The sequence below is a fragment of the Dasypus novemcinctus genome, chromosome X, assembly GCF_030445035.2.
Source record: "Dasypus novemcinctus isolate mDasNov1 chromosome X, mDasNov1.1.hap2, whole genome shotgun sequence".
NCBI classification, from domain to species: Eukaryota; Metazoa; Chordata; class Mammalia; order Cingulata; family Dasypodidae; genus Dasypus; species Dasypus novemcinctus.
Genome location: NC_080704.1, coordinates 60,986,303 through 61,058,391, shown reverse-complemented (window position 1 = coordinate 61,058,391; position 72,089 = coordinate 60,986,303). Strand labels below are relative to the sequence as shown.

The 72,089-nt window shown below is 42.1% G+C and overlaps 1 protein-coding gene across 3 annotated transcripts; it reads left to right on the top strand.

Moving 5' to 3' along the window:
- Nucleotides 1-32,004: 32,004 nt before the first annotated feature.
- On the top strand, nucleotides 32,005-70,973 carry LOC101411975 (P antigen family member 3-like). Of its 3 annotated transcripts, none has more exons than XM_071212942.1 (5): nucleotides 32,005-32,333; nucleotides 62,922-63,013; nucleotides 63,453-63,561; nucleotides 67,805-67,930; nucleotides 70,867-70,973. In XM_071212942.1, the coding sequence occupies exons 2-5, from the start codon at nucleotides 62,930-62,932 to the stop codon at nucleotides 70,887-70,889; spliced, it is 342 nt and encodes a 113-aa protein (XP_071069043.1). In that variant the 5' UTR covers nucleotides 32,005-32,333; nucleotides 62,922-62,929; the 3' UTR covers nucleotides 70,890-70,973. The 3 variants fall into 3 exon arrangements, with proteins under 3 accessions (XP_071069043.1, XP_058147241.1, XP_004483884.1); XM_058291258.2 differs by lacking the exon at nucleotides 32,005-32,333 and adding an exon at nucleotides 61,822-62,037; XM_004483827.4 differs by lacking the exon at nucleotides 32,005-32,333 and adding an exon at nucleotides 61,823-62,025.
- Nucleotides 70,974-72,089: the final 1,116 nt, after the last annotated feature.

Genomic DNA, 72,089 nt, shown 5'->3' with positions numbered 1-72,089 from the left:
AGTGGAACTAATTTTGAAAAAGAGGAATAAAGCTGCAGAAATTATAATCCCTGATTTTAAGATTTACATATAAAGCTAAAGTAATCAAGATAATATGATGTTGTGGAATAGAAGAGAGTCTAGACATATACCCATGCTTTTTTTGACAAAGGAACAAAGTCAATTCAATGGAGAAAGGAATGTCTTTTCAACAAATGGTGTTGGATCATTTAGACAAACACATGCATAAAAAAAGAATGAATGTGACCAGCTGTAACTCTCATATATAGCTGGTAGTGAAGCAGGCTAGATAGGGAAACTATAGATGGATCTAGAACCTGGCAAGAAGTCCACGTGTCATTTGGTATCCCCAAGATGGCTGCTGGAAGACCCTCCCCCCCACAAGATTCTGACATTCAGAACATGATTTCCTCTGGAAGCCAGGAGAAGCCCTGGGTATTCTCCATGGTTCTTGTTATAGGGCCCTCCTTGGGGGATTGTTGGGTGGGGTAGTCAATCAAAACAGCAAACAGCTGGGACTCCTCCCTGCCATTAGCAAAGGGGTGGAATAATTATTGGTTTAAAAAGCAGGCACTAAGGCTGAACTGTCTCTCTCTTGCCTTTTAACCCCTGGTCTTGCCTTCTGTTCCCTGCTCTCATCATGTCTCCCCACATGGATCAACACACAAGTAAAACCTGAGCATTTATAATCTATAATGGGAAATTGTAGTCTGTGAATCTGCCCGCTTTATCACTTTTCAGCCGCTTCCTCTCTACCTAGGACTCATAATCTGTTATTTTTTCCCATTTCTCTTCCTTCCATACCTTAATAAATTACTGACCTTAACTATCCTGATGTGCTATTGAAATTCATTTCTGCAGCATAGTCAAGAACCTAGACAAAATCTGGTTACATATTTGGTGAGCCAGCCAGGTAGTTATTGGTGAGTGAAACTATGGCCCACAGCCTCTTTAATGCCCGCTTTTGATTATCCATTTTAAATGGGTTTGTCCATGAGCCCCCACACAACATAATCCTAGAAGGGAAGAGGCTGTATCCTTGCCACATGCTCAGGCTTGTTGGACCTGACCCCAGACAGGAGGGCTGGGGCACAGGGAAGGTGCTCACTGCACTGCTCTTTCAAGCCCTTTTAGCAGCTGTTGGCTCTGCCCTCAGGGCCAGCTACCACTGCCTTCTCCCACCCTCTCCCCTTGGGAGCTGCATAGCTATGACAGAGAACCAGAGAGCCAGGGGCTTCATGGGTCCACACCTTTGCAGGTCTGCCTTCCTATTGACTGCACCTGGCTACCTGGTCTGGGGTGCCATAGGAAGGCAGCAGCAGGTAGGGCCAAAGATTGATGTCAAGGGATTTCTCTCTCCCAGGGGGGTCATGGGCCAGGACTCCCTTCATAATTAACCTATGAGCCATGTTTTACCTTCCTACCTCCTACTACTGAATTTCCCATTGCAGGTTTGTGTTAAAATGCTTTGGAATGTCTTAAAAACTGTTAAACTGAAAATGCATTTGCTAGCAAGAAAGTGATTGCCTCAGGGCCCCAAGGCCTGTTAGCTAGAACAATTGATCTCTAAGTACTTAATGGCCTTTTAAAAAAAAGAGATTTATTTATTTCTTCCCCCTCCCTCCATTGTCTGCTCTGTGTCCATTCGCTATGGACACATTCTGTGTCCATTCTGTGTCTGCTTATATTCTCATTAGGTGGCTCTGGAAACTGATCCTGGCACCTTCCAGAGTGGGAGAGAGGCAATCACTCTCGCACCACCCCAGCTTCCTGGTCCACTAAGTCTTTTATTGTCTCTCCTCTGTGTCCTCTTCCCACTTAATGGCCTTTTGATGGCTAGTCTAACTGGGAAACTCCTAGACAGTAAAGTCATAAAACTAGGACTGCCTTTATGACTTCTGGAAGAATAGGAATAAGGAAGGAGCAATATTTAGCTTGAAAGGTATCCAGTCTAATTCGGTGTGTCTTCCAAGTCCAGAATAGCCCCAGAAATGCCCAGTAACAGGGTCTATGTGATTCCTGAGGTGGTGGAAACCAGAAAAGTAACTCTGAATGTCCCCTAAGACCTGGAAAGTCTTGGGAGCTTCAATTCAGAGAGCAGCCAGTCTTGGACCCTGGAATGTAGGGGTGCTGAGAACCAGAGCAGTAAGCCCTGAAATGCCCCCAAGAAATTTCTTGGGCCCTTCTGTTTAGAGGGCAGCCAAACATCCCCTGAGACTTATCTTAGGTGCTTTGATTTGGAGTAACTGTTCAGAACATCTTCTACCAACTCAACTTGGGTGCTTTGGTCTGAACTTTGGAATTTTCAGGCATCCCCCAAGACATAGGTTGGCCATAGGGATGCCTGTAGGCCTGGCTCTGGAACTAAATTCTCAGGGCACTGAGGCCAGAGTATCAGTTCCAAATTATTTGGAGTGGTGAATATTTTAGTAAGACTTGGACTCTGGGATGCCCGATAAGTCGACTTAGAAGTGCTTCTTTATTCTTCCTAGTTTAATGGGTATGGTCCCCATAGGAGTGTCGTCTCAGAGATCAAAAAATTCTGCCTACTACTGGTCCATGTGGCCACAGTATAGCTGAGAGCAGCCTCTGTATAGGACTCTGAATTCCAGCTAACCTAGTGTAAAAAAGGAGGATAGATAGATCTGAGGGCTAGAAACTTCATGTCCTGTCTTCTTAGAGAAATGAGGACATACACCTCAAACTTCCATTAGTTTAAACTTGATTGTGCCTAAAAAAGGTGTGAATAGAGATCAAGATCCAGACTAGTTACTAAACCTCCCCTGGAAAATAAGGAATCTCCACATATGCCATTATTTACAATTTAAAAGTTCCTGACTTTCCTAGCTCCTTGACGATTTCCTTGTAACACCCCAATCCTTTCATCAAAAAAAGGCTTGCAGGTTTTACCCCTCTGGGAAGTAACTAATGGGATGCAGCCTCAATTCATATCTCATTGGGGCCAGGGCTTCTCTAGACCCCTTAGCTCAATACCTAGCAGCTGCCCAGGGATTTTCCTAAAGGAACAAAACTGGAGGGTTCTGCACAAAGTTTCTGCCATGGACAGATACTGATAGCTTTGCATCCAGGTGATACTAAAGTCAAGTCTTTCACTAAACTAAGCTAAGTGTGTAAAATTCTCTTCTGTTCTAATCCATGCTTGCTTTAACTTTGTCAGTTTGCTTGTGCCTAGGAAACCAGATTTGGGGTTCACCTGTCAAAAATTGGATAACAGTGAAAGGTAACCAGAAAATTAGTCTTTAAATGTCAATACTGTTTTTGCTAGTGGATTTAATGTATAAGTCACAAGTGGAATTGATTCAACTGCTAGAAAAGCAGAGAAACTTAGTGAAGTTGTTCCTAATAAAATTCTTGTGGCTTAGTTAATAAAGGTACCCAAATTCATCTTAAAGTAAAAACTTACTAGAAACTGTAACTAAGAGTTAAGATCATTTATAGATGCCTTTATATTAAAAAACAGAAGGATAACAACTGAAATTATAATTGGGTAGATTTAGCCTAAACCTACTATTGTAAGTGCAAACCTTAAACTGAACTTACCTTCATTTATGGTCACTTCAAGCCTAGCCTCACCCCTTGCCTTTGCTTATGGTTATTTCATAACAGCTTCTGCCCCTATGGCACAGGGGAAAGCAAACTCGAGACATCCCTATCTCCTGTCCTACTGGTATTAGTAACCCTCTTTTCTCTCATGGCTCCAAGTGTAGACTAAATTGCTCCCTGGTGGAATTCTCGGTCCTTGGGGTTGAATGTCCACTGTTCCAATCCAGTGACCACTGGAGTCCTGTTATCTCCGAGGACTGGGATGTGAAGGATGCCTCCTGTCTTGACTGTTGGGGTTCCCAAAAGCAGCAATTCATGACAGAAACCCGTTTCCCTGAGGCTTTGATAGCCCCAGTGAGTATACATAGAATTAGTCTTGCTCATCCAAGATCTGCTAATGTCAAAGTGAGAAATAAAGTCCTGAAGCAAAGGAAAATGGTATTAAAGCTTTGGACATTTTGGTTATAAGCCAATAATTAAGGAATGAAATTCTTGTGCAAAACTGTATGGTCACTGTGCAAATTAGAGTAATTAAAAGGAGGCTTCAAAGAAATCTTTTAAATGTTAGCTTACAGTTAAACTTATTTTGTAAGAGAATGAAAATTATGAGTGTGTCCTGTGTTTCTGTGTCAAACTCTATTCGTGTCTGCCTATTTGTTCAATATATAACTTCATACATTGGGGTGATAAATCAAGTTAACAAATGAAAATTTTTAGATGAACTAAAATCAAATACATGGTTATACATGTTAATAAGTATTCCTGGGGCCCAAATTAGACTGAACAGGATAGAAAGGTAATATAGAAATCTCAATATAGAAACCTGGGAAAGGGAAAAGTTTTTCCTAAGCTCTTTAACCTGCCCTACCCCCAAGGCCTTCTCTTTGCAAGAGCTGTAGGGGAAAGAGAAGGTATGACAGATATAAACTATTTTCTAGGCTGGGGAATTAAAAATCATATTTTGACCTGTAATCCCTCTATTTAAAACCATAACAGTCTTAAAATAAGGGTGGTTAATAATCCTGTTACAAAATATAAACAAGTAAAGAAAAAATCCTTGACAGCTTTGGAAAATCTTTAAAAATAAATTTTTCCAGTACCTAGCGGTCAGTGTGTGTTTTTAAGATAATTTCATTAAAGAAGTTTTAGCCTCCTATAAAAGAAAGAAAAAAACATTCCTTGCATAAACTGTAACAGTTTCAATTTTTTTTAGCTTGGGTGTTATCTCCCTAGGTTTATGAAACACCAAGTATATAAATTGATAAATCTTTAAAGTGATGAAAGTCAAATTCATATCTAATGAAATTAAGTCAAAGAAATGCAGATCTGCCCTCTTTTAAATGCATAAAATGAATTTCCATTTGTTGCTAATCATAATCTAAGGTAAATTAACCAGTCTATTTGGTTGTGGTCAATTATAAAGAGTTTGTAAAAGCATCTTCTAAACTGAAGCACTTAAATGGCTAAACCCAGGAAGCCATTAATAATTAGAAACCTAAATTGATATAAATGGCAAAAAGTAACTTCATAACAAGAAAACCTGTTGGGAGCCACCTCAATCTGCATATTCAAGTGGTGGTAATGGAAAATTATCTTGATTCCATAGGGAATCTTCAGTTTTCATTTAAAAAATGGGAAAGCAGTTTTTCCTGTACTGCTGAAGTAAAATACCTGCTAATTATCATCTTCATGGTAAAAGTATAGAAGAAACGAAGTTCTAAAAAGTTAAGTTCATTTGATATGTTGCACATGGCATTGGAAGCATTTAAAAAGTATGTAGAATCAAAAGATAGACTTCGAGCATTGTCCAACTATCTTGTGTATTCAAACCAGGTCTTCAATCTGCTGCATGTTGCATCTCCATATGAGTTATTGGCTAGGTTGGTCACTGACCCCTAAAACAACAAAGGTATCTACTACATCTCTGATTGTGCTCCTGAAGTTGATAGAGACTATGTTGCAGTTTCAAACTCCTGTAGTAGCCAACGATGGCTTCTATAATGTATAATGGCTGTCACCTCCAGACTGGCACTGTTTCATAGTGCCAAATGGTGCTATGCACCAGGCTGGTGGAATACTGGATACTACCTTCCTAGCTTCTCTCTAGAGTCAATGGTGCTGCAGCATGCTGGCTGTTGAAGAACATACCAAGTGGAGCAATGATCACCAAAATAATGTGAGTAGAACACAATTGGCATTATGGCCTGCTCCCATGGAGAGATAACATGTAAGGTATTGCAACCTGGAACTTAAATCTATTGATTGCAGCTCAAAGAGAAAATTATGCATTGAGTAGTACATTAAATAGTATTAAGTACCGTTCCTATATCCTATTCTAGATATATGTCTGATGATTATGGTGATACCTTTTCTATTCTAGGCCATATGCAGAGGGACATTGAACATGTTAAAAGTCCTGGGAAACCATTTTCTAAGTAGTTATTGAATAAGCTTAGCCCAGGTCTCCCTCCTAGCCCTCATTCCAGAACCTGTCCCACATCATAACCTGGAGAGAACTGGGAGATCCACATGCCATCCTACCAGGGCTAAGCATTTTCCTACCAGAAGGGAAACAGCAAATGAGGTGGCTAAGACCCACTTCAGCTTAGCCCCTTTAAAATGGTCCATGGCAACCTTTCCTTACCCAGGACCTGAAAACCAGGTTCTGATCAAAACTTGGCAAGAAGACAAACCTCAATCTCAATGAAAACTGAAATGTAAAGAACTTTACTCTGTAGTTATGATCGCTCCCACAGCTATTAAAATTAAAGGAATTTCCAACGTGGTGCACTAATCCTGAGTGAAGCCAGCTGCCCAAGGAAATACCAGCCCACAAGCACCTGATGGGACACACAAATGCCAGTCATTGGATGGCCTGAAATACCTCTTCAAGAGAAAAAGCTAAATAGTGTCTGTGTCAAAGTCAGCTGTTCCCTCTAACTCTAGCCCAAATGCCTATTGCTAGGGGGAGGGCAAACCAGACACCCCTCTAAAAAACCTTGTCTGTTTCCATCTCCTGTAACTTAACTAAAAAGGGCAATGCCTCTTCTTTTTTTTTTTAATTAATTAATTATTTTTTGATTTTGTAAAAATATTACATTAAAAAAACAATATGAGGTCCCATTCAACCCTACCACCCCCACCCCACCACTCCCCGCCCCCAGCAACACTCACTCCCATCATCATGATACATCAGCAATGCCTCTTCTAATTCCTCTCCTCTACCATAGGAACTGGTATTGGCAATTTATACCTAACCCCGTTGTCTATTGCAATCTCTCTCAGGAGTTAACCAACAGCATAAAATAACTAAAGGAAAAATACTGTTTCCCACCAACTTCAGGAAAATGCAGCTTTTGCAGGCACCTGGCCTTTTCTACTTTGTTGTCCAGGATCCTCTTAGTGGGACCATATATTCTCAAAATTCTAATTAGGCTAAGTTTTTCCAGAATCAACATCTTGTTAGCCATATGGGGACTTCATCCAGCTTTGCCCAGGATGCCAGATCCATCTTCCTCTAACCATGATAGAATAGCAGGAGGGTTTTACACCCTGTAGGTAGGGCCTACTGCCCCTAGCCACCAGGATGTAGCTACAGAAGAATGATCATCTCCCTTCAGCACCCCTTTAAGAATAAAGGTGTGAACTCTCTGAGGGTGGACTGAAGCTGGCTAGTAAGATAGGGAATCAATAGATGGATATGGAACTTGGCAGAAAGTCCACATGGACATCAATAACCCCCAAGATGGCTGTTGGAACACACCCCCCCCACCCCCCCGCCAAGACTCTGCCATTCAGAACAAGATTTCCTCTGAGAGCTAGAAGAAGCCCTGGATATTCTCCAGAGGCCTTATTATTGGGCCCTCCTAGGGGGATTGATGGGTGGGGTAATCAGTCAAAACAGCAAACAGCTGGGACTCCTCCCCTGCCATTAGCAAAGGGGTGGAATAATTAATGGTTTAAAAAGCAGGCACAGGCGGCAGACTTGGTCCAGTGGTTAGGGTGTCCGTCTACCACATGGGAGGCCCGCGGTTCAAACCCCGGGTCTCCTTGACCGGTGTGGAGCTGGCCCATGTGCAGTGCTGATGCGCGCAAGGAGTGCCGTGCCATGCAGGGGTGTCCGCCACATAGAGGAGCCCCATGCGCAAGAAGTGCACCCCTTAAGGGGAGCCACCCAGCGTGAAAAAAGTGCAGCCTACCCAGGAATGGTGCTGCACACACGGAGAGCTGACACAACAAGATGACGCAACAGAAAAAAAGAAACACAGATTCCTGTGCCGCTGACAACAACAGAAGCAGACAAAGAAGAACATGCAGCAAATAGACACAGAGAACAGACAACAGGCTTTGGGGGGTGGGGAGAGAAATAAATTTTTTAAAAAAGCAGGCACAAAGACTGAACTATCTCTCTCTTGCTTTTTGACCCCTGTTTTTGCCTCCTGTTCCCTGCCCTAGCCATGTCTCCCTGCATGGATCAACATAGAAGTAAAACCTGAGCATTTATTATCTATAATGGGAAACTGTAGTCTGTGAATCAGCTTGCTTTATCACTTTTCAGCCCCTTCCTCTCTACCTAGGACCCATGATCTGTTGTTTTCTCCTCTTTCTACTTGAATAAATTACTGGCCTAACTAACCCTATGTACTCTTGAAATTCATTTCTGCAGCATATTCAAGAACCTAGACAAAATCTGGTTACAGCAGGAATGAAAAGAATGGTACAGCCTCATTAGGAAATGGTCTGTCAGTTTCCTATAAAGTTAACACACACTTACCATGTGACCCAACAAGCATACTCCTGGGTACTTATCCTAGAGAAATGAAAAGTTATGTTCACGCAAAACCCAGTACAGGAATATTTATACAAACTCTACTCACATGCCACCAAAAATTGGAAACAAGCCAAAAGGCCTTCCGCACTGTCAAATAAAAATTTGCACTGGACCGTGTCAAACAGGCAAGGATAACTATTCGTGGAGTGCTGCAGCAGGGAAAGAGACTAGAACTCAACTTCATCCAGCCAAAGGACAGCAGGATTTATAAGGGCAGGAGTAGGCTAGTGGAAAAAGTACTTGGACAATGTTAAGTGGGGATGGCTGATCCCTGGGAAGGGTGAGTGATTTACTGACATTGCAATTAGGGCCACTTGGTTAGGAATGTTTCCTTTTGCTATAATAATGCCTCCTGTAGCTTTTAAGAAGGGCCAAGAGAGGAAGAGGGAGCTAAGGAACTAAGTAGGGGCCTCTCTGGTGCCTGGATAACTTTAGGACCTGGTGAGATGGAAGTCAGGAGTCCTGAAAAGCCTGTTTGAAGTTTAGATAAACTAAAGGGAAGTTAAGGCAGTCTTGGTCAACAGTATAATGGGTAAAGAAACTGTGGAAAGTATATATAATGAAAGATTATTTAGCAGTAAAAGGAATGAACTATTGATATTGTTGTAGAAGATGAGAGAGGTTCAATTATTTGCGTATAGAAAGGCCAGGACTCAGGAATGATTTTGAGAAGGAAAAAATGATTTATTGACGGTCAGCTGGACTAGGGAGCTTTCTGTTTCAAATCCAAGCCCTGAGCAATATTTTTTGAGTTCTTTTATACAGAGGAAGGGCCAAATCGTTCTTTGTCTCAGTGCTCAATAGGCTTGAATTAGTATATATCTTCCACATCCTAGGTAAGTTTTTAGCATGGACTTCATACATTCTAGATAAGCTTTTAGCACATTCGGTTTGCATTTTTCCTGAATATTTAACGTTTATAAGGTTTGCATTGTTAAACTGTTTCTCCAGAACTGGAATTGTTGCCATGGTCACCAAGGGCAGGGCTGCGACTTTTTACTGTCCCACACCCACAGGTCAGGACACATACAGCTTAGGTTATTTACCAAGAGACGAACAGCCTCCCACCCATAGCCCACATCAATATTAGCAACAAAATGGAAGAAATGCTTTATCACAACAATGTGCAAATTGTAGGAAAATGTTTATATAGTACGATCCCAGAAGTACGAAAAGATACATTATATTTACAAGGAAAAGCGCCTGGAAGAAAGCAGATACATGTTCATTTATTAGGAAATATATATTGAGTACATGCTATGTGGCAGATGCTGTTCTCTTCTTGCAGTGAAAATACTTTATTCATGAGCAAAAAACAAAGTAGAACAAGCACAGCTCCTTCCCTTAGGAAGTTTAGTTACATTGTGATGTTTACATTTGAGTAGGAGGTGAGGGGTCATTTTTGCTTTAATCTGTTTATTAATTAATTTTTAACTCTTCTACACTACGCATTTTTTAAATGAAGAAAAATGAATAAAAATCTTTGAGGGAAGCGGACTTGGCCCAGTGGTTAAGGTGTCTGTCTACCACATGGGAGCTCCGCTGTTCAAACCCCAGGCCTCCTTGACCCGTGTGGAGCTGGTCCATGGGCAGTGCTGATGCGCGCAAGGAGTGCCCTGACACGCAGGGGTGCCCCCCCCTAGGGTGCCCCCCCCCCCCCGTAGGGGAGCCCCACGCACAAGGAGTGCGCCTGGTAAGGAGAGCTGCCCTGCGGGAATCAAAGTTCAGCCTGCCCAAGAATGGCGCCGCACACAGGGAGAACTGACACAGCAAGATGACGCAACAAAAAGAAACAGATTCCCCTGCGGTTGACAACAGAAGAGGACAAAGAAAACACGCAGCAAATGGACACAGAGAGCAGACAACGTGGGGGGTTGGGAGGGGAAGGGGAGAGGAAAAAAAAACCTTTGAAAGTCACTGTCCAGTGACTTTTATTGCGGGGGACCTCATGCTGTAAATTCGAATTTAAAAAGCGGGAAGTTGAAGTCATGATGCAATCTGGAACCTCCTCATGTTTAAAATATATCTCATAAATGAAGAACCTCCCAGGAAACATATCACAAAAGATGGTCATCCCTGTGTGTTGTGGGACCGTGGATAAAAGATTTATTATACTTTATCTGTCTTCCAATTTTTCTACAAAGGGGTAGAATGACTTCTATGCTGAAAGAATATATTAATAAGCGTCCATAAAACCTCAAGAAAAATTTGAGGAAAGAGAATCACAGCAACATTCAGAGAAGCAGAAATAAGAGACGCCCAGGCAGTTCCCCTGGAGGAAGCACCAATTGGAAGGCAAAAGGTTTTTGTCCCAGGATTAAGTTTCGGTGAGGGACGCCCCCCATTCCCTCCCGAAGTAGGCGGTCTGCTTGGCTCAGGCTCTAGGCTTGAGTAGGACTGAGAAGGCTCTGCTTCCTTGCTCTGAGGACAAAGGGCGGGCGAAGAGTGAGGCGGGAGGGCCTGCTTCTATGGTGCAGCACTGTCATCTAGTGGCAAGGGAACGGAGCGCGAGTGGAGCCGGAGAAAGAGCAATTTTTCCCCCTGGTTTCCTGCCCTTCGGATCACTTTTTCCCACTGATCAGCCAACCCCACTTAATATTGTCCAAGTGGTTTTCCAGGCAGTCCCTCTAGAGGAAATGCCAATTAGAAAGCATAAGGGGTTTGTCCCAGCCAGTGAGTTAGGGTGTACGCCCCAACCCTCAGAAGTGTTTCGCTGGCTGGACTCAGATCCAAGGGGTGCCTATTTCTGAAACCTGAAAAAGATCTTCATCACTTTTTTCAAGTAAAAAGGGCGGGGCGAAGAGTGAGGTGCAACAATCTTACGGCGCAACACCGCCACATACTGGCATAAGAAATGGAACTCGAGCAGAGCCATAGGAAGAGCAACCTTTTCCACTGATTTCCTGCACGAAGCCCTGAAGATCATTCACCCTTCCCAGGGATCAGCCAGCCCCACTTAACATTGTCCAAGTCTTTTTCCAAGCAGTCCTTCTGGAGAAACCGCTAACTGTAGAGCAAATATGTTTTGTTCCAGACAGTGAGTTTCTCGGACCCAGAGCGTGAGGTATTAACCAGTGGTCCGTGAGCTGTAATTGAAATTCAAAAAGACCTTATAAATCCGGGGACGTCTTGGTGAGGGTGTGATACATTTATCGCATAATACATAATACAGTGTGGACTTGGTGAGCCGGTCCGTAAAACAATAACAATTAAGAATTCCTAACCCGGAAGGAAGTGGTTTGTGATAGCAGGAATAACTCTCTACAGTTTTTTTTAGCACAAACGGCGGGGTAAGCAGTGAGGAGGGCTGCTCCGTCCGTGCTGCAGTGCCATCTAATGGCAAGAGAAACAGTTCGGCCGGTGACGGAGGAAGGGCCACGTTTTCCGCTCATTTTCTGCCCGCCGACATCAGCGTCACTCGTCCTTCCCAGGGATCAGCCATCCCCGCTTAACGTAGTCCAAGTCTTTTTCCAAGCAGTCCTTCTGGAGGAACCGCTGACTGTAAAGCAAATATGTTTTGTTCCAGACTGTGAGTTTCTCGGACCCAGAGCGTGAGGTATTAGCCAGTGGCCCGTGAGCTGTAACTGAAATTCAAAAAGACCATAAAATTGCGGGGACGTCTTGGTGCGGGTGTGATATATTTATCGCATAAAACATAGTACAGTGTGGACTTGGTGAGGGGGTCCGTAAAACAATAACAATTAAGAATTCGTAACCCGGAAGGAAGTGGTTTGTGATAGCAGGAATGGCGCTCTAGAGTTTTTTTGAGTACAAAGGGCGGGGTAAGCGGTGAGGAGGGCTGCTCCGTCCGTGCTGCAGTGCCATCTAATGGCAAGAGAAACAGTTCGGCCCGTGCAGGAGGAAGGGCCACGTTTTCCGCTCATTTTCTGCCCTCCGACATCAGCGTCACTCTTCCTTCCCGGGGATCAGCCATCCCCGCTTAACATAGTCCAAGTCTTTTTCCAAGCAGTCCTTCTGGAGGAACCGCTGACTGTAAAGCAAATATGTTTTGTTCCAGACTGTGAGTTTCTCGGACCCAGAGCGTGAGGTATTAACCAGTGGCCCGTGAGCTGTAATTGAAATTCAAAAAGACCTTAAAATTGCGGTATTGGTGCGGTTGTGACACATTTATCGCATAATACATAGTACAGTGTGGACTTGGTGAGGGGGTCCGTAAAACAATAATAATTAAGAATTCGTAACCCGGAAGGAAGTGGTTTGTGATAGCAGGAATGGCGCTGTCGAGTTTTTTTGAGTACAAAGGGCGGGGTAAGGGGTGAGGAGGGCTGCTCCGTCCGTGCTGCAGTGCCATCTAATGGCAAGAGAAACAGTTCGGCCCGTGCAGGAGGAAGGGCCACGTTTTCCGCTCATTTTCTGCCCGCCGACATCGGCGTCACTCGTCCTTCCCGGGGATCAGCCATCCCCGCTTAACATAGTCCAAGTCTTTTTCCAAGCAGTCCTTCTGGAGGAACCGCTGACTGTAAAGCAAATATGTTTTGTCGAGGCAGTGAGTTTCTCGGCCCCAGAGCGTGAGGTATTAGCCAGTGGCCCGTGAGCTGTAACTGAAATTCAAAAAGACCTTAAAATTGCGGGGACGTATTGGTGCGGTTGTGACACATTTATCGCATAATACATTATACCGTTTGGGCTTGCTAAGGCGGTCCGTAAAACAATAACAATTAAGAATTCGTAACCCGGAAGGAAGTGGTTTGTGATAGCAGGAATGGCGCTCTAGAGTTTTTTTGAGTACAAAGGTCGGGGTAAGCGGTGAGGAGGGCTGCTCCGTCCGTGCTGCAGTGCCATCTAATGGCAAGAGAAACAGTTCGGCCAGTGCAGGAGGAAGGGCCACGTTTTCCGCTCATTTTCTGCCCTCCGACATCGGCGTCACTCGTCCTTCCCAGGGATCAGCCATCCCCGCTTAACATAGTCCAAGTCTTTTTCCAAGCAGTCCTTCTGGAGGAACCGCTGACTGTAAAGCAAATATGTTTTGTCGAGGCAGTGAGTTTCTCGGACCCAGAGCGTGAGGTATTAACCAGTGGCCGGTGAGCTGTAATTGAAATTCAAAAAGACCTTAAAATTGCGGTATTGGTGCGGTTGTGACACATTTATCGCATAATACATAGTACAGTGTGGACTTGGTGAGGGGGTCCGTAAAACAATAACAATTAAGAATTCGTAACCCGGAAGGAAGTGGTTTGTGATAGCAGGAATGGCGCTCTAGAGTTTTTTTTAGCACAAAGGGCGGGGTAAGGGGTGAGGAGGGCTGCTCCGTCCGTGCTGCAGTGCCATCTAATGGCAAGAGAAACAGTTCGGCCCGTGCAGGAGGAAGGGCCACGTTTTCCGCTCATTTTCTGCCCGCCGACATCGGCGTCACTCGTCCTTCCCGGGGATCAGCCATCCCGCTTAACGTAGTCCAAGTAGTTTTCCAAGCAGTCCTTCTGGAGGAACCGCTAACTGTAAAGCAAATATGTTTTGTCGAGGCAGTGAGTTTCTCGGCCCCAGAGCGTGAGGTATTAGCCAGTGGCCCGTGAGCTGTAACTGAAATTCAAAAAGACCTTAAAATTGCGGTATTGGTGCGGTTGTGACACATTTATCGCATAATACATTATACCGTTTGGGCTTGGTGAGGGGGTCCGTAAAACAATAACAATTAAGAATTTGTAACCCGGAAGGAAGTGGTTTGTGATAGCAGGAATGGCGCTCTAGAGTTTTTTTGAGTACAAAGGGCGGGGTAAGGGGTGAGGAGGGCTGCTCCGTCCGTGCTGCAGTGCCATCTAATGGCAAGAGAAACAGTTCGGCCAGTGCAGGAGGAAGGGCCACGTTTTCCGCTCATTTTCTGCCCTCCGACATCGGCGTCACTCGTCCTTCCCAGGGATCAGCCATCCCCGCTTAACATAGTCCAAGTCTTTTTCCAAGCAGTCCTTCTGGAGGAACCGCTGACTGTAAAGCAAATATGTTTTGTCGAGGCAGTGAGTTTCTCGGACCCAGAGCGTGAGGTATTAACCAGTGGCCCGTGAGCTGTAATTGAAATTCAAAAAGACCTTAAAATTGCGGTATTGGTGCGGTTGTGACACATTTATCGCATAATACATAGTACAGTGTGGACTTGGTGAGGGGGTCCGTAAAACAATAACAATTAAGAATTCGTAACCCGGAAGGAAGTGGTTTGTGATAGCAGGAATGGCGCTCTAGAGTTTTTTTTAGCACAAAGGGCGGGGTAAGGGGTGAGGAGGGCTGCTCCGTCCGTGCTGCAGTGCCATCTAATGGCAAGAGAAACAGTTCGGCCCGTGCAGGAGGAAGGGCCACGTTTTCCGCTCATTTTCTGCCCGCCGACATCGGCGTCACTCGTCCTTCCCGGGGATCAGCCATCCCGCTTAACGTAGTCCAAGTAGTTTTCCAAGCAGTCCTTCTGGAGGAACCGCTAACTGTAAAGCAAATATGTTTTGTCGAGGCAGTGAGTTTCTCGGCCCCAGAGCGTGAGGTATTAGCCAGTGGCCCGTGAGCTGTAACTGAAATTCAAAAAGACCTTAAAATTGCGGTATTGGTGCGGTTGTGACACATTTATCGCATAATACATTATACCGTTTGGGCTTGGTGAGGGGGTCCGTAAAACAATAACAATTAAGAATTTGTAACCCGGAAGGAAGTGGTTTGTGATAGCAGGAATGGCGCTCTAGAGTTTTTTTGAGTACAAAGGGCGGGGTAAGGGGTGAGGAGGGCTGCTCCGTCCGTGCTGCAGTGCCATCTAATGGCAAGAGAAACAGTTCGGCCAGTGCAGGAGGAAGGGCCACGTTTTCCGCTCATTTTCTGCCCTCCGACATCGGCGTCACTCGTCCTTCCCAGGGATCAGCCATCCCCGCTTAACATAGTCCAAGTCTTTTTCCAAGCAGTCCTTCTGGAGGAACCGCTGACTGTAAAGCAAATATGTTTTGTCGAGGCAGTGAGTTTCTCGGACCCAGAGCGTGAGGTATTAACCAGTGGCCCGTGAGCTGTAATTGAAATTCAAAAAGACCTTAAAATTGCGGTATTGGTGCGGTTGTGACACATTTATCGCATAATACATAGTACAGTGTGGACTTGGTGAGGGGGTCCGTAAAACAATAACAATTAAGAATTCGTAACCCGGAAGGAAGTGGTTTGTGATAGCAGGAATGACGCTCTAGAGTTTTTTTTAGCACAAAGGGCGGGGTAAGGGGTGAGGAGGGCTGCTCCGTCCGTGCTGCAGTGCCATCTAATGGCAAGAGAAACAGTTCGGCCCGTGCAGGAGGAAGGGCCACGTTTTCCGCTCATTTTCTGCCCGCCGACATCGGCGTCACTCGTCCTTCCCGGGGATCAGCCATCCCGCTTAACGTAGTCCAAGTAGTTTTCCAAGCAGTCCTTCTGGAGGAACCGCTAACTGTAAAGCAAATATGTTTTGTCGAGGCAGTGAGTTTCTCGGCCCCAGAGCGTGAGGTATTAGCCAGTGGCCCGTGAGCTGTAACTGAAATTCAAAAAGACCTTAAAATTGCGGTATTGGTGCGGTTGTGACACATTTATCGCATAATACATAGTACAGTGTGGACTTGGTGAGGGGGTCCGTAAAACAATAACAATTAAGAATTCGTAACCCGGAAGGAAGTGGTTTGTGATAGCAGGAATGGCGCTCTAGAGTTTTTTTTAGCACAAAGGGCGGGGTAAGGGGTGAGGAGGGCTGCTCCGTCCGTGCTGCAGTGCCATCTAATGGCAAGAGAAACAGTTCGGCCCGTGCAGGAGGAAGGGCCACGTTTTCCGCTCATTTTCTGCCCGCCGACATCGGCGTCACTCGTCCTTCCCGGGGATCAGCCATCCCGCTTAACGTAGTCCAAGTAGTTTTCCAAGCAGTCCTTCTGGAGGAACCGCTAACTGTAAAGCAAATATGTTTTGTCGAGGCAGTGAGTTTCTCGGCCCCAGAGCGTGAGGTATTAGCCAGTGGCCCGTGAGCTGTAACTGAAATTCAAAAAGACCTTAAAATTGCGGTATTGGTGCGGTTGTGACACATTTATCGCATAATACATTATACCGTTTGGGCTTGGTGAGGGGGTCCGTAAAACAATAACAATTAAGAATTTGTAACCCGGAAGGAAGTGGTTTGTGATAGCAGGAATGGCGCTCTAGAGTTTTTTTGAGTACAAAGGGCGGGGTAAGGGGTGAGGAGGGCTGCTCCGTCCGTGCTGCAGTGCCATCTAATGGCAAGAGAAACAGTTCGGCCAGTGCAGGAGGAAGGGCCACGTTTTCCGCTCATTTTCTGCCCTCCGACATCGGCGTCACTCGTCCTTCCCAGGGATCAGCCATCCCCGCTTAACATAGTCCAAGTCTTTTTCCAAGCAGTCCTTCTGGAGGAACCGCTGACTGTAAAGCAAATATGTTTTGTCGAGGCAGTGAGTTTCTCGGACCCAGAGCGTGAGGTATTAACCAGTGGCCCGTGAGCTGTAATTGAAATTCAAAAAGACCTTAAAATTGCGGTATTGGTGCGGTTGTGACACATTTATCGCATAATACATAGTACAGTGTGGACTTGGTGAGGGGGTCCGTAAAACAATAACAATTAAGAATTCGTAACCCGGAAGGAAGTGGTTTGTGATAGCAGGAATGACGCTCTAGAGTTTTTTTTAGCACAAAGGGCGGGGTAAGGGGTGAGGAGGGCTGCTCCGTCCGTGCTGCAGTGCCATCTAATGGCAAGAGAAACAGTTCGGCCCGTGCAGGAGGAAGGGCCACGTTTTCCGCTCATTTTCTGCCCGCCGACATCGGCGTCACTCGTCCTTCCCGGGGATCAGCCATCCCGCTTAACGTAGTCCAAGTAGTTTTCCAAGCAGTCCTTCTGGAGGAACCGCTAACTGTAAAGCAAATATGTTTTGTCGAGGCAGTGAGTTTCTCGGCCCCAGAGCGTGAGGTATTAGCCAGTGGCCCGTGAGCTGTAACTGAAATTCAAAAAGACCTTAAAATTGCGGTATTGGTGCGGTTGTGACACATTTATCGCATAATACATTATACCGTTTGGGCTTGGTGAGGGGGTCCGTAAAACAATAACAATTAAGAATTCGTAACCCGGAAGGAAGTGGTTTGTGATAGCAGGAATAACTCTCTAGAATTTTTTTGAGTACAAAGGGCGGGGTAAGCAGTGAGGAGGGCTGCTCCGTCCGTGCTGCAGTGCCATCTAATGGCAAGAGAAACAGTTCGGCCAGTGCAGGAGGAAGGGCCACGTTTTCCGCTGATTTTCTGCCCGCAGACTTCGGCGTCACTCGTCCTTCCCAGGGATCAGCCAGCCCCGCTTAACATTGTCCAAGTACTTTTCCAGGCAGTCCTCGTGGAGGAAATGCCAACTGGAAAGCAAAAGAATTTTGTATCGGGCAGTGAGTCGGGGGATACGCCCCATTCCTCCGAAGAAGTAGGGCTGCAGGGCTCAGCCTCCGAATCGTTTTTTTCGAGCACAAAGGACCGGGCGAGGAGTGAGGCAGGCCACGCCTACTGCGCGGCACCGCCATCTAGTGGCACAAGAAACGGAGAGTGCGTCAAACCGAAGAACGAAAGATCTTTCCCGCTGGTTTTTCTGCCCACAACCCTCGTGATGTTGGCCGAGGAGCCGCAGCAGGGAAAAAGAGGCCCAGACTGTGGACGGGGACGGGCATCCCAGGTAACCTTCCCTAATCCCCCTTCCGGAATCTTAGCAATGACGTCAGGCCTTAGGGCTGGAGGGCGGTGACTGGCACAGGATTGGAGGGTTCTGGGCCTGCGCATCAGTCCGAGTGCGGTCCTTGCGCACTTCCTCTCTTTTAAGTATTCTCGGTGTTACTTTCCGGAAGCATTTGTGAGAGGTCAGCACCGGCCTTGTGGGCTCCTGCCATCTAGGTGCTCCTGCTTTTTCTCTGCCCTAGGAGCGAAATCTCTCCCAATGTCCTGTCCATTCTCCACCCCACTCCCACCACCATTCTTTCAACACACTTGTCAAGGGGCCTGTCTTCCTGCGCACCCTCATCCTATTACCCTCGTTGGCGGCCTCAGCGTGCGGCCAGGTGACCTGGTCAACATGGGAGCCTCTCTGTCTTCAGGGGTGTTCTCCTCCACCCCTCCTGAGATTCCCGGTCTCCCAAACCACCGCCCAGGGTCGAGCCCTGGTCATCAGGAAAGATCTCATCCCTCCCAGATCTCAACTTCTCACATTCTTCTTCCTCATTACCATCACCACCTCCAGCTCATTGGCTCTGATGCCACTGCATGGACAATCTTCAATCTCCTGGAGACCTTAGTCGAATGACTACATCACATTCCTCCTCATCCACCAGGGCCTTTCTTACCCAGATTACCCAGAACTAATAACTCTCACTCTCAAACACCCCCTTTGCTCTTTTCTCCTTCCTCCCTACTCTCCTGGCAACACTCCATTAATGGAAAAATTCCCTGCCTTTATCAGAGCACCTAGGCATTGATGAGAAAACCTTAAACGCTTACAGAATTATTTTGCCTTAAATTCATGACCATGAAAAAATGGTCTCACTAGCACTCTAATCCTAACTACACTACTACAACATTCCGTCACTTCTGTCACAACTGTTAGCAACCCTGCTCCATTATAATTACTTCCCCTAATAATTAATCGCAAAGTCAAAGCAATTAGGTGGGAATTCTCAGATGGCCCCAAACCAAATCTACCTTTTTTGGTCCTGGTATTCTCTGCCACCCTCTGCATACAATGGTCCAGACTGTAACAGTTCTCTCATCTCTCCCCAGGATTCTGTGCCTCCCACCATCTTAAGGGCTTTACTCCTGCAGTTATCCTCTCTCCTGAATCATCAATTACTCCCTGTATATAGGGATGTTCCATAAGCTAAAGGGGAAATAAAACCCACTTCTTTTCCCTATGTGCTTCTGCAGCTAATTTACATATATTTGCAATTCAAGTACCACAAACTAGCAGAGCCATCTTCCTCAGAACTCTGGAAAACTGTTAAAGGGTTGCGGGAACTGGGCAAATATTGATACAAAAAACAAAACAAAACACAGCTTTCAAAAATGTTAGAAAAAGCTCATGGTATGCTTGCTGGCCCTTCTCAAATCCCTGATTGGTACATTGTAGAGCCAACATGCACTCCTCTTGTGGCCTTGTTCTGGAGGGGGCAGAGTAACCTGTATGTACCACAGAATGGATCCAGGTACCCACTGGACCAAATGGGAGATGGACCTGAGCTAAAACTCCATTAATCACTTGACCTCCATAAGCCCTGCTCTGACTGGTGGACCACAGTGACGTTTTGGGCCTCCTGGAATTAATGTCACTTCTGAGCCACTGTCTAACAATCCCTGAAATGTCTGATCATTTCCTTTCCCAAATGCACAGTTACTCTGGTAGAAGGCCATAGATCTCCTTGGGGAAAGGTGGGAGGAAGATTAAGAGTATAAATTTTGGGCAGTTTAACAGTATCCTTCCCCAAGGAGACCTGGCCTCCTCCTCATACAAGAGGTTCTGGGTCTGTAAACTGTCTCAAGTCTGGGAATTTATTAAGGGGTCGTGATTTTCTGCATCTGTAATTTGAGTTAGGGTTTCATTCACTGGATCCAGAGCCCTTCTGTTTATACAGATCCCGAAGAAATTTAGTAGACTGCCTAACTATTTCACTGCTAGGACCCCATTATTTACTAGCCAATGCCATAACTCTATGCGACTCAGACTATTTTGAGTGCTTTTTTGAATCTGCCTTTCTTTGTGGTAGCCACGCCCACCTTGACTTTGGCAATTAACTGCCAATACTTGACTTTTACCAAATCAACATCCAATTATCCCCATAATATTTAAAGATTCTAATTCCATCACAGCCCTCCCTACAGTAACATCTGGACTACAGAGAAGAGCAAACACAGAGCTCTTCAGGGAAGATGGAGTTAGTCTTACAAATTTATTCCTCACAGTCCTGGTTAAAGGTGTGTCCTCTGGACATTCCTGGGGTGTGTAGGCAGCTCTCAAATGGTAAATTCATTCTCGCATTCCAATCTCCCTAAGCCTTTGAATTCTCTCTTCTACTGTGTACCAGGGCAAATCAGGCATCTCAGCCTCAGATATTCTAGGCCATCCTTTGGCCCATGTTTCAATCAGCCACCCAAACTGTTAGAGCCCTTTCTAACCCTTTGAGCTATAGCTTTGAATCCAGAATTTCTGCTTAGTGGACCCATATCAATAAATTCAGCCTGATCCAAATTTATATTCCTTCCACCATTATCCCATAAGCTTAGTACCCATTCCCACACATATTCCCCTGATTTCTGTCCATATGAGTTGGAAAACTCATGCAGTTCTTTCTAAGTATACCTTATTTTCTCATGGGTCACACTTTGTATTTCATCTTTGGGGACTTGTGATTTTAGTCTAGTAATAGGTCTTAAAGACAAGAGAGGTGGTGAGTATGGGTAAGGAGAAGGATTAGAAATGGCTTGCAAGCTACTGACCTCAGGGCATTCCCTTGCATTTTCTTCTGTTGAGACAGGGTTAATCTCTTCAGGCAGGGGTTGAAAGGCAGTTTCCTCAGGCAGACTGGAGGCTAGGCAGTGCATGCTAGAGTTTGACTGGTATGTGCCTCAGGGCTGGGAGTAGGTCCAGACTCCCTGCCTCAGGCTAGAGGCTGGACAGGGTGGACTTCAGTTTGGCTGGTACCCACCTCAGGGCTGGAAGTTGTTTCAGACTCCCTGGGGCAGGCTGGAGGCTGGATGATACAAAGTTGACAAGGTGTGTCCTGGACAGGACAGGCTATGGCAGGCTTATCTGGTAAAGTCTCAGCAGAATTCAGGGTTCCAATGTCCCCATCAATATCATCATCATCCCATATGTCTCCATCCCAATTCTCTGGATTCCACTCCTTTCCAATCGATGCCTTCACTTTAAATGCAGAAACCCTGCAGGATTGAGATTTTAGTCTCCTTTGTAACTCCACTACTTGTACAATGAGAGTCTGAGTTTTGTTCTCAGCTATTTCAAGCCTGTGGCTACAGGAGACAAGATTTTCTTCCAGAGCACATGTAGAAACGTTCATGTCATCGATTTGGTGTTTAAGTTTCAAATTTGAAGCCTTTAACTCATCTCTTTGGTAACAATATCCAGCGTATCTAGGGGAGTCATCCAATATCTTTATACTGTTTAGCACCACAAAACTCTGTTAAGGTGTTGAAAACACTCTTACCCAGATCCTTGCTTCTTACAAGCATCCAGTGATGCTATTTTGTGGATCTCGATTGCCAACTCATGCCTTGGACTGTTAGCAGCCTCTTCGTTTTTGGGAAGGGAGTCGTCAGTTCTCTTGAGTCCAATTAGAGTAGAAAGACAATTGCAAAACTCACAGAACCACTTCAGACATCCCATGTTTAAGACTCTCTTCCTCAAGAACCACTCCTGGTACCAAGCTGTATTAGTCAGTGTTCTCTTGAGAAACAGAATCAACAAGAGATATCTGCCAATAGTATGCAATTATGTAAGAGCCTTTCATGCAGCTGTGGGGATGCACAAGTCCAGGTTCTGCAGGCAGGCAACAGGAGTCCAATGAAGGTTCTTGATGAGTTCTGGGAGATGTTGGCTGTCCAAAAATGAGCTGGGAAATTCTCTCTTAGTACTGGAATTGCTTCTCCTTTTAAGGCATTCAACTTAATATTGGGTTAAGCATCACTCTTGCTGATGGCATTCTCCCTGATTAATGTAATTATAACCAGCTATCTATGATTACCACTGCAGTAAAGTCAATGGTGACTAAAGTCCATAAATGCCCTTGCACTACAGTTAGCCTAGTGCTTGCTTGACCAAACAGCTGAGTACAATTACCTGGCCAAATTGAAACAATAGCCTAACCATCAAAACCCCTCTCGTTATGGAGGGTCCACAGGATCCACAGGATGGAGGAATAAAATATTAATTATAGTTGACTTACTTTTTAAAAAAAAATTTTTATTCATTTTTAAAAAATATTACATTAAAAAAATATGAGGTCCCATTCAACCCCACCGCCCCCACCCCACCACTCCCCCCACAGCAACACTCTCTCCCACCATCATGACACATCCATTGCATTTGGTAAGTATATCTCTGGGCATCGCTGCACCTAATGGTCAATGGTCCACATCATAGCCCATACTCTCCCACGTTCCATCCAGTGGGCCCTGGGGGGATCTACAATGTCCGGTAATTGTCCATGAAGCACCACCCAGGACAACTCCAAGTCCCGAAAACGCCTCCACATCTCATCTCTTCCTCCCATTCCCCGCACCCAGCAGCCACCATGGCCACTTTTCCCACACCAATGCCACATTTGCTCTGTGGACATTGGATTGGTTGTGTCCATTGCACTTCTATGTCAAGAGGGGGCTTAGATTCCACATGGATACTGGATGCAATCCTCCTGCTTTCAGTTGTAGGCACTCTAGGCTCCATGGTGTGGTGGTTGACATTCTTCAACTCCATGTTAGCTGAGTGGGGTAAGTCCAATAAATCAGAGTGTAGGAGTTGAAGTCTGTTGAGGTTCAGGGCGTGGCTATCATATTGTCAGTCCAGAGATTCAAATCCCCTATATATATCTTAAACCCCAGCACCAACTACAATTCCAGTAAAGTAGCATGAAAGTCTTGTGAAAAGAGATCCCATCTGAGTCCAGTTCCATCAAGCAGAAACACCAGCTCCAAAGAAGGGCCAACTGACATGGCAGTGAACCCCATCTGCCATGACCATAGAACCCGTGAGTCTCTTTAGCCCTCAGAAGAACCAATACCTGGGGTTGTATCTACTTTATCTCTCTCTGAGACTCTGCTCAGGTGTGCATAAGGGCAATCCTTCTGACAACCTCCAGACTCTTTTTTAGAGACTCATAGCCATATAAACTCATTTCTCCTTTCCATTTCCCCCTTACATTAGGTTAAACAGCATTTTCAAGTCATGTTATTATAGGTAGACAGGGATATTCTGCTGGTTCACGTTGAACATTTAATTCAAGGTCATTTTCTAGTTGCATCATCAGCTGGTATTTGGTAGTGATCCCTCGGTGCCAGGGAGGCTCATCCCCGGGTGTCATGTCCCACGCTGGGGGGAATGCACTGCATCTACATGCTGAGTTTGGCTTCGAGACTGGCCACATTTGAGTAACATGAAGGCTGTCAGGAGGAAACTCCCAGGCACAGTGCTGCTCTAGGCCTTGTTCTTACTTCAGGCGTATAGGCTCACAAGCATAGTCATTAGTATCAGGGGCTCAATGTTGGACCCTCACTCCTTCCTGGTCCTTACCGTTGTACCTGGGGGACTGCCGCTGCTCCCCTAGGAACCATGACAGAGCAACCCCAGCCAGGAACCCAGTAGCCCCCCCAGCTGTTGATTTTCATTGTTGCCACTATGAGTATATCCAAACATTACCATGCACCCTGGACATATGCTCTGTATAATGCCCTGTCAACCATATATCACCTGTCAATAACATCCTATACCAGTATTCCTCCACTGCCATTGTTGAACCACTCTGTGATCCAAAACTTCCTGAAAAGTGAAGCCCAATATAATGTCAGGATCCCTTACTAGTAAAATGGAATATAGCGATGGGTTTAAAGGTTAGATATAGAATACGTATTGATTTGGAGAAATTCTACATCCTATCTTTTTCTTTTCTTTTTTCCTAATTATTGAGCTTCTCTTCACAAGAGCCTTAGATCACAGTAATTTATATATACAATATACAGTACTCCCACACATCCACCATAAAACCTTTTCCCTTCCACAGTGATGTTCTTATAACTTATTCATATCATATTTACTTAAACTGATGTACAGACTCTGAGACAATAGCTTTCAAACAAGGTGAAATCTGTGCTTACATTGTGGTCCATACTTTAGGATATACAGTTTTCTAAATTTTTAGTTATCCTATGTTTTACATTGTGGTTTACATTATTAGTCTGTCGTCCCCTATATGTTTTTGATGTAATATTACATGTTTTATATCCATTCTTGTCTACTCTCGCAAAACTCCTCTTCTACCCCCACATTTACCTTGGTTCTATCCATTCAACATCCATTTTCCCCTCCCCTTGGGGCCCACAGCGACAGCCAATCTCCATTTCCCGAGGAGCCACGTCCAGAGATACTTGCAACAGTGTTCAGGGCCTGACTTGCTCAACTGCCCTAATGCCCTGGGAGCCATCCTTTTTCTCGAGAGATACAGTTCCCTCTTTTTTGATGGCATTAGTCCTCCCCAGGATGTGGGTCCACCCCCACTCTCACTACTTGTGTCTCTACCCAATGGTACAACCCACCCTGGCAAAATGAGCATTCAGGCATTCCCCAGACATCCGTCCCGTGTCAGACCATCCCCTCCGAGCATCCTAAACAGGTAACCCTCTTAATTATATTTTGATACGGTTTTCTCAGCATTTTACTCTCAACCAACACCTGACACTCTCCTATGTTCGTATGTTGCCCCTCCCTCCCCCTAATTTTTGGGCACTATTACCCATCCGCCCATCCCCAGCCCCCCTCAAACCCGCAAAGCCCCACCCAAAGGCAACCCCTTGCCCCCATTTTATCTCTTCTTTGTGCTCATACTTACCGCCAGCTCGTCATAGATTACACCCCTGCAGACATCGGCTCACATCCTTCCTCCACCCCCCGATTTCCTGTAAGCCTATCTTCCAGTCTCTAGCTCTGAGGCAGCTTGTTTATTTCATATCATTGAGGTCATGTAGTATTTGTCCTTCAATGCCTGGGTTGCTTCAATCACTATAAGGTTCTCAAGATTCATCCATGTTATCACGTGTGTTTGTAGTGTATTTGTTCTTACAGCCGAGTAGTATTCCATTGTGTGTATATACCACATTTTATTGATCCACTCATCTGTTGATGGGCATTTGGGTTGATTCCAACTTTTGGCGATAGTGAACAATGCTGCTATGAACATTGGTGTGCATATATCGGTTTGTGTCCTTGTTTTCAGTTCTGCTGGGTATATACCCAGCAGTGGAATTGCTGGGTCATATAGCAAATCTATGGTTAGTTTTTTGAGAATCCGCCAAACTGCCCTCCAGAATGGTTGGATCCTTCTGATTTCCCACCAGCAGTGGATGAGTGTTCCCATCTCTTCACATCCTTTCCAGCATTTGTATTCTTCTGTTTTTTTCATAGCTGCCAATCTTATGGGAGTAAGATGGTATCTCTTTGTAATTTTGATTTGCATTTCCCTGATAGCTAGAGATTTGGATCATTTTTTTCATGTGCTTTTTAGCCATTTGTATTTCTTCTTTGGAGAAGTGTCTGTTTAAATATTTTTCCCATTTTTTAAATGGGTTGTTTATCTTTTTATTTTCAAGATATAGGAGCTCTTTCTATATGCAAGTTATAAATCTCTTATCAGATATATGGTTGCCAAATATTTTCTCCCATTGTGTGAGTTCCCTTTTTACTTTCTTGACAAACTCCTTTGAGGTGCAGAAGGCTTTAATTTTGAGGAAGTCCCATTTATCTATTAGTTCTTTTGCTGCTTATGGTTTTGGTGTGATATTATGAAGCCATTTCCTATTACAAGGTCCTGTAGATGTTTCCCTACACTGCTTTCCAAGGTCTTTGTGGTCTTGGCTCTTATATTTAGGTCTTTGATCCATCTTGAGTTGATCTTTGTATAAGGTGTGAGATGGTAATCCTCTTTCATTTTTCTACATATGGCTATCCAGTTCTCCAGGCACCATTTGTTGAATAGGCCATTCTCTCCCAGTTGAGAGGGGTTGGTGGCTTTATCGAATATTATGTGGTTATATATATGAGGTTCTATATCAGAACTTTCAATTCAATTCCATTGGTCTGTGTGTCTCTCCTTATGCCAATACCATGCTGTTTTCACTACTGTAGCTTTGTAGTATGTTTTGAAGTCAGGTGGTGTCATTCCTCCAATTTCGTTTTTCTTTTTCAATATGTCTTTGGCTATTCGGGGCCTCTTTCCTTTCCAAATAAATTTCATAGTTAGTTTTTCTAGTTCCTTCAAGAAGGCTGTGTTGATTTTTATTGGGATTGCATTGAATGTGTAGATCAGTTTTGGTAGGATAGACATCTTAATAATGTTCAGTCTTCCTATCCATGAACAAGGAATATTCTTCCATTTATTTAGGTCTTCTTTGATTTCCTTGAACAGTCTTGTATAGTTCTCAGTGTATAAGTTTTTTACATCTTTAGTTAAATTTATTCCTAAATATTTGATTTTTTTATTGACTATTGTAAGTGGTATTTGTTTCTTGATTTCCTCCTGATCTTGCTTATTATTGGTGTACAGAAATGCTACTGATTTTTGTGCATTGATCTTATAACCTGCAACTTTACTAAACTCATTTATGAGTTCTAGAAGCTTTGTTGTAGATCTCTCAGGGTTCTCTATGTATAGGATCATGTCATCTGCAAATAATGAAATTTTGACTTCTTCCTTTTCAATTTGAATGCCTTTTATATCTGGTTCTTGCCTCAGTGCTCGAGCAAGTACTTCTATGACAATGTTAAATAGAAGGGGAGACAATGGGCATCCTTGTCTTGTTCCTGACTTTAGAAGGAAGGATTTTAGGATTTCTTTTTTTTTTTTTTAAAGATTTATTTATTTAATTCCCCCCCCCCTCCCCTGGTTGTCTGTTCTGTTCTTGGTGTCTATTTACTGCATCTTGTTTCTTTGTCCGCTTCTGTTGTCGTCAGCGGCACGGGAAGTGTAGGCGGCGCCATTCCTGGGCAGGCTGCACTTTCTTTTCACACTGGGCGGCTTTCCTCACGGGCGCACTCCTTGCGCATGGGGCTCCCCCACGTGGGGGACACCCTTGCGTGGCATGGCACTCCTTGCGCGCATCAGCACTGCACATGGCCAGCTCCACATGGGTCAAGGAGGCCCGGGGTTTGAACCACGGACCTCCCATATGGTAGACGGACGCCCTAACCACTGGGCCAAAGTCCGTTTCCCTAGGATTTCTCTATTGTAAACAATGTTGGCTGTAGGTTTTTCATATATACTTTTTATCATGTTCAAAAAATGTCCTTGTATTCCAATTTTTTTGGAGTATTTTTTATCAAGAAAGGGTGCTATATTTTGTCAAATGCTTTTTCTGCATCTATAGATATAATCATGTGATTTTTTCCTTCAATCTGTTTATGTGGTGTATTACATTGATTGAATTTCTTATGTTGAACCATCCTTGCATACCTGGAATGAATCCCACTTGGTCGTGGTGTATAATTCATTTAATGTGTTGTTGAATATGATTATCAAGTATTTTGTTAAGTATTTTTGCGTCTAGGTTCATTAGAGAAATTGGTCTGTAATTTTCCTTTCTTGTGGTGTCTTGTTTGGCTTTGGTACTAGGGTAATGTTGGCATCATAGAAGGAGTTAGGCAATGTTCCTTCTGTTTCGATTTTTTGGAAGAGTTTCAGCAGGATTGGTGTTAGTTCTTTCTGGAATGTTTTGTAGAATTCACCTGTGAAGCCGTCTGGCCCAGGGCTCTTCTTAGTTGGGAGGTTTTTAATGACTGATTCTATCTCTCTGCTTGTGATTGGTTTGTTAAGATCATCAATTTCTTCTTTTGTCAGTATGGGCTGCTTATGTGTTTCTATGAATTTGTCGATTTCCTCTGAATTGTCATTTTTGTTGGAATATAGTTTTTCAAAGTATCCTCTTATGATAGTCTTTATTTCTGTGGGGTCAGTGGTGATAAATCCTTTCTCATTTCTTATTTTGTGTATTTGCATCTTCTCTCTTTTTGTCTTTGTTAGTCTCGCTAAAGGTTTGTCAATTTTGTTGATCTCAAAAAACCATCTCTTGGTCTTGTTTATCTTTTCAAGTGCTTTCTTATTTTCTATTTCATTTAGTTCTGCTCTTTCTTTGTTATTTCCTTCCTTGTACTTCTGGGGGATTACTTTGTTGTTGTTTTTTTCTAATTCCTCCAAATGTGCAGTTACTTCTTCAATTTTTGGTCTTTCTTCTTTTTTGATACATGAATTTATGGCTATAAATTTCCCTCTCAGTACTGCTTTTGCTGCATCCCATAAATTTTGGTATGTTGTGTTATCATTATCATTTGTTTCAAGGTAGCCATTGATTTCTTTTGAGATTTCCTCTTTGACCCACTGTTTTTCTAAGAGTGTGCTGTTTAATTTCCAAATCGTGGTGTGAAATCTGGGCCTCTGTCCCTTGCAAATTTCCGGCTTCACTCCACTGTGGTCAGAGATATTATTTTGTATGATTTCGATCTTTCTGAATTCATTAAGCCGTTCTTTGTGGCCTAGCATATGGTCTATTTTGGAGAATGATCCATGCGCGCTTGAGAAAAATGTATACCCTGCTGTGTTTGGGTGTAATTATCTATATATATCTATTAGATCCAGCTCCTCTAATATACTGTTCAAATGTTTTGTTTCTTTAGTGATTCTCTTTTGAGATGTTCTGCCCAGAGTTGATAGTGGTGTATTAAAATCCCCCACTATAATTGTAGATGCATCTATTCTTTCACTTAGTTTTTCCAGCGTTTGCCTCACGCATTTAGAGGTGCCCTTGTTAGGAGCATAAATATTTATGATTGTTCGATCTTCTTGACAGATTGTCCCTTTCACTAAAATGTAGTATCCTTCTCTGTCTCTCACAATTGTTTCGCATTTAAAGTCTATTTTGTCTGATATTAATATAGCTACTCCTGCCTTTTTTTGGTTATTGTTTGCTTGTATGATTGTTTTCCCGCCATTCACTTTCAACCCCATGAGTCTCTGGGTCTAAGATGTGTCTCTTGTAGACAGCATATAGATGGGTCATATTTCCTTATCCAATGTCCCAGTCTGAATCTGATGGGTGAGTTTAATCTGTTGACATTCAGTGTTATTACTTTCAAGGAATTATTTGTGTTAGCCATATTTTGATTGGAGTTGTGTTTGTCATATTTTGTTTGCTTTTTTTTTTCCCTTCTCTTTTTGTCTTTTTTGTGGCTCTTACACTCTCCTCCAACTCTGCCTGTCCTGTTTTTTCCTTTCTTCCTGCAGAACTCCCTTTAGAATTTCTTGAAGGGAAGGTTTCTTGTTGGCATTCTCTTTCATTTTCTGTTTATCTGTGAATATTTTGAACTCTCCATCATTTTTGAGTGCTAGTTTAGCTGGATAGAGTATTCTTGGATGGAAATTTTTTTCCTTTAGTACCTTGACTATATCATACCACTGCCTTCTTGCCTCCATGGTTTCAGATGAGAAATCAGCACTTAATCTTATGGAGCTTCCCTTGTATGTCATGGTTTTCTTTTCTCTTGCTGCTTTTAGAATTTTCTCTTTGTCTTGAGCGTTGGATAATTTGACCAGTATATGTCTTGGGGGGTGCCTGTTGGGGTTTATGACGATTGGGGTGCGCTGTGCTTCTTGGATATGTACTTCTGTCTCTTTCAGTAGATTTTGGAAGTTTTTAGCCATTATTTCCTGCAACACTCCTTCTGACCCCTTTCCCTTCTCTTCTCCTTCTAGAATGCCTATAATATGTATGTTTGAGCGTTTTGCATTATCATTCAGGTCCCTAAGTCCTAACTGGATTTTTTCTATCTTTTTATCGACCAATTCTACTATCTGTTTGATTTCCGATGTACTGTCTTCCACATCACTAATTCTCTGCTCTGCCTCTTCTAGTCTGCTGATATTTGCTGCAAGTGTATTTTTGATTTCTTGAACTGTGGTGTTCATTCCCATCATATCTGTTATGTTTTTGCGTATGTCTGCAATTTCCCCTCCAAGTGTTGTCTTCATGTTTTTAACCTCTTCCTTTACTTCATTAAATTTGTCGGTGATAAATGTTCTGAGATCTTTCATTACTTGTGTGAAGTTCTGCTCCCCTTCCTGATTTTTAGTTTGTTCATTGGATTCAGCCATGTTTTCTGATTACTGGTTTGGTTTGTAGATTTTTGTTGCTGTCTGGTCATCATTTTATCTTGACGGGTTTAATCAGTTCCTTAGCTCTTTTGTCTAGTCTTGTGGATTAATTAGCTGTTGTTTTTGCATAAGTGTTATATGTTCTCTTTGTCATTTTGTTCTTCTAATTTCTTATTGCTGGTTGAGTTCACTTTAAAGGAAAGTATTAGGGCCAGGGAAAGGCCATGTGTAAGCAAGGAAAAAGTGTAAAGTAGTATTGGTGATAAATATTAACAGAGCAATAATATGAGATCTGGGAGGATGGATATTAGATTCATGTAAGTTGTGTAGAGTTATAGCAGTAGGTATAGTACCTATAATGAGGTAGTTGACTGAATATGGGAGGAATATGGTATGAATTAAAAAGCTAGTATTTTCGTGAGAGAGGGAAAGAGAAAAGAAAGGTAATAGTTTCAAGAGTGGATAACAGACAGAAAAGAAAACAAAGGTATTAGAAATTAAGAGTTAGACACTTTGTGGATCAAAGAAAGGGAGGTGGAATATAGGAGAGACAGTAGATGATGGAGGATATCAAGATCTAGGGGAAAGGGGATAGTGTAGGTAGGCAAAATCAATTCACACAGAGATGAGGCAGTTAAGGATGAGGAAACCCAGCAAATGTGAGGTGTTCCCTGCAGCACCTATTGTATAATTAAGATAAAATAAAATAAGAAGAAAATGAGGGACAAGAGAGAGAGAAAAAACAGAAAAAAAAAAAAAAGAAAAGAAGAAAGAAAAAGAGGGTGGGTAAAGGGCGGGGTCCAGATAGGGAAAAGGAAAAAAAGATATACACCAACCACAACAGCAACAACAACAACAAAAAAAAAAACCCTAAATAACTGAAAAAAAAAGACTTTGGGGGGTACACTGGGAGAAAAGACTAGGGGATAATGCAATGTTAGCAATCAGGACATTAAAAAATAAATAAAAAATAAGATAAAATGAAAATAAAAACAAAACAAAATGAAACAAAAAAAAAATGCAAACGTTGAGGGCTAGGACATTCAACGACCTCAGATGGACCTCAGGGTGTGATGGATTCAGGGATGGAAAGTCTGAGATATTGAAGACTCAAGAGGTGTGAGTCTCTGGGGTGTGGGCCACCAGGGTTTAGGGGACTCAGACCTGGCAACCTCAAATCTGGTCAACAGGGAGCCTGGGAGCACCGCAGTGTAACACAGCCTTCAGGGATCCCCGCAGCTGGGTGCCAGCCCTATGGGGGAAGTCAGATCCGCAAACTGTATCTTATGTGTCTGAACCCTGCAATTCACTCACTCACTGGGGTCTATTCTGTGGATGTATCATCAATTCGGCTTCAGGACAGCTCCCACCCTGTAAGTCCCCGGACCAGCCACCTGAGGGCGCCTCTACACTGCAGCCAATTTAATGACGCAGATCAGAAGCCAGGCTCGGGGGTGGGTCTCCAGTCGGAAACGCCAACAACAGAGTCCAAAACTGAAATTCCCAAGCTTCACAAAATATTCCCCCAATCTGCTTCCAGACGTGTCCCCCCCCCCCCCCCGCCACTCCCTGTAACAGCCTCCCGTTTACGTCCCTTTATTGCCAGCAATCTAAGTCTGCTGCAGATGGGCAGCTGGTCTTGGGGGGGCGGGGCTCCAGGCGGAAGCGCTATTACTTATGTCCGCAATCCAAAATTCCCCGCTTCGCAACAAAACCCCCGTTTATCTCCCCAAATCGGTCTGCAAAGGCATCCCATCCTGTCAACCCCCTAACAGCCTGCCTAGGGCTCGCGAATTCCCCAGTACCGCAGAGCCTCCAAAAAGCGCGGCCACAGCGCCGGTTCCACGGCTCCACCCACCCCAGGAGGGAGCATCCCACACGCAGCTCTCACCTCCATGCAATGGAGTTTCAATTATATCTTATAGACTAATCCTCTCCGTTACTTTCCCACCAAATCGATGTCCAGACACTTCCTGCCCTGCAAAAATCTGGGAACAGCTTGGTCCCAGAGAACCTCCAATGCTTCCCAGCCGCTTCTTTGCAGGAGAGACTGCCAGGTAAGCTCACTCAGCCACCATCTTGCCCCGACCTTCCTGACTTTCTTTTATTCTACTATAGAACAATTGTGACTAGTAATAGAAGAAGCTTTAGCATTGATCTGGAGAAAGTGGCCACTGTAGTTGCTGAGGGCAGGGAGAGGAAAGAAGAGACATGATGTGGGGGCATTTTTGGGACTTGCAGTTGTGATAAATGACATTGCAGAGACAGATGCTGGACATTATATATCCTGCCATAACCCACTGAATGTACTGAGGGAGAGTGTAAACTACAAGGTAAACTATAAATCTTGCAGTGCAGCAGTACTCCAAAATGTATTCACCAAATGCAATAAAGGTGCCACAGTGATGAAAGAGGTTGCTGATGTGGGAAGAGATGGAGTGTGGTGTGTGGGGTATACAGGAACCTTTTATTTTTTTAATGTAACATTTTTCATGATCTATGTATCTTCCAAAAAAAAAAAAACAATTAAAAAAAGTACATGAGAAAAAATCCAGCAGGGACTTAGGTATCTTAATGACAACACAAAATGCACAAATATATGCATTATAGGCATCCCAGAAGGAGAAGAGAAGGGAAAGGGGACAGTAGGTGTGTTGGAGGAAATAATGGCTGAAAACTTCCTTATCCTATTCAGGGAGATGTATATATACATGTCCAGGTAGTGCAATGCACCTCAAACAACATAAATACCAACAGGCCTATCCTAAGACATACACTTGTCAAATTTCCAAAGCTCAAGACAAAGAGAAAATCCTTAAGGCAGCAAGAAAAGAGAAGTATCACATTCAAGGGAATCTATAAGATTAAGTGCTTATTTCTCATCTGAAACCATGGAGGCAAGAAGGCAGTCACATGATATAGTCAAGGTACTAAAAGAAAGAAGTTGCAGCCAAGAATACTGTGTCCAGTAAAGGTGGCATTTAAAAATGATGGAAAGTTCAAAATATTTACAGACAAACAGCAACTAAGAGAGTATGCCAACAAGAAACCTGCCCTTCAGGAAATAGTAAAGGTAGTTCTACAGGAGGAAAGGACAAAACAGGAGAGACAGAGTTGGAGGAGAGTTTAGGATCAACTAAAAAGACAAAAAGAGAAATAAAAACAACATATTACATACACAAGTCCAAAGAAAATATGGCCAATATATGTAATTCCTTGAGAGTTATAATACTGGATGTTTAATGGACCTGTCAAGAGACCCCAGTTGGCAGAATGGACAAGGAAATATGACCCTTCTATATGCTCTCTCCAAGAAACCCATCTTAGACCCAGGGATTCAAGGAGGATGAAAGTGAATGGCTGGAAAACAATCTTACAAACAAACAATAACTAAAGAAGGGCCAGAGTAGCTATACTAATATTGGACAAAATAAACTTCAAATGCAAAACTATAGTGAGAGACAAAGGTGGACACTACATATTAGTAAAAGGGGTAATCTTTAAAGAAAAAAGAACAATCATAAACATTTATTCACCTAAACAGTGTTCCTCCAAATATGAGGCAAACACTAGGAAAAATTAAGTGAAGGAATGGATGCCTCTACAATTATATTGGGGGACTTTAATACACCATTATCAGCATTAGACAGAACATCTCAACAGAGAATCAATAAAGAAACAAAGACTTTAAAAAGTATATTGGAGGATCTGGATCTAATATACATATAGAGAAAACTACACCCAAATACAGCAGGATATACATTCTTCTTAAGCATACATGGATCATTCTGCAAGATAGAGCACATGTTAGGCCACAGAGAAAATGTCAATGAATTCAGAAAGATTGAAATCATACAAAATAATTTCTCCGATTACAGTGGAAGGAAGCTGGAAATCTGTAAGGGCCAGAGAAACAGAGTAAGCACAAAGACATGGAAGTTAAGCAGCACACTCTTAGACAAACAGTGGGTCAAGGAGGAAAACTCAAAATAAATCAGTAACTACCCTGAAACCAATGAAAATGACAACACAACATATCAAAATTTAGGGTACCAGCAAAAACTGTACCGAGAGGGAAATTCATAGCCATAAATTCATACATCAAAAAAGAAGAACTCTAAAATTGAAGACCTAGTTGCACACTTGGAGGAATTAGTAAAAAAAACAAACTCATCTCAAAGGAAGAAGAAAGAAAAAAATAACAAAGATAAGAGCAGAGCTAAATGAAATACAATATAAGAAAGCACTAGAAAAAATAAATACCTGGTTCTTTGAAACATCAATAAAATTGACAAACCCATAGGTAGACTAAGAAAGAAAAAAAGAGTGAAGATGCAAGTACACAATATAAGAAATGAGAGAGGGGATAACACCACTGACCCCACAGAAAAAAGGGACTTATAAGAGGATAATTTGAAAAACTATATGCCCAATGAACTGGAAAGTAGGCATCTATCAGCCTTGTGGGATCTAAGCCCCCTCTCAATTTAGAGGTGGAATGGACATCACCATCCACAGGGTCCACAGAATGGAGGAATAAAATATGGATTATAGTGGACTTACTAGTATTCTACTATAGAACTATTGTGACTCTAGCAATGGAAGAAATTGTATATTGATATGGAGACAGTGACCATGGCAATTGCTGAGGGCATGGAGAGGGAAGAATAGGTGTGAAATGGGGACATTTTTGGGACTTGGAGTTGTCCTGAATGATGTTGCAGGGACAGATGTAGGACATTATATGTCCTTTCATAAGCCACTGAATGGACTGAACAAGTGTGTAAACTGCAATGCAGACTATAATCCATGTGGTGTGGTGGTTCACCAAGATGTATTCTCCAGGTGTGGTTAATGAGCTACACTGATGTGGGAGGTTGTTGATGTGTGAGGTGGGGTGGTGGAGAGTGGGGTGTGTGGGAACCTCATATTTTTTAATGTAACATTTTGTGTGGTCTATGTATCTTTAAAAAAGACAATAAAAAATAAAAGTAAAGAAAACAATTGTAGGGGGTTCCCATGTGCCCTGTTCCCCCATGCCTCCCACTCTTCCCCGCATTGGCAACTTCTTTCATTGGTGTGGTATATTGATTGCAGTTGGGGAACACACTTTGGTGCACTGCTGCACAGCATGGATTATTTTTTACATTGTAGTTTTGGAGGGAGATGAGGGCTGTCTGGAAGTACCTCATGGAATCATAGGAGGGGAGTTCAGCTAAGTTATGATAGAGGAGATATCTTCTGATCTCCTTTCTGACACAATGTAATGTCAACAGAGAATAATAAGTGAAATTGTAAGCAAAAACAAAAACAAAAAACTAGTTTGAAACTCCGGAAGCCAAAGGAACACCATACCTCATCCAGGGAAAAGCAGGATGGAGAGGTGGATAAGTTACAGTAAAGAACAATAAATTTCAATGTGGTGGCTACCAGCACCCATCCCCACTTTTCCATTAGACTGCTATGGCAACCAGCCCCTTCCTGGCTTGTTGGTGATAGAAAGGGACATAAAATCTTCTTTCCCAAGACCAGGTGTGGACATGGCCAATCACTGATCAAGACTTTTGATTAGTGACTGTGGATTGCTGCTCAACTCTGAGGATGGCCATTGTTTCAACCCATCCCTGACATAGGCCACCATAGAGGAAACTTAAAGATGCTACACTTCCTCAGGCCTGCGGGGGATAGTTAGTTGAAGGCTAGATTTGCTTTGCAGGCCAAGAAACCTCAGATTCAGGGAGTCATGGAAGAAGCTCTTGGTGCCCCTCCTCATTCCTTCCCCAGGGCACTATAGAGCCAGTCTGTACTCCCTTTGTGTGTTTCTGGCCCTGTTTCAGCTGGCAAAGTCTGACTTGGAAAAGTCTTCTCTGGCATGTTCTTCCTCCCAGAATTTGTCCATCAGGCAAAAACAACTTGAGACAATGAAGGAGTGTAAGAAACTATAGAGGCTGACAAAGGCTTGTGGGCTTTAAACACCTGGGAAATGGTGGTCTGTCTCCTGGGAAATAAAGAGGACAATCAAACTCCTGCAAAGAGGGGAACTCCAAAACAACTAAAAAGCAAAAGCTCAGGACAATACACAGGACCAGAAAGGAAAGAAAACCCCTACACACTATATTTGCCTTGGACAGACCTTCCTGATATGAGAGCTGTCAAGAACATCTCTGTTTTATCAACAGCTAGTTAGAAAATCAAGAAACACACATCTCAGGGAATAAATCCCAGCGTTACCATTTTAAAATATTAAAATATACAGTGTGGACCAGCAAGATGGCAGCAGAGTAAGGCGCTCCTAGAGTAAGCTTCTACTACAAATACCCAGAGCTCTCTGGAGCTAACTGAAGCACCTGTTTGGGGGCTCCAGGAGACCAGAAGAGCATCCTGCAATGTCCTTGAAGGAGTGGAAGGAGGAGACTGCCCATCTGCAGAGAAGACTCATAAGTAGAATGCTCCATGCCATGGAGGCTGGTGCACATCTTCCACCAGAGGGACAAGCCACCTTGGGAGCTGTTCCATTGCTGGAATTGAAAGCTCCACTTCCCCAAAACAGGGGAGGAAGAGACGGTTGGGCACCAATTTCAGCTATGATGAGGAAATTCAGTAGGCTACAGTATAATCCTGAGAACAGCTGAAGTTTGAGACTATTCAAGTCAGAAAGAGGCTGGGAGCTGTCATTGTAACTCCGCACCTGGCACGAGGGGAAGCAGAGGGGATTGAAAATCTCATTGCTGGTGGGGACTGGCTTCTTCCCATCCAGATCATATTGTAGGTCTAGCCTAGGCCCCAGTGCCACCTCCAGCAGGAAGGAAGCTGCGGGGACCTGTGCTAGCCTCTCTGGGAAATTACCAGCCAAGCCGTGGAGGCCTGTGATCATCCTACTCTAGTGGCATGAGCTGCCTCAGTAGCTGTTCTTTGATGGGAATTGGAAGCTCCATTTCCCAGAAATGGGAAGAGGAGACGGTTGGCTGCCAATTTCGGCTACTAAATGGGAGACTTGGCTGGCTAAGAGATACGCCTGGGAACAGCTGGTGTGTGAACCAGCCCAAGTCAGAAAGAGGCCAGTAGCTGCCATTCTGACTCTGCCCCCAGCCTGAGGAGAAGTTGGACTGACTGAAACTCTCAGTGTTGGCAGGAACCAGTTTCTTTTATGCAGATCAGCCTGCAGCCCACATAGGCTTCCGCCCTACCTGTTGCAGGGAGGAGGCTGAGGAGCCCGGCACCAGCCTATACAGGTAACCACAGGTAACTTTGGCTGGCATAGACTGAAAATCAGAAGTCTACCAGAGCAACTGTGGTCATCTTGTACCTGCAATGCATAGACTCCTGCCTACACCTGCAGCTCCATCCCTGCCCCAGGTAGGGGAGGAAGGGGCATGAAGCTTATCAGTCTCTCTGGGTAACTACAGTCTAGGCCTACATGTGGATTATTCTACATAGCTGTGACTCTGTCCCTACCCCTGGCAAAGGAGAAAGTTGGGAGAAGCTTCATTGGTTCCTGGTGCAATGAGGGCAGCTTGAGCCTCCACAGCTTACAGCACCAACTGTATGCTTGGCTCCTTCTACATAACCAACAAGGGAGAAATGACAGGAACCCCTAAACTAAAGAGAAAAACTGCACCCAGAAAAAAATACTCTAGTAAACCAGATGCGAAGACACCAACAAAAATTTACAATCCACACCAAGAAACAGGAAGCTATGGCCCAGTCAAAGGAACAAGAGAAGCCTCCAGATGACATAAAAGAATTGAGACAACTAATTACAGATGTTCAAACAAATCTTAATAAATTCAGTGAGATGGCTAAGGAGATTAAATTGGATGAGCACAAAGAAGAATTTGAAAGCATACATAGAAAAATAGTATATCTTATGGGAATGAAAGATGTAATCAATGAATTGAAAAAACATTGGAATCATATAATAGCAGTTTTGAGGAGGCAGAAAATGGATTGGTGAGCTTGAAGAAATGGCCTCTGAAAGTGAACATACAAAAGAACAGATGAAGAAAAGAATGGAAAAAATTGAACAAGGTCTCAGGGAACTAAATGACAGCAAAAGACATGCAAACATATATGTCATGGGTGTCTCAGAAGGAGAAGAGAAGGGAAAAGGGGCAGAAGGAATGTTTGAAGAAATAATGATAGAAGATTTCCCAACCCTATTGAAGGACATAGATATCCCTGTCCAAGAAGCACAATGTACTCCCATCCAAAAAAAATCCAAATAGACCAACTCCAAGACACCTACTCATCAGAATGCCAAAGACCAAAGACAAAGAGAGAATTCTGAGGACAACAAGAGAAAAGCAATGCATAATATATAAGGGATAGCTAATAAGATTAAGTGCTGATTTCTCACCAGAAACCATAGAGACAAGAAGACCATGGTCTGATATATTTAAGATACGACAAGAGAAAAACTTCCAGCCAAGAATCTTATATCCAGCAAGACTGTCTTCAAAAATGAGGGCAAAATTAGAATATTCACAGATAAACAGAAACTGAGAGAAATTCTAAGCAAGAGACCAGAATTTCAGGAAGTACTGAAGGGTTTGCTAGAGCCTGAAAAGAAAAGACAGGAAAGAGACGGCTGGAAGAGAGTCTAGAAATGAAGATTATATCAATAAAAGTAATTGAAAGTGTCAAAGGAGTGGTGAAAATAAAATATCACAGATAAAACTCAAATAGCCAGGAATAAACTTAACCAATGATGTAAAGCACTTGTATTCAGAAAACTGCAACTCAGTGTTAAATCAAAAAAGCCCTAAATAACTGGAAGAACAGTCCATGCTCATGGATTGGAAGACTAAATACCATTAAGATGTTAATTCTACTCAACTTCATATACAGAGTTAATGCAATCCCAATAAAAAATTCCACCCGCATTATAGAAAAAATTGAAACATGATAATTAAATTTATTTGGAAGGGTAAGGAGTCCTGAATAGCCAGAAACATCATTAAAAGGAAAAGTGAACATTCATCTCCAGACTTTAAATCATGATACCTACCTATAGTGGTAAAAACAGCATGGTACTAGCCTAAAGCAGATACAATAGACCAATGGAACCAAATTTATGGTTCAGAAACAGACCCTGACAGGTATGGTCAAGTGAGCTTTGACTAGCCTGTCAAAGTCACACAGCTTGGGCAGAACAATTCATTCAACAAAAGGTGCTCAAAAAATTGGACATCAATAGCTGAAAGAAGGAAAGAGGATCCCTATCTCACACCTTATCCAAAATTAATATATATATAAAAATTATAAATAAAAGCAAGAATCATAAAACTTCTAGAAGAAATTATTGGAAAATATCTTCAAGGCCTGGTGGTAGGGGGTGGATTCTTAAAGGAGATAAGAGAAGGACTGAGCAGACTACTGATATTTAATGTATGTAGAAGTTTTAATTAGCTTCACTGTAAAATTGTGGAAATGTATAGAGTGGATGGTAACACAGTGAGTAACAGCTAGTTTATAAATGGGGATGTGACTGAAAATGGTAGTCTAGTTATATAAATGCAAATTGACAGAATGCTAGAGAATAATCTAGGAACTGGATGGCATGGTGAACAAAGAGGTGGGTGAGAATTGTGGTTGATGGTATGGATGCAAGAGTGTCCTTTGTGAGCTAGAACAAATGTATATCACTACTGCAGGGTGATGGGAATGTGGAGAAGCATGGAAAAAGTACAGCTGGAATGACCTATGGACTGTGGTTAGTAGTAATGATATAATATTCTTGCATTTATGCAAAAGATGTACTGTGCTGATACTGAGGCAGTATGGAAAATGTGAGCCAAATGTACACTATGGACATGGTAATAATCCGATGATATTGTTTTATCTGCAGCAAATGACACAGCACATTGTGGTGTGTTGATGGAGGGGTGTTTGGGAATTCTGCACGTGATGACTGTTTTATAAGTTTATAACTTTTGTCGTAAAAAATATATTTAAAAAAATAATAGGTTGGGTTGGGGGAAAAACACACCAAATATAAGATAAGAACTATGATTAGTGGTAAGATTTTGACAGTGTTCTTTCATAGTTTGTAGAAACATCTCATGACAATGCAGGGTGTTGGTGGAGCCCCTGTATGTATGGGACCCCTGTATGATGGTATGCAAGTTTGCTTTGTAAGTTCACAACTTTTACTATACACTTAATTGTTTATGTATGTTCATATATAAATGATATAAAGATAATAATTGGATTGGTTAGAGGAAAAATACTTTGTTTAGTAGTAATATTTTGACAATGCTCTTTAATCATAAGTTAAAAATGTTTAAAAACAATGCAAGTTATTTGTGGTAGGTGAGATGTTTTAGGTTTGTTTGATGTTATATATGTTTGTTTTGTAAGTCCACAACTACTATACACTTGTTTATGTATGTTTATGTGTGAGTGATATGTTTATTGAAATTTTTAAAAACCATACAGTGTGCTACTAAGAGCATAAGACAGAGTTACACTGGAAAATGACCTTATACGGAAGGTTCAATGCGGATCAGCAGAATATCCATGTCTACATAAAATACCATGACTTTAAAATGCTGTTTGACCTAAAGTAAGGGGGAAATGGAAAGGAGAAATGAGTTTATATGGCTACGAGTTTCTAAAAAAGAGTCTGGAGGCTGGCAGAAGGTTTGCCCTCATGCACAACTGAGCAGAGTCAGAGAGACAGATAAAGCAGATACAACCCCCAGATATTGGTTCCTTTGAGGGCTAAAGAGACCCATGGGAGTTATGGTCATGGCCGATGGGGTTAACTACCAGGGCAGATGGCCCCTCTTTGGAAATGGTGTTTATGTGTGATGAATCTGGACTCAGATGGGATCTCCCTTCATAAGACTTTCATGCTAATGTGCTGGAGGTGCAGTTAATGTTGGGGTTTAAGATATATTTAGGGGATTTGAATCTCTGGACTGACAATGTGATAGCCAGATCCTGAGCCTCAACAGACTCCAGCACCTACAATCTGATTTATTGGACTTACCACACTCAGCTAAGATGGAGTTGAAGAAGGACAACCACCACACCATGGAGCCTAGAGTGATTACAACTGAAAATGGGAGGATTGCATCCAGCATCCAGGTGGAATCTGACCCTCCTCTTGACATAGAGGTGCAATGGACACAACCAGTCCAATGTCCACATAGAAGAGGTGGCATTGGATTGGGAAAAGTGGACATAATGGACAAAGGGTATGGGGAAAGGCAGGAAGAGATGAGAGGTGGAGGCGTCTTCGGGACATGGAGCTGCCCTGGATGGTGCTTCAGAGGTAATCACCGGACATTGTAAATCCTCACAGGGCCCACTTGATGGAATAGAGGAGAGTATGGGCCATGATGTGAACCAATGTATATGAGGTGCAGAGGTGCCCAAAGATGTACTTACCAAATCCAATGGATGTGTCATGATGATGGGAACGAGTGTTGTTGGGGGGGGGGGAGAGGGGGGGGTGGGGGGGTGGGGTTGAATGGGACCTCACATATATATTTTTAATGTAATATTATTACAAAGTCAATAAAAAATAAAAAAATTAAAAAAAAAAAAAAGACAGAGTTACAAGAAATGATGGCCTGTTCAAAGGAAGAGGATATAAGACAGCAATGAGGAAGACGGAATGCATGAGGTGGTGCAAAATGACTTCAGAGTAAGTACACCGTCATCATCTCTCCTTCTTACAGCTGGCTGTGTGGTAACAGAATTCTGCCAGAGTGGGCTGTTTTGGGAACCTACAGGGAAGGAGGTGTCTAGACATTGATCTCGAGAGACTAATTCTGTAGCAGAATTAGTGCTTGCTCAAGGTAGAACTGTGGGTTTATAACACTGAATTCAGAAGCCCTGGGAAGGTAAATCCCTTCCCCCTAGGGCTGAAGGCGTAGTGCTCCTGGAGAGCTGCTGGTCCTGAAGCAGCGTTCCCAGTTCCCATGTTCCCCTAATGTGTGAACCCCAAGCCCATGTTCCCTGAACCCCTGCAACCCACATTTAGCAGACCTACATACCCCAAGTCCACATTCTCCCAGGGCTCTGTTTCCCGAGCCCAGTACTTCCAGAAATCCGGCATTGCCCTACCCCTCCAGTTGCGGACTAACTCCATATGTGGGAGGGTTTAGGTGGGAGGTGCAGAGGGGCCCAAGGAATGCAGGTTCAATTTTCTGGTCCTCCCCTTTTATTAAGTTTGGAGGAGCATACCAGCTAACTTGGGGAAAGCCAAGGAAGAGAGGACAGGTGAATCTGCTGAGAGAGCCCGATTACCTAAATGCCCTGTGATAGGAAACTTGGTCTGGGAGAAGGTGGAGTCAGAAAATTAAGTAGCCACCCTGTAGCACACCTAAGGGAGAGGGACAGTAGGACATGCTTCACAAACTTCCAATAGCAAATTTAGGGTTCCTGGCAAGGGATGGGTACTCTCTCTCAAGAAATTAAGAGAGATTATTTTCTGAGGAGAGTTGGTTCACCAGGGACCCATTTGAATTTCCTACAGGAGCCCTCATACAGACTTCCTGCTGCCCTGGGAAAGAGAGAAGTAAGGAAGGGAGAAAGGGGAAAGGTCAGACTCCTAAGCAGATTATTCCAAGAGGATTCCTTGCCTAAGAACTTATCTTCTCTTTTTTGTTCGTTTGTTTTCTTGTTTTCTTGTTTTTCTTTCCTCTTTATGCCCCCATGGCCTTTTTCTTCTTCTTTTTCTCCTTTTTTTCTTGCTTGCTTTTTATTTTATTTTTTTCTTCTGCCTTTTTCTTTTTTTATATTAGATGCTGCAGGCAACATTTCTTATTTGCTGTGATTCCTCATCCTCAACTTCCTCTTTTCTGTGTGTACTGATTGTGGCTACCAAAGCTATCTCCTTTCCTTTACATCATTCTATCATCCATCATTTATAGTTTCCCTTACATTCCACCTCTCTTTGTTTAGCCCCCAATATTTCAGACTTTTTATCTCTAATACCTCTAATCTGTATTCTATCTTTTAGTTTATCTTTTATTCACTCTTTATATTACTGTCCTTTCTTTTCTCTTTCCCTCTCTCCTGACCATACTGGCCTTTTAATTTATACTATATCCCTCCCCATATTCAGTTTACTATCTCATTATAGGTACTCCACATTTTTACGGTTATAACTATACACAGCTTATATGAGTGCAATATCCATCCTCCGAGATATCACATGGTTCTTCTGCTAACATTCACTATCAATACTACTATTATATTTTATTTTCTTACCCCCTTTGCTTTCTCTGGCCCTAATATTTTCCTTCAAGGGGCCTTAGCCAGCAACAAGGAAATAGAATAAGAAGAATAAAGTGACAAAGAGAAGACTTAACACACACACGAAAACAACAACTAATTAAACCCTGAGAGGAAGAAGCTAATCAACTGAATAAATGTAACAAGGTAAAATGATGACCAGACAGCAACAAAAAATACAGACCATGCCAATAATCAGGAAAACACAGCCCAATCCAACGAACAAACTAAAAACCAGGAAGAGAAGTGGAACACGGAACAAATAATTAAACCTCTCAAAATATATATCATGGACCAATTTAATGAAGTGAAGGAAGAGATTAAGCATATTAAGAAAACACTTGGACTGGGAAGCAGACTTGGCCCAGTGGTTAGGGCATCCATCTACCACATGGGAGGTCCACAGTTCAAACCCTGGGCCCCCTTGACCTGTGTGGAGCTGGCCCATGTGCAGTGCTGATGCATGCAAGGAGTGCCGTGCTATGCAGGGGTATCCCCTGTGTAGGGGAACCCCACGTGCAAGGAGTGTGCCCCATAAGGAGAGCCACCCAGGGTGAAAGAAAGTGCAGCCTGCCTAAGAATGACACCGCCCACTCGGAGAGCTGACACAGTAAGATGATGCAACAAAAAGAAACACAGATTCCCGTACTGCTGACAACAACAGAAGTGGACAAAGAAGAAGACATAGTAAATAGACACAGAGAACAGACAACTGGGATGGGGGGGTGGGGAGGAAGGGGAGAGAAATAAATAAATAAATAAATACATCTTAAAAAAAAAAAAGGTGGCAGACTTGGCCCGGTGGTTAGGGCATCCGTCTACCACATGGGAGGTCTGCGGTTCAAACCCCGGACCTCCTCGACCTGTGTGGAGCTGACCCATGCGCAGTGCTGATGCACGCAAGGAGTGCCGTGCCACCCAGGGGTGTCCCCCACATAGGGGAGCCCCACGCACAAGGAGTGTGCCCTTGAGGAGAGCCGCCCAGCGCGAAAGAGAATGCAGCCTGCCCAGGAATGGTGCCGCCCACACTTCCTGTGCCGCTGATGACAACAGAAGCGGACAAAGAAACAAGATGCAGCAAAATAGACACAGAGAACAGACAACCAGGGGAAGGGGGGGAATTAAATAAATAAATCTTAAAAAAAAAAAAGAAAACACTTGGAGAGCATACAGATGCAATTGTAATCATGCACAAAAAGATAATGGATATGATGGGGATCAACAGCACAATCCAAGAAATAAAAAATGCAGCAGATTTGAAGAGGCAGAGGAAAGAATTAGTGATGTGGAAGACAGTACATCTGAAATCAAACAGATAGTAGAATTGATCGATAAAAAGATAGAAAAAATCCAGCAGGGATTTAGGAACCTGAATGACAATTCAAAATGCACAAACATATGCATCATAGGCATTCCAGAAGGAGGAGAGAAGGGAAAGGCGATAGAAGGTGTGTGGGAGGAAATAATGGCTGAAAACTTCCCAAACCTATTGAGGGAGATGGATGTACACGTCCAGGAAACAGAACACACCCCAAACACCATATATCCCAACAGGCCCACCCCAAGACATATACTTGTCAAACTATCCAATGTTCAAGACAAAGAGAAAATACTAAGAATACATCACATACAAGGGAGGCTCTATAAGATTATGTGCTGATTCCTCATCTGAAACCATGGAAGCAAGAAGACAGTGGTATGGCATAATCAAGGTACTAAAAGAAAAAAATTGCCAACCAAGAATACTCTAACCAGCAAAGCTAACCTTCCAAAATGATGGAGAGTTCAAAATATTCACAGAAAAACAGAAACTAAGAGCTTATGCCAGCAAGAAATCTGCTCTTCAGGAAATACTAAAGGTAGTTCTGCAGGAGGAAAGGGAAAAAAACAGGAGAGACAGAGTTGGAGGAGAGTATAAGAAAAAGCAAAATGAGAAAAAAAGAAAGAAATCAAGCAACATATGACAAACAGAAATCCAAAGAAAATATGGCTAATATAAGTAATTCCTTGAAAGTAATAACACTGAATGTCAATGGATTAAAGTCACCTGTGAAGAGACACAGATGGGAAGATTGGATAAGAAAATATGACCCATGTATATGCCGTCTACAAGAAACACATCTTAGACCCAGGGATTCAAGGAAATTGAAAGTGAATGGCTGGAAAACAATCTTACAAGCAAACAATAACCAAGAAAGGACAGGTGTAGCTATATTAATATAGATAAAATAGACTTTAAATGCAAAACTGTTGTGTCCACAGAGAAAATGTGGAATGGGTGTGGGAAGGGTAGCCATGGTGGCTGCTGGGTTTGGGGAATGGGAGGAAGAGATGAGATGTGGAGGCGTTTTTGGGACGTGGAGTTGTCCTGGGTGGTGCTTCATGGACAATTACGGGACATTGTAGATCCCCCCAGGGCCCACTGGATGGAACGTGGGAGAGTGTGGGCTATGATGTGGACCACTGACTATGGGGTGCAGTGATGCTCAGAGATGTACTTACCAGGTGCAATGGATGTGTCACGATGATGGGAGAGAGTGTTGCTGTGGGGGGAGTGGGGGTGGGGGCGGTGGGGGTGATTGGGACCTCATATTTTTTGAATGTAATTTTTAAAAATAAATAATTTTAATAAAAAAATAAATGCAAAACTATTGTGAGAGACAAAGATGGACACTACATATTAGTGAAAGAGATAATCTTTGAAGAAGAAAGAACAATCATAAACATTAATGCACCTAAAGCAGGCACCTCTAAATATGCAAGGCAACACTGGAGAAACTAAGTGAAGGAATAGATGCCTCTACAATTATAGTGGGAGACTTTAAAACAGCACTATCACCATTGGACTGAGCATCTCAAAAGAGAATAAAAAAAGAAACAAAGACTTTGAACAATATATTAGAGGATCTGAACCTAAAAGACATATTCAGAACATTACAGCAGGATATACATTCTTCTCAAGTGCACATGGATCATTCTCCAAGATAGACCACATACTAGGCCACAAAGAAAGTCTCAATGAATTCAGAAAGATTGAAGTCATACAAAATAATTTCTCTGACCACAGAGGAATAAAGCTGGAAATCTGCAAGGACCAGACACCCAGATTTGGCACCAAGATATGGAAGTGAAACAACATACTCTTAGAAAAACAGTGGGTCACGGAGGAAATCTCAACAGAAATCAGAAACTACCTTGAAACTAATTAAAATGATAACACAACATATCCAAATTTATGGGATCCAGCAATAAGTGTACTGAGAGGGAAATTCATAGCCATAAATTCATACATCAAAAAAGCAGAAAGAGCTAAAACCGAAGAACTAACTGCACTATTGGAGGAATTGTAAAAAAACAACAACAAACTAACCTGAAAGGAAGAAGAAAGAAAGAAATAACAATGATTAGGGCAGAACTAAAAGAAAAAATAAGAAAGCCCTCGATCTCTAAAAAGGAGTCTGGAGGTTGTCAGAAGGATTGCCTTTATGCACACCTGAGCAGAGTCTCAGAGACAGATAAAGTAGATACACCCCAGGTACTGGTTCTTTTGAGGGCTAAAGAGACCCACAGGTTTTATGGTCATGGCAGATGGAGTTCACTGCCATGTCAGTTGGCCCTTCTCTGGAGTTGATGTTTCTGCATGATGGAGCTGGACTCAGATGTGATCTCTTTTCACAAGCCTTTTCTGCTACTTTACTGGAATTGTAGTTGGTGCTGGGGTTTACGATATATCTAGGGGATCTGAATCTCTGGACTGATAATATGATAGCCAGGCCCTGAGCCTCAACAGACTTTAGCTCCTACACTCTGCTTTATTGGACTTACCCCACTCAGCTAACATGGAGTTGAAGAATGTCAACCATGACACCATGGAGCCTAGAGTGCCTACAACTGAAAGCAGGAGGATTGCATCCAGTATCCATGTGGAATCTAAGCCCCCTCTTGACATAGATGTGGAATGGACACAACCAAGCCAAGGTCCACAGGAAGGAGGAATACAGTAAGATTTAGAGTGGACTTAATGATATTCTATTCATGAACTATTATGGTTAGTAATTCAGAAAATGTGGCATTGGTGTGGAAAAAGTGGCCATGGTGGCTGCTGGGTGCAGGGAATGGAAGGAAGAGATGAGACGTGGAGGCATTTTCGGGACTTGGAGTTGTCCTGGGTGGTGCTGCAGGGACAATTACCAGACATTGTATATCCTCCCATGGCCCACTGGATGGAATGTGGGAGAGTATGGGCTATTATGTAAACCATTGACCACGAGGTGCAGCGATGCCCAGAGATGTACTCACCAAATGCAATGGATGTGACATGATGATGGGAGAGAGTGTTGCTGTGGGGGGAGTGGGGGGTGGGGGCGGTGGGGTTGAATGGGACTTCATATTTTTTGAATATAATATTTTTTAAAAATGAATAATAATAATAAAAAAAGAAATGAGAAAGGAGATATCATCACTGACCCTACTGAAATCAAGACTTTCATAAGCGGATACTTTGAAAAAGTATATTCCAACAAGACAGTCAATGTAGAGGAAGTGGACAAATTCCTAGAAACACATAAGCAGCCTACATTGACAAAAGAAGAATTTGATGACCTCAACAAATAAATCACAAGTAAAGAGAATCAGTCATTAAAAACCTCCCAATTATGAAAAGCTGTGGGTCAGATGGTTTCCCAGGTGAATTCTACCAAACATTCTGGAAAGAACTAACACCAATCTTGCTTAAACTCTTCCGAAAAATCAAAATAGAAGGAATATTGCCTAACTCATTTTATGATGCCTACATTACCATAATACCAAAGCCAAAGAAAGATACCACAAGAAAGGAAAAATACAGACCAATCTCTCTCATGAATCTAGACGCAAAAATTCTCAACAAAATACTTGCTAATCATATTCAGCAACACATTAAGTGAATTATACACCATGACCAAGTGGGTTTCATTCCTGGTGTGGAAGGATGGTTCAACATAAGAAAATCAATTAATGTAATACACCACATAAACAGTTTGAAGGAAAAAAATCACATGATTATATCTATAGTTGCAGAAAAAGCAAATACAGCACTCTTTCCATGATAAAAACACTGCTAAAGATAGGAATAGAAGAAAACTTTCTGAACATGATAAAGGGTATATATGAAAAACCCACAGCTAACATCATTTACAATGGTGAAATCCTAAAATCTTTCTAAGATCAGGAACGAGACAAGAATGCCCACTATTACCCCTTCTATTATACATTGTGTTCAAAGTACGTGCTTGAGCACTGAGGCAAGACTGAGATATAAAAGGGATCCAAATAGGAAAGGAAGAAATCAAAATTTCACTATTTGTTGATGACATGATTCTATACATATAAAGCTCTGAGAAGTCTACAACAAAGCTTCTAGAACTTCTAAACGAGTCCAGTAAAGTCACAGGGTATTAGATCAATGCACAAAAATCAGTATCATTCTAGTACACCAATGATGAGCCATTAGAGGAGGAAATCAAGAAAGAAATACCATTTATAATAGTCAATAAAAAAATCAAATACCTAGGAATAAATTTAACTAAACATGTAAAAGACGTATACACAGAAAACTACACAACACTGTTCAAGGAAATCAAAGAAGACCCAAATAAATGGAAGAATATTCCCTGTTAGTGGATAGGAAGACTAAATATTATTAAGATGTCTCTCCTACCAAAACTGATCTACAGATTCAATGCAATCCCCATAAAAATAAACACAGCTTTTTAAAAATGAACTAGAAAAACTATGAAATTTATTTGGAAAGAAAAGAGGCCCTGAATACCCGATGACATATTGAAAAAGAAAAATGAAACTGGAGGAATCACACTGCCAGACTTCAAATCATACTACAAAGCTTCAGTAGTGAAAACAGCATGGAATTGGCACAAGAATAGACACACTGACCAATGGAACCAAATTGAGAGTTCTGATATAGATCCTCATGTATACAATCATCTGATATTCAACAAGGCTACCAAACCCTCTCAAGTGGGAGAGAATGGCTCCTTCAACAAATGTTGCCTAGAGAATTGAATATCTATATGCAAATGAAGGAAAGAGGATTACCTTCTCACACCTTATACAAAAATCAACTCAAGATAGATTAAAGACCTAAATGTAAGACCCAAGACCATAAAGACCTTGGAAAACAATGTAGGGAAGCATCTACAGAACCTTGTAATAGGAAATTACTTCATGAACTTCACAGCTAATGCGAGAGCAGCAAATAACAAATAGACAAATGGAACTTCCTTAAAATTAAAGCCTTTTGCACCTCAAAGGAGTTTTTCATGAAAGTGAAAAGAGAGCCTACAAAATGGGAGAAAATATTGGGTATCTATTTATCTGATAGGAACTCATATCCTGCATATACAAAGAATTGTATCTTGAAAATAAAAAGACAAACAACCCATTTAAAAAATGGGGAAAAGATTTGAATGGACACTTCTCCAAAGAAGAAATACAAATGGCTACCAAGCACGTGATAAAATGCTCAAAATCACTGGCTATTAAGGAAATGCAAATCAAAACTACAATGAGATGGGAAACGGACTTTGGCCCAGTGGTTAGGGCGTCCGTCTACCATATGGGAGGTCCGCGGTTCAAACCCCAGGCCTCCTTGACCCGTGTGGAGCTGGCCGTGCGCAGTGCTGATGTGCGCAAGGAGTGCCGTGCCACGCAAGGGTGTCCCCCGCGTGGGGGAGCCCCACGCGCAAGGAGTGCGCCCGTGAGGAGAGCCGCCCAGCGTGAAAAGAAAGAGCAGCCTGCCCAGGAATGGCGCCGCCCACACTTCCCGTGCCGCTGACGACAACAGAAGCGGACAAAGAAACAAGACGCAGCAAATAGACACCAAGAACAGACAACCAAGGGAGGGGGGGAATTAAATAAATAAATAAATAAATCTTTAAAAAAAAAAAAAACTACAATGAGATACCATCTTACTCCCATAAGACTGGCACCTATCAAAAAAAAAGGAAGACTACAAGTGCTGGAGAGGATGTGGAGAAATGGGAACACTCATCCTCTGCTGGTAGGAATGCAGAAGGATTGAGCCATTCTGGAGGACAGTTTGGCAGTTTATCAAAAACTTAGCTATAGGTTTTCCATAAGACCCCGCAATTCTACTGCTGGGTAAATACCCAGAAGAACTGAAGATAAGATCGCAAACCAATACATGCACACCAATGTTCATAGCAGCATTATTCACTATTGCCAAAAGTTGGAATCAACCCAAATGCCCACCAACAGATAAATGAATAAATAAAATGTGGAATATATATACCATGGAATACTACTCAGCTATTAAAAGGAATACAGTACAAGCAATTGTGATAACATGGAGGAATCTTGAGGACCTTACGTTGAGTGAAGCAAGTCAAACATTGAAGGAGTACTACTACATGACCTCTCTCATATGAAACAAGCAAACTGAGCTGTCTCAGAGAGCTAGAGACTGGAAGGCTTAAAGGAATTTGGGGGGGAGACAAAGGTTGTCAGCTTAAACCTACATGGTTGAAGTCTATGATAAGTTGGTGGTATTTGTACAGGGAAGATAAAAGATGGGGTATAGGGACATATTTGAGTGGCGCTTTGTGGGTGTGTGGGGGGCTAGGGTTGGGAGGATGGGTCAGATGGCCCTAGAAATTGGGAGAAGATTGGGGGGAACAGTTGAATATGGGAGAATGTCAAGTACACGTTTGAAGCTATAATGTTAATAAAACTCTTGAAAATATAGTAAGGAAGGATTTTGTGTTTAAGGTGCTTAAAGGGGTGCATCTGTTACAGGGGCAAGCTTCTAGGGAGTGTGTGGGTGCTCATTTTGTCATAGTGTGTTATATCATTGGGTGGAAACCCATACAATGAGTGTGAAGGTGTACCCACATCCTGGGGAGACCTGACATTCCCGAATAGAGGGAATTGTATCTGTCGAGAGAATCGGTGGCTCCCAATTAATTAGGGTAGTGAAACCCTCAGCATCATTACAGCATCTGTAAATCAGGTCCCTCAAGTAATGATGATTGGTTGTCACTGTGGGCCCTGAGGGGAGGGGAGAGAGGTATAGAATAGATAGAAGCAGGGCAACTGGGGGACAATGGATGTGTTCCACCACATCATGCAATGATGGATATAGTACATGTTAACTTTCACCAAATGTGTATAAAAGTGTATAAGCTAAAATGTAAACCATAATGTATAACATAAGGAAGCTAAAAGTTTTGAAATTTGTACAGTATAAAATATAAACCATAATGTAAACCAAAATGCAACCATGTTTGATAGCTATGTTTCAAAGTCTGTACATCAGCTGCAGCAAATATAACATGAACATGTAAAAAGATAATTGCTGCAGAAAGGCAAAAATGGTTTGACATTGGATATATGGGATTCCCCTATATTGTGTATGTGAACTACTGTTTTATAAAACTTTTTTGAGGGAAGTGGATTTGGCTCAATGAATAGAGTGTCGACCTACCACATGGGAGTTCCAGGGTTCAAACCCAGGTTCTCCTGACCGGCTTGGTGAGCTGGCCCACTCGCAGTGCTGATGTGCACAAGAAGTGCCCTGCCACACAGGGGTGTCCCCCACATAGGGGATCCCCACACACAAGGAGTGCACCCTGTAAGGAGAGCCACCCTGCACAAAGAAAGTGCAGCCTGCCCAGTTGTGATGCCACACACAGGGAGAGCTGATGCAACAAGATGATGCAATAAAAAGAGACACAGATTCCTGGTGCCGCTGACAAGAATCCAAGCATACACAGAAGAACACACAGCAAATGGACACAGAAAGCAGACAATGTAGTGAGAGGACAGAAATAAATAAAAAATATATCTTTAAAAAATAAAATAAAATAAAACTGTTTTGAAGACAAAATTTTAAAATTAGGGGAAAAAAAGGATGTAGGCTCTGATGAAGAAATGGAAGAAAATGCCTTGCCACTGTATATACAGGGCAATACATATTACATTGATGAAAGGCAAAATGTTTGAAACAAAGCTTTCTACCATTTTTCATCTTATTAACACATCAATTTATTTTTACTTTATTTTAGTATTTCTAATTTATTATGTATTCTATTTCTAAATTTTAAACCCATCACTATATTTCAATTTCCTATTAATTGAATTTTGCAATACATTTGGCTTCATATTTGAAGAAGTTTTGGACCACAGAGGGATACAACTATGGCAGTGGAGGAACACTGGTGTGGGGTGTTACTGATTGAGGGCACACGAGTGTGGGGGGGTAGTTCTCCAGGGAATGTATATAGGGGACATAAAAATGTTCTGATATATGTTGGGTATTTTTATAGTAGTTACAGTTACAAACATCAACTGAGGGAGTGCTGAATTCCTACCTAGTGGAGGTCTGTCACATTCCCCAATGGAACAACAATAATCCCCCAAGTGCAGTGGCAAAGACCAAAAAGGAAGGATGGTCCAATAATGAACCCTTGATACTGATGACTATGCTTAGGAGCCTGTGTGCCTGAAATATAAACTAGGCCTAGAGTTGCGGGGTACCTAAGAGTTACCTCCTGAGAGCCTCCATGTTGCTCAAATGTGGCCATTCTCTAAGCCAAACTCAGCATGTAAATGCATTACCTTCCCTCCAGCATTGGACATGACTCCTGGGGATGAACCTCACTGGCATTGAGGGAATACTACCAATCACTAACTGGTGATGCAACTAGAAAGAGACCTTGAATAAAAGGGTCAACTCAGACCAGCAGAATATCTCAGCCTACATGCTGTATCAATTGTTAAAAACTGTTTTTTGATCTTGAATTAAAGGGGGAAATGGCAAAGACAAATGAATTTATATGGCTAATCATCTTCCATAGAAGTCAGGAGGTCATCCATGGGTTTATGCTTATGTACACCTTAGCAGGACCCCAAAGAGAGCCAAAGTAGATACAACCCTAGGTGCTGGTTCTCCTGAAGGCTATGGAGATCCACAGGGTATAAGGTCATGGCAGATGGATTTGGAGTTCTGTGCAATGTCTGAGGGCCCTACTTTGGAATGTGTGTTCCTGAGTGTGATGGAGCTAGACTCTGATGTCACCTTCCTACACATGCCTCTTCTGTCACTTTTACTGAACCTGTGATTGGCACTAGGGATGATGCATACTCAGGGAATTTGAATCTCTGGGCTACACATCTGTAGGCTGGGCCCTGAGCCTCAGCAGAGTTGCAACTCCTGCTCTCTGGTTCATTGGACTTACCCAGGTCAGCTATCAGGGAGGTGAAGATGGTCAACCACCACACCAGGGAATCAAGAGCACCAACAACTGCAAGCAGAGGAATTGCATCCATCATCCATGTGGAATTTTTTTTTTTAAGATTCATTTATTTATTTATTTTTATCCCCTCCCCCCGGTTGTCTGTTCTCTATGTCTATTTGCTGTGTCTTCTTTGTCCGCTTCTGTTTTTTTTAATTTATTTATTTATTTAATTCCCCCCCCTCCCGGTTGTCTGTTCTCTGTGTCTATTCGCTGCGTCTTGTTTCTTTGTCCGCTTCTGTTGTCGTCAGCAGCATGGGAAGTGTGGGCGGCGCCATTCCTGGGCAGGCTACTCTTTCTTTCACGCTGGGCTGCTCTCCTTATGGGTGCACTCCTTGCGCGTGGGGCTCCCCTATGCGGGGGACACCCCTGCGTGGGGCGGCACTCCTTGCACGCATCAGCACTGCACATGGGCCAGCTCCACACGGGTCAAGGAGGCCTGGGGTTTGAACCACGGACCTCCCATGTGGTAGACGGATGCCCTAACCACTGGGCCAAGTCCGTTTTCCCTGTCCGCTTCTGTTGTTGTCAGCAGCATGGGAATCTGTGTCTCTTTTTGTTGCATCATCTTGTGACAGCTCTCCGTGTGTGCAGCGCCATTCCTGGGCAGGCTGAACTTTCTTTCATGCTGGGTGGCTCTCCTTCTGGGATGCACTCCTTGCACATGGGGCTCCCCTACGTGGGGAACACTCCTGCGTGGCAGGGCACTCCTTGTGTGCACCAGCACTGCACATGGGCCAGCTCCACATGGGTCAAGGAGGTCCGGGGTTTGAACCGCTGACCTCCCATGTGGTAGACAGATGCCCTAACCACTGGGCCAAGTCCACCACCCCATGTGGAATCTAAGCCCCATCTTGGTCTAGAGGTGGAGTGGACATCACCATCCCTCGGTCCACAAAATGGAGGAATAAAATATGGATTAGAGTGTACTTACTGATATTCTACTATAAAACTATTGTGAGTAGTAAGAGAAGAAATTGTAGCATTGAGGTGGAGCAAATTGCCACAGTAGTTGCTGAGGGTGGGGAGAGGGAAGAAGTGATGTGATATGGGGGCATTTTTGGGACTTTGATTTGTCCTAAGCAATATTGCAGGGTCAGATGCTGGACTTCATATATCCTGCCATAACCCACTGAATGTACTGGGGGGGAGTGTGAACGACAGGGTAAACTATTATCTGTGTGGTGCAGCAGTGCTCCAAAATGTGTTCACCGAATGTAATGAGTATGCTACAATGATGGAGGTGGTTGTTGTGGGAGGAGTGGGGGGGGGTGGGCGGTTATATGGGAAACTCATGTTTTTTTTTTCATTTTTTTTCTTTATTTTCTTTTAAATTTACATTAAAAAATATGAGGTCCCCATACAACCCCAACCCCACCCAGGCCCCCCCCCTCCCACATCAACAAACTCTTCCATCATTGTGGCACATCCACTGCACCCGGCAAATACATTCTGGAGAACCGCTGCAGCACAGGGACAGTGGTCCACATTGTAGTCCACACTCTCCCCCAGTCCACACAGTGGGCCATGACAGGACACACAACATCCAGCATCCATCCCTGCAGCACCACCTAGGAGAACTCCAAATCCTGAAAATGCCCACACACCATATCTCTTCTTCCCTTTCCCTACCATCAGAAGCCACCGTGGCCACCCTCTTCACATCACAACTACAATTTCTTCCCTTACTAATCACAATATTTCCCCAGCAGAACATCAGTAAGTCCGCTCTAATCCATACTCTATTCCTCCATCTTGTGGACTGGGATGGCCATGTCCAGTCCCCCTCTACTTCAAGAGGGGGTTTAGATTCCACATGGATGATGGATGCAGTTCTCCTGCTTGCAGCTGTAGGCACTCTTGGCTCCCTGGTGTGGTGGTTGACCTTCTTCACCTCCCTGTCATATGGCCAGGGTAAGTACCAGAAACCAGAGGGTGGGAGCTGTAAGTCTGCTGAGGCCCAGGGCCTGGCCATCACATGGACAGTTCAGAGATTCAGGTTTCCTGAGTATGCACCACATGGATGATGGATGCAATTCTCCTGCTTGCAGCTGTAGGCACTCTAGGCTCCCTGGTGTGGTGGTTGACCCTCTTCACCTCCCTGTCAGCTGGCCAGGATAAGTCCAAGAAACCAGAGGGTAGGAGCTGTAAGTCTGCTGAGGCCCAGGGCCTGGCCGTCACATGGACATTTCAGAGATTCAGGTTTCCTGAGTATACACCAACCCAAATGCCACCACAGATCCGGTAAAAGTAACAGAAGACGCATGTGTAGAAAGGTTATATCTGAGTCCAACCCCATCACACTCAGGAACACAAACTCCGAAGTAGGGCCAACTGACATGGCCCTGAACTCCAGAGCCATCTGCCTTGACCATAGAACCTGTGTCGCTGCAGCCCTCAGGAGAACCAGCACCTGGGTTTCCATCTACCTTGGCTGTCTCTGATACCCTGCTGAGGCATGCATAAGCATCATCCCCTGATGAACTCCTGACTTTTTTGGAGACTCTTAGCCATATAAACTCATTTGTCCTTTCCATTTCTCCCCTTTTTATCCAAAGTAAAAAAGCAGTTTTTAACACTTGATGTTACATGTAGGCTGAGATATTCTGCTGGTCTGAGTTGACCTCTTTGTTCATGGTCTTTTTGTAGTTACATCATCAGCTGGTGCTTGGTAGTAATCCCTTGGTGCCAGGGAGGCTCTCTTATATTTTTAAAAGTAATTTTTTAAATGAATGTATAAAAAAAAATACAATTTATAAAAATGATAATGTGGGGAATGGGGTGTTTGGGAACCTCTTTTTTATGTTTTTTAATGTAATGTTCTTTTTTGATCTATTAATTTTAATAACAAAAGTGGAAAAAAAACCAAACACCAATGAAGACCTGGTTATGCACAAACCAAGAAAAGCCCTTAAAAACTTATCTTAAAAATGCTCAAGAAGATGAGGGAATATAAAGAAAAAGAATTAAAGGATATCAGGAGAAAAATTAATGAGCAGTAGGAGAATCTTATTAAAGAGATAGAAGTTTTAAACAGGAACAAAGCAAAAGTACTGGCCTGAAAGACAATAACTGAAATGAGCAATTTCCAGGACAGTTTCATGAGCAGATTGGAGCTGGCAGAAGAGAGAATCACTGAACTAGAAGATGATACACTTGAAATGAGCCAAGCTGAGGAGCAGAAAGAAAAGGGAATTCTAAAATGTGAAAATAGCTTAAGACACCTCTGCGACACCATGAAGTTTAACAATATAGGCATTATTGTAGTCCCAGAAGGAGAAGAAATGGGTAGAAGGAATATTCAAAGAAAGAATGACAGAGAACTTACCAACCTTAGCAATAGATATGAATAAGCACATGCAAGAAGCCCAGAGAACATTAAACAGAATAAATATGAAGAGAAATACACCTGATCATATTCTGATCACATTATTAATGCAAAGGACAAGGAGAGAGTTCTGAATGCTACAAGAGAAAAGCAACATGTTATGTGCAAAGGAGCCCCAGTTTGAGTGCTGATTTTCATGATGAACAAAGAACTGATATAAGAGTCAATTCACCAAGAAGACAGAACAATTTTAAACATATGTGCCTGTAATGGCAGAGCCCCAAATGTATGAAGCAAATACTGACAGATTTGAAGAAAGAAATAGATAATGTCTACATTAGCAGCAAGAGACTAAAATACACAAATTTTTAAAAATAAAATTTTATTGAAGTATATCATTCATATGTGAACTGTCATCTATCATCCATAAGTTACATTAGTTGTAATTTTCCCATGCATCACAATATTCTCAGCAGTTTGTAAAAAAAAACATTCTTATATTTATACTATTAACCACAATCTTCATCCACCACCGAAATCATTGTTATACATTTCCCAGATCATTCTCTAGTTTCCTTCAATTGACATTCACGTCCACAAACTACCCCTTTCAGCCACAATCACATTTATAAATCAGCAGTTAGTTATATTCACTGTAATATGTTACCTTCAGTTCTATACATTCCTATATTTCTACAATTAACCTTTTTGATAATGCTACATACATTAAGCATCAGCTCCCACCCTCAACTCACATTCTATTTTCCAGTAACCTATACTCAGAGTTTACCTCCATGAATTTACTCATATTTTGTTCATATTAGTGAGACCATAATATTTATCCTTTAGTGTCTGACTTATTTCACTCAACGTAATATCCTCTATATTCACCCATGCCATCATATGCCTCCCGATTTGATTTTGTTTTACTGCTGAATAATATTCCATTGTATGTATATTCCACATTTTGTTTATCCTTTCATCGGTTGATGGACACTTGTGTTGTTTCCGTATTTTAGGAATTGTGAATAATACTGCTATGAACACCAGCGTGCAAATGTCTGTTCACGTCCTCACTTTCAGTTCTTCTGAATATTTTCTTAGCAGGATTGCTAGACCATATGACTTCTGAGGAACTACCTGTCTTCTGCCTAGGCTGCACCATTTTACATTCCCACCAACGGTGCAGGAGTGTTCCCATTTCTCCATATTCCCTCCAAGACTTGTAGATTTCTGCCTTTTAATATGGCTATTATGTAAGGCATGAAATGATATCTAATTGTAGTTTTTAAAAATACCTATTTTTTATTTTTAAAAAAGATTTAGATTATATAAATGTTATATCAAAATAATAGGGTATTCCCATATACCCACCCTTCCCCCTCCCACACATTCCCACATTAACAATGTCATTCGTTAGTGTGGTATATTTGTTACAGTTGATGAACAGATATTGAAGCATTGCTACTGACCATGGTCTATTGTTTACATTATAGTTTTACACTTTGTCCCACACACTTTTATAGCTTTTGACAAAATGTGTAACGACCTGTATCTGTCATTGTGATGTCATGCAGGACAATTTGAATGTCCCAAAAATGCCCCCTTGTTACATCCATTCTTCCCTTTCCCTTCCCTCAGAACCTCTGGTGGCCTCTGACTTTATATTAATGATACAAATTCTTCCATTGATAGAATAATAATCTATTTTAGTCCATAGTTGCATTCGCCCCTTGTATTTGTTCATTCCTCAGTCTTGAGGAGTTTGGGATGGTGATGCCCTCTTTGTCTCTGATTGAGAGGGGGCTTAGATCCCATGGGGCAGATGGATGGAACTTTCTTGCTTACTGTTGTAGATACTCTCACTTTTTTGGAATGGGCATTGTCCATCATCACCCTTTTGTTAGTTGTCTTGGTTGATGGAGGACAGAAAGATGTACAGGAAAGGGGATTTTGTTGGTGGCCAAAAGCAATACACACAGGAAAGAGGAAATGGAGGATGAGCAAATACAGCAAATGTGAAGTGCTACCTGCAGCACCTAATGTTAAAAAATAAAAAAGAAGAGAAAGAAATAAAGAAAAAAAGGGGGGGGGGCAGGAACAAACAAGAAAAAGAAAAAGAGAAAAAGAAAGAGAAAGAAAAAAGGGCTTTGGGGGAATAAAGAGGAAGGAAAAACAAGAAGATAAGCCAACAAAATACTAGACAAAGTTTCAAGCTGGGAATCCTCTTTGCAATTAAATAAAATGCTTAGTAATCATCTGACATTCCTCTTTCTCCCTTCCTCACTTTCCTCTCTCCCAGGCCAGCAGGAAATCTGCCTCAGATTCAAGTGGATCCTTGTTGAATCATTTCAGCACAGAAAACAGTGACTCTTAATTTCCAGAGGGAGAGCACCCAACACTTCACCCGGGACCCCAAGTATGCTATGGGAAGCTTGGAAAGCACCTCCTACAGTCCCTCTCCCTTAGGTGTGCTACTGGAGGGCTGGTTGATTTTCTGAGTCCACCTTCTCCCAGTTTCCTATCCCAGGGCATTTAGGTAAATTAGGCTTTCTCAGCAGATTTGCCATTCCTTTCTTCCCAGGCTCTCCCCAAGCCAGTTGGTATGCACACACACACAAAGAAAAAAAGAGGGGGGGGGGGACCAGAAAATTGAACCCATACTCATTTGGCCCCTCTGCTGCACCTCCCACCGAATCCTTCCCACTGACAGAGTCAGTCCAAAACTTGAGGGCTAGGGTAATCCCGGACCTCTGGGAGCACCTGTTATGTGAAACGGAAGTCTGGATATTGCAGACTCAGGGTATGTAGGTCTGTGAAACATGGGCTACAGGGACTTAGGGGACACGGGCCTGGGGACCATGCATCTGGGGGTCATGGGGCTTGGGAACGCCACCGTACAACCGACAGTTTTCAGGGAACACTGCTGCTGCCAGTCCTAAGGGGAAGGGTCCCGCTTCCCCACAGCTTCCAACCTCTGTGCTTGTAACTCACAATTCTACCTTTAGCAATCACTACTGCTGTCACAGTCTCTCCAAATGATGTCCATACACCTCCTGCCTTGCAAGCCCTGAAAACCGCCTGCTCCAGGAAGATTCCAACCCTACTTGGCCACTTCTTTGCAGGAGAGACTGTGAGGTGCACTACCTCAGACGCCATCTTGCCCCGCCTCTCCGACTCCCTCTTTTTAAGTAAAAACCTGGCCTTTTACATTGGTCCCCTGAGGGCTTCTGCCTTGGTTACCTGCCAGCTCTGGAGAGGCCTGTCTCCCACCTTAGGTAGGTAAAGAGAGGAGCAGCTCAGAGACTTTCCTGTTGCTTGTCAATTACCTCCCTTTCTCTGTTTTTGTTTCCTGGTATGAGAAGGGCCACTGAGGTCCCATATTACTCTTAGAAATGAGCCTGCCCTTTCTCCTCTCACCCTCCTTTTTTTTTTTTTTACCCTATTAATAACCATTTTTATTTTTTCCAGTTTTTGGTGACCAAAAACAAAGCTGCTTAAATATTTGGTTGTGAGATTTTTTTCGTGGAAATAATTTCTGTTCACTTGAGTAAATATGTACAAGTGGGGTTACAGGATCATTTGTTATGTGCATGATTTACAGTAAAGGAACCTGTCATTATCTTTTTTAAAAAATGGAATATATTGGAGTCATTTAAAAACTGTATTCTACCTTACAGAAACCTACTTTCTCACCAGGGCCACATTTCCTCTCGTCCCTTCCATATATTACCTCCCATACAAAACAGATGAGTTATGTAAAAGTAAGTAATGAGAATAGAAATCATTTACAGTTTACTATGTACCTTATCAAGAGTCTACCATCCCATTTTCTTCCTCAATATAATTTTACTATTCAAGGAAACTCTTGCCCAGGAAGATAAAAGTTGCAAATAACCTTATTTTCCATTACAGCTACTTACTGATAAACATCAAGATACCCTCAATTCAAAGCCCCAAATGACATTTTTCAAATGCCAAGATTTTTTATTCCTTCTGCCAAAACCCTTTCCTTATTGTGTTCACCAATCATAAACCATTATATCATGATATCTACATAATACTAACCACATAGCCCCACATTAGGAACCCGCTTTATGGTACACTTGAAAGTCTTAAAAAAATAATCCCTTCTTAAAAGAAAAATCCCTTCTGCACTTCCATCTTTAAATCCTGCCAAGGCCCCGTCGAGGAAGTGCTGCCCCTGATCACATTATGCATTAAAGTCAGTTAATAAACCACAGGTGGTTTGGGTAATAATTGGGACAGTACAGTATATTATGATCATATTCACTGCTGTCAGTGAGTCCAGATCCTAGGACCAAAATCCCTATTTCTGAAGGATACAGCCTGAAGGACCACAGGCATATTCAAAGATTTTAGTAACCAGTCCAGAGATATAAGTGTACAACAATACAACCAAAAAATAATAATAATAATTATAAAACACGTGTGATTACTTTTATTTCCTGGTAGTAGGTAAGGTCATGGCAAGCATGACAGAAAACCGAGAAACAGAAGGAAAATAATTGGTTAAGCATATATAAAACTTGGTATTCAAATTTCTGTCCCAGAGGGTTTCTCTGAGACACAATCTTCCCTCCAACCCCAAAGTTCCTGATACCACAAGTTGGGTTGGACGGGAAGAAGAAACTGGCGCAGTGAGCCCCTGTTGGGCCACAGGAGACTCTGTACATCCGGGTCTCCGGCAGCGGGAAAACAATCGCCCCTCTGCCCACGCGGGCTCAGTGGGCACGCCCATTGTCACGCACCCGCATTGTCCAGAATCTGAGCCGAGAGTGGTGCCATCGGACCTCGAGTTCATTCTGTCGTCGTTCTTTCTCCAGTGCTGACAGTCAGCCGGTAGGTGTGCAGGTCAGTTTAAGTGTGAATGAGAATGAGGGGGAACCAGAGGACTTCAGGCAGGTCCAGGCAGGGCCCAAGGAAGGAAGGTCGTCGAAGGTCGTCATCCTTCTCCTCACGGGCGGCGGCGACGCCACCATGACCATTGGCGTCGTGGTGGGGCCGGGATGCGGGGATGGCGGGCTGAAGACGGGAAGGGGTTAGGTGAAGAGGGGTTAGTCTTGATGAGACTCTTTGAGGTTTCTTAGTCCTGAGGCACCTGGCCCTGCCACAGAGGAGAGATTCCGGCGTCCTCACCGGGCCCCTGTGGAAGGGCCAGGTGGATGGGAGGGAAAGGGCCTCATGCCTGCAAGGCTGTTGAGCTGGAACTGCATGCCTGAGACCTGTAGTGTGCCAGGCAGCCCTGCCGTGTGATGAAAGGGCCAAGGTGATCTTTATCTCAACTACTTAACTGTGCCCTTGTAGTGCAGAAACAGTCAGAGCCAATATGCAAATGAATGAGTGTGGCTATGTATTCCAATAAAAATTAATTTTAGGTACATGAAGGAGCCTAGTAATTGGGCATATGCCAGAATTAGTAATTACTCAAGTTTTAATTTTCTAGTGGTATTTTACTAAATGTCTTCATGGGGAATCCAGTTGTGAAACTAAACCTGTGTCTTTTACCATGTGCTTTAAGGTGATTTCTCTGCCAGCTTGGTCATGACAGAAACTGTTGGCTGTGCAAAGAGCCATGATTGGTGTGATCAGAAAGCATGCATCTTTACAATTACCCTGGGAAATGTTTTGATATCTTCAAATATCAAAATTTCAAAATGTTTAGATATTTTCAAAATTAAAAGATATAGACCTATCCTCTTAAGTGCATTTTCAAAATCATAATATGCTACTTTCAGTGTGAAATATGAGTGGACAATTCAGATCAACATCCACATCTGAAGGAAGAAGAGATGATCAAGACGTTCCCCAGCTGACTGGACCTGAAGTTGTGAGTGTTTTAACATTTGATGTTTTCTATTAGCAAAACCTTATATTTGAGAAGATGGTGTTGAACAAATTTACATACACTGATAAAGTGCTTTTATGCTGGTAACAGGTGATTATTGAAAGCTCATGATGGAAATATTGATAAAGGGTGGTTACACACTGTTTTCTGGATGGCCATGCGGTATGCTTCCTGGAAATATGCCCTATAATTTCCTTCTCATGCTTATTAACAACGGATGCATGCATCTATCCCAGCATAGATTAAAAAAGCTTCCAAATTCTTGAGTAGCCTCTCTATGGGAGAGTAATTTTATTAAAAATAAACATAGAATCACGTTGGAAAAATGTCTTTAGGCTTGTTTGTGATTGCATATATGTGTGATAAATAAAATATTGATATGTGTTAATAACAAAACTTTTATTTGTACACACACCCCTAGGCTGAGCAGCCCGGTGATGAACAACCTGAACAAGATGTGCCACCAACCGAAAGCCAGGATATTACACCTGGCCAAGAAACAGAAGATGAAGGAGCAGAAGCATCTCAAGGTGAAGGGAGGGTGAAGAAGAATGCCTATTGGGAGGAGTGTATGGGCGCGTCATGTATTATAACCTACCAGTAACAGGAGGCAAGACATCATTGAATAGGCATCTCAAACATTGTCTGAAAATTGGTTGGAGAAGGGAAGAAAGTATAGTTTGCAGTTGACACAAGTTCCTCAGTACAATGAATTTTCCCCTTTTCTTTGAGACTTCATTTTCTTGAAAATACAGTCCTTGCCAGAGCTCTACATTAACAAACCCAAGGAAAGTATGTTTATTTTCAGTCATAACATAGTTTACTATTTCACTAGTCAAATTTGGCCTCCTTCAGTGTTGTGTTCCCCTATTATTGTATCCAATGCTTAAGCAACTTTTACTAATATACGTAGGGTGTCAAGTCAAATTATGTCATAATACTCTTAGTAAGACTCTGGTTGTGTAGGCATGCTAACCTCATTGTATAAATGAGAAGACTAAGGCTCTGGGATTCTGTCGTAACAAAGAGTGCTAGTGACAGAATTTGAATTTTATTCCAAACTTTGGTTCTTCTTTCCATATATTGCTGTAAGAAAAAGTGAATAATTTTGCCTAAATGCTTCATGGTCACATGTCTGTACAGTATGATAGCTTGGTAGTGGCACAGGAATAAGCCCAAATCAAGGAAATAGGATAGAGACTCCAGAAATGAACTCAATTAATTATAGTCACCATTTCCTTTGATTGACAATTTTTATGAGTTAAGTTTGGTTAAAAACTAGATAGTTCAGGATACTAACATATAGTTTGCTATTTTAGGATGACTTTTAAAGTGGCTTTTAAAAGATTAAATCCTTTTATGGGTAGAAAAATGAAAAGATTACTAACCTAGGATTATTTTGAAGCAGAAATTATTTCTTCCATGCATGGTGTTTTGAAGCAAAACATTTTCATAACTCAGGTCGTGGATTATTTTAGTTTTTTGCAGTTAACAGGCTTCCAGGAGTTCACTGACAACAATGCCCATTAATTTCTTTCCACCACACTTTTCTCTTTCTCATCATCAGACAGTAATTTTGCTGTTATTCACAAAAAATTTTGCTGTTGTTTTGGTATTTTGTTCAAGGTGTTATTCCTTTAAGATAAATTACATATAGGGCATTTGGACCTAAATATGACTTTAGTATATTTTAATCATATAAGTTATATATCCTGCTAATACCCACTGACTGTACTGGGAGAGTGTGTAAACTACAATGTAAACTATAATCCATGCTGGGTAGCAGTGTTCCAAAATTTACTCATCACATGCAATATATATGTCACACTGATGAAAGAGTTTGTTGATGTATGAGGAGTGGGGGCTGTGGGGAGTGAGGGTATATATGGACCTCTTATATTTTTCAATACAGCATTTTGTGTGGTCTATGTATCTTTTGTGATAACTTGGCTTTATCACATTTCTTCTCCCTCTCCATGCCCTCAGCAACTCCTGTAGCCACTGTCTCCACATCAGTGATAAAATTTCCTCCACTGCTAGAGTCACAATAATTCTATAGTAGAATACCAGTAAGTCCACTCTAATCCATATTTTATTCCTCCAATCCTGAGCACCCTGGGATGGCGATGTATATACAAACACACACCATGTGTATATACATATATACCATTGATGTATATATGTACACACATTGGTATTGTGTTTATTATTAATAATCATTTAGAATGAATTTCAGATATTATTACCCTTCACCCAATGTGTGTTTGTACACTAAGAACAAGAAAAAAGTAATTCTCTTGTTCAGTCCCTGTATAATTAGCAAATTCAGGAAAATTACATTGAGAAATGAATCAATTTAATTTAAAGCCTGTATTCAAATATACTCAGTTGTCCCAATAAATTTCTTTACACATAAATATAAACATATATATGAGTAGATATGTATCTTTAGATAGATGTCTTTAGATATCTTGTCTGGTCTCCTTTATTCTGGAACAGTTCTTCAGTCTTTCGTTTCTTCATGACACAGACATTTTTGAAAAGTCAGATGACTTGTTTTATAAAAGGTTTATCAACATGGCTTCTTAAATATAATTTTTAAGACTTTTTATCATTCAACAATTATTGGTACCTACACATACCATGTAATATGCTAGGATCTAAGGGTATAAATGATAATGAGAGACATATTTCTGCCTTTAGCTCACAATCTAGTCAGAGATGCAAACCACTGGTTTAATGTGATAAATATAATAGCATGTAAATAAGATAAATATAAATTAAAATCACCGATTTAATATGATAAGTAGAAAGGGGGTAAATACGGTGTCTAGAGGTAGTCTTGGGAAAGGAAAATGGTAAAATTTTAAAAACCTTGCTTTCCTTTTTTCTACCAACAGACTCCTGAAATAATTCTCTTGGGATTCTAATGTATATCACATGTATTACCACACTAACCTACAGGTATTTGTTTCATAGAACTGAGGGACTGAACACTTATTTATATATTATGTTTTGCTGTTTAATTTGATAACATTATTAAAATTATTTTTTTATTTTTTAATTATCTTTTTAAAAAGTTAATAGATCACACAAAACGTTACATTAAAAAACATAAGAGTTTCCCATATACACCACTCCCCACCCTCTCACCCCCATCATTTTTCAATTGTATTTTTTTGAAGACATAGATCACAAAAAATGTTACATTAAAAAATATAAGAGGTTCCCATAAAACCCCAACCCCACCACCCCACTCTTCCCACATCAACAACCTCTTTCATCATTGTGCCACATTCATTGCACGTGGTGAATACATTTTGGAGCACTGCTGCACCTCATGATAATAGTTTACATTGCAGTTTACACTCTGCCCCAGTACATTCAGTGGGTTATGGCAGGATATACAATGTCCAGCATCTGTCCCTGCAACATCATTTAGGATAACTCCAAGTCCCGAAAATGCCCCCACATCACATCTCTTTGTCTCTCTCCCTGCCCTCAGCAAGTACCGTAGCCACTGTCTCCCCTTCAGTGCTACAATTCCTGCCATTACTAGTCACAATAGTTCTATAGTAGAATATCAGTAAGTCCACTCTAATCCATATTTTATCCCTCCATCCTGTGGACCCTGGGATGGTGATGTCCACTCCACCTCTATATCGAGAGGGGGCTTAGATTTCACATGGATGATGGATGCAATTCTCCTGCTTGCAGTTGTAGGCACTCTTGGTTCCCTGGTGTGGTTGTTGACCATCTTCACCTCCTTGTTAGCTGACCTGGGTAAGTCCTATGAACCAGAGAGTAGGAGTTGCAACTCTGCTGAGGCTCAGAGCCCGGCTGGCACATGGACAGTCCAGAGATTCAAGTCTCCTGAGTATACACCAACCCTAGTGCCAACCACAGGTTCAGTAAAAGTGACGGAAGAGGCATGTGTGGAAAGGTCACTTCTGAGTCCAACTCCATCACACTCAGGAACACAAATTCCAAAATGGGCCCACTGACATGGCACTGAACTCCAGAGCCATCTGCCAAGACCCTAGAACCTGTGGGTCTCCATAGCCCTCGGGAAAACCAGTACCTGGGGTTGCATCTACCTTGACTGTCTCTGGGGTCCTGTTGAGGTATGCATAAGCGTGACCCCTCTGATGACCTCCCCGCTCTTTTTTTGAAGACTCTTAGCCATATAAACTAATTTGTCTTTGCCATTTCCCCCTTTTATTCAAGGTCAAAAAGCAGTTTTTAACACATGATCCTACATGTAGGCTGAGATATTCTGCTGGTCTGCGTTGACCCTTTTATTCAAGGTCTCTTTCTAGTGGCATCACCAATTAGTGATTGATAGTAATTCCTCGGCTCCAGAGAGGCTCATCCCCGGGAGTCATGTCCCATGCTGGGGAGAAGGTAATGCATTTACATGCTGAGTTTGGCTTAGAGAGTGGCCACATTTGAGCACATGGAGGCTCTCAGGAGGTGACTCTTAGGCACATTACAGCTCTAGGCGTAGTTCATATTTCAGGCACACAAGCTCATAAGCATAGTCATCAATATCAAGGGCTCATCATTGGACTATCCTTCTTCACTGGTCTTTGCCATTGCACTTGGGGGATTGTTGCTGTTCCATTGGGGAGTGTGACAGAGCTCCCTTGGGTAGAAACTCAGCACACCCTCCGTTGTCTTTTGTGACTGTAACTACTCTGAAAATACTCAACATATATTTGGACATTTTTATGTACCCTATATACATGCCCTGATAATCTTACTATTTTTAAGGGCCTGACCTGGAAGATACTCTCCAGGAACTGGCTCAGCCAAAGACCGGGGGTAAGCGTGGCGATGGTCCAGACATCAAGGGGGAGATTGTATCAAATCTAGAACCTGTTAAAATGCCAGAATCAGGTATGGTATTCATTAAGAATTTAAAGGAGTGAGTTTCTGTTTTCCACAATATTTTGTCTTGAATAATATAGAGGTAAAATTATTGTTCCTTTAATAATGGAGCTCAAGTATATGGATTCTTTGAAAGGTCGCTCAGACCCCAAATGCCTGTCTTACAGTCAGGCATAGAAACACAGTGGGTCAAAGCTATATTGAATTTTAAAATATGAAAGCATTTTCTTGCTTTTGATTATAAGTCCTAATAATAATTTTCATATGCTTTTATAAAGGTCTGTTTTTGAGAAATACTCAATGTGTTTGTAATAAGTAAGCATCAGTGTGTATGATATATACTGAGGCACTGAAGTAGGTTATAGTACCAGATCGCACATAATTTGTGTGACTATGGGCAAATCCCTTAACTTATAAACCCATGTTTGTTATTATAGAAACAGTGAGTTAAAAATCAAATATATTAAAATCATTTTCAATTCTGAGTTTTGCATTCTCTATTTCTTTTTTTTTTTTTTAAGATTTATTTATTTATTTAATTCCCCCTCTCCCCCGGTTGTCTGTTCTCTGTGTCTATTTGCTGCATCTTGTTTCTTTGTCCGCTTCTGTTGTCGTCAGCGGCACAGGAAGTGTGGGCGGCGCCATTCCTGGGCAGGTTGCACTTTCTTTCGCGCTGGGCGGCTCTCCTTACGGGGTGCACTCCTTGCGCATGGGGCTCCCCTACACGGGGGACACCCCTGCGTGGCGCGGCACTCCTTGCCTGCATCAGCACTGCGCATGGGCCAGCTCCACACGGGTCAAGGAGGCCCGGGGTTTGAACCGCTGACCTCCCATGTGGTAGACGGACGCCGTAACCACTGGGCCAAGTCCGTTTCCCCTCTATTTCTTTTGAATAGAATACAAAGACAAACTGCTTTGTGTGATTTGTTTATCATAAATCATCAAACCTTAGCTTGGATCAAATTACAGCATCTGAATTGAGGTTTCATTGGTACTAATAAAATGAACATACACCCTGCTTGATACTAGTTTTTCTAAATGGAGACCTGAATATGTGTTCTTAGATTCTGTCATTTTCATAATTCTTCTAGCTCTTAAAGAGTAATTGTATATTAATTTCTTCCCCTAATGAGGGTTAAATGACTGAATCATTAAATGATGAGAGAAAATCAAGTTTCTTGATTCTGTGGCTTATTAAGTAGGAATAGTGTATGTCAGTCAGTGATGCTCAAGGTGAGTGTAAGATACAATTTCTAAGCATGCCCACTGTCTCCACAGTCAGTCATAATGAGCAACTGTTTCTAATAAAAATGGGAATACCTATAACATTACCAAAAGATGCATATTTTAAGTTTCTGCCCTAAGACATCAATGGATAGCATTTGGAGTTCAACAACCATAACCATAGTATTTCCCAAGTACTCAACTTAAGTATGTTTTATATAGATGTTTTCCAAATTTCTGATAATTAATTGCATGAACTTCTGAATTTAAAGGAATTTCATGTTTTATGAAAAAATTACCTTGTCTTAGTCTTATAAATGTTTTCACACAACGTTCCTGAACTATTCCATTAGAATACTTTGATTAAAAAATTGTTTTCAGACTACTTTCAGGTATGTATTGAACTTGGCTGAAATATACTTACAGGAACATCATATCATTAAAAAATTATTGAAAAAGAAAAGATAATTATATGAGCATCCAATATAAAAAGTAAGAAAAAAGAGCAATTAAGGGTAAAGGACAGGGGTACTTAATAACAGATAGGTAAGACTCATTCCTAAATGAGGAAAAATAACCCAATTAATAACTAATTTAAAAAGATTGCTATTTTTAAAATATCTATGAATAGAGGATCCATGAGTTTCTATAATCTTGAAGAAAATGGACAAAGACCAAGTGTACACAATAACAAATATGAACAAGACACTAATGGATATTGAGTATTTTATATAATTAAAAGGGAGTCCACTCTCAAATTCTAAACTAATACTTTGAAAGTCTGGATGAAATGGCTGATAGGCTAATAAAACATACATTATTTAACACAACCCACTAGTAACTGATTATTTATAAACAAAAGATAATCTATATATGTTTATATTTGGCTTTTGTAGTTTTTTTTCTCTTTTTCTCCCTTTTATCCTTTTCCTTTCTTTGTTCCTTCATTAATTTCTTTCTCCATTTCTTCTTGCCAGACTGAAAAAATTTACTAATTCTCCTTCACATTTTGATTTCACCTATGGTGGTAGTAATTTAAAATAGTGTGACCTTATAATTTATTATGCAAACTAGAAATATTTAAGGGTGTGAAAAGACACTGATTCATAATTACTCAAGGACAACAACTAAACTGGGCAAATGGCTACCCTGCTTAAAGCAAACACAGAAGGACTAGACTAGCCCCAAGAAACATTTTTGCACTTTTCCACAATACCGACAAAACAAATGTAATCCTGGATTTTCTATTTGCTTGAGCAGTTCCTAGTATGACATAATTACTTTAAAAATCCTGTATTCAGAATGTTATTTCAAGTCAAAACATTTAAATTATACATATCTATCTATTAATCTATATATCTTTTTATTAGAGATTTTGTTTGGATGGATTTTTACAAAAATTTTACCAAATTTTTGCCTTCTAATTAAAATCACCTTTATAAATTTCATTTTATTTAATCTGTTCTGAACTTGGACAGTCTCTTTGTTTCCTTATACCATTGGAAAGAGAGATATGTTTTTAAAAAAATTGTTACTATCCCTGAAAGTCAGCCTTCAGAGTTTATAAAGAGGCTTAACTGTCAGTAAGCCAGAGGGTCACAACTAGGGCCCTGGTTTTAGTTTATTTTATAAAATCTAAGTTTTAGTGTTCTTTGTAAATCTTTAGTATCAACTTAATAAATCTCTCCTAAGTAATGTTCCTAACTATGTCTATATTACAGGCGAAGGACAACCTCAGATTTGAAAAGAAGACAAGGTGAAACATACAGGCTTCTTATGTTGGAAATGTGACTCTTAAAAATCTCTCAGTAAAGATTTAGAGAAGAAATATTGCTCATATTTTGTTAAATTTATTTTTAGCTGTTTGATACTACTGAAAATTGAATTGTTTTGGGGAATTATAGTATTCTGGCGAGGCTGATATATAGAGATAATGTTTGCATATTGATTTTCTATCCAGCATCCTTGCTAAAGATATTATTAATTCCAAATGTTTTTTATGTAGGTCCATTTTGAAGTTCAGCGTAGGGATTATATCATTTTATTTTATTTTATATTTTAAATATTTTTTAATTTATTTTTTTAATGTTATATTAAAAAAATATGAGGTCCCCATGTATCCCCCACTTCCCTCACCCCACTTCTCCCCCCATAAAAACCTCCTCAATCATCATGAGACATTCATTGCATTTGGTGAATACATTTCTGAGCACTGCTGCACCTCATGGTCAATGGTCCACATCATAGCCCACACTCTCCCACAGTCCACCCAGTGGGCCATGATGGACATACAATGTCCAGTAACTGTCCCTGCAGCACCACCCAGGACAACTCCAAGTCCCAAAAATGCCCCCACATCACATCTCTTCCCCCCTCTCCCTACCCCCAGCAGCCACCATGGTCACTTTCTCCACACCAATGCCACATTTTATTTGATTACTAATCACAATAGTTCATGAATAGAATATCAGTAAGTCCACTCTAATCCATACTCTATTCCTCCATCCTGTGGACCTTAGAATGGTTGTGTTCACTCCACAACTATATCAAGAGGAGGCTTAGATTCCACATGGATGCTGGATGCAATTCTCCTGCTTTCAGGTGTAGGCACTCTTTGCTCCCTGTGTGGTGGTTGACCTTCTTCACCTCCATGTTAGATGAGTAGGGTAAGTCCAATAAACCAGAGTGTAGGAGTTGCAAGTCTTTTGAGGCTCAGGGCCTGGCTATCACATGGTCAATCCAGAGATTCAGGTCCCCTGGTTATACATTAAACCCCAGCACCAACTAACAGGAGAGACTTGTGGACAAAGATCACATCTGAGTACAGCTCCATCACACAAACACAAACTCCAAAATAGGGCCAACTAACATGGCACTGAACTCCAACTGCCATGACCATAGAACCTGTGGGTCTCTGTAGCCCTCAGAAAAACCAATACCCGGG

What these genes read in the sequence shown, in the direction of transcription:
- LOC101411975 (XM_071212942.1), top strand. Translation starts at nt 62,930, where the DNA reads ATGAGTGGACAATTCAGATCAACATCCACATCTGAAGGAAGAAGAGAT. An exon ending in AGGAGCAGAAGCATCTCAAG is followed by an intron (nt 63,562 to 67,804) that starts GTGAAGGGAGGG and finishes ACTATTTTTAAG; the next exon opens with GGCCTGACCTGGAAGATACT. An exon ending in TGTTAAAATGCCAGAATCAG is followed by an intron (nt 67,931 to 70,866) that starts GTATGGTATTCA and finishes TCTATATTACAG; the next exon opens with GCGAAGGACAACCTCAGATT.